We start from the raw sequence: 67,858 nt of genomic DNA, 5'->3' as shown, positions 1-67,858 counted from the left end.
AATCAATTTTCCCATAACCCGGTGAGGAGAAAAGTGATGCGGATTGATCGCCCCCCCTGACTTTGTTTCCAGAATATTGTTTGATGGCTGGATAGATTAATTGGTATGACATTTGAAAGCCTTCTCTTGACTGTCAGCATCCAAGCCTCTGTACGCCAATCGAACCTCGGTCTAATTGTCTCTTCTATAATACCTCACTTCACAAATTAGAGACGGTGCCTCTATAAACTATTCCCAATGTAAGACCCAAACAACACCACGCTGCTCAATCAGACTTTGGTTTGAATAGGGTGATGCTGGGCTGATAAGATAGAGAGCATTAAAGGGCATCACCCAAACTGCTGCGCCAGCACATCTCCTCTCAGCACCGTAGATCTGAAATATACAAATCAGATCCCAGCAGCTGCTCTGAGTAAACAGGCTTCCAGACAATTAATCTGGAGCAGCTCATACTCCTTAAATCTTAGTTACTGTACACTGAATTAGGACAATTACAGTGGGGGTCAAAAGAAAATGTTCTAAATCAATGCCCTTGTGAAGACCAAAGAGAAAATGTTATAATGCTATGGTGCCACACATGGATCTTTGTTTATTACATGGGTTTGTATTTCCTTCATATGTGGCTGTCAAGATCTGTAAGTCTTGACATGCAACATAACTATTATCAGCAGCTATTTAATTCTAACTATTTCCAATGTTTGGGGCTGTTGTAGGCAATATTGCACAATCTGTGAGCAGAAACATTTAACAGAAGTCTGTTATGTCTTAAAACAGCAACCTAAAACCAGAGGTTCTATTAAAAAAGTTTAAAATGGTCTTTGCCAAACAGATCGTAATGGTAAGATATCTGGATATAAATTACATTGAATTTATAATCCAAAAACTAACTATAGACAAAACTACACTGATGGTGGTGTTGTTGGATGAATGTTTTTTATGGTGTGTTTTTAATAATATAGTAATATAATATAATATAATATAATATAATATAATATAATATAATATAATATAATATAATATAATATAGAAAAAATCTTAAGCCACCTTCAGAACACCTAGAACGTTTGCACTATAGTGTATATTCCACAAGGTCAGGTTGTACATAGGATGTAAATAGCTGATTTTTTTCATACATAAAGCAAAATAATTAAATGAATAAATGGAATTATAGCAAATCAGAATGTCAATACTACTCAAGGATGAGCAAGTCAGATAAAAAAAAGCCGGTTTAGTCATGATGTCATTGATAACATGTGTCCTCCACTGAAACCATGAAAAAAAACATCAACAAAACAACAATAATAATGAACAAAAAAACTCATCAACTAAGGCACTGAATCACAAGAATATAATTCAATTTCAACATATGCAGCAGTTGTACCAGAAACAATGCCATAAATGTCTATGAAGTAAAATAAATCTCCTCCCACCTCCCATCCTAAATGAAACAAAAAAAAAGGAGCTGACCATGCTTATTGTTACAACTATTGACTAACTGATTATTTGTGCATGTACCTATTACCATTAAATTATTGGTGGAACATCATCTGTCTTTACATTTGCACAGTACAAGAATTAAACAGAATTAATACTGAAATACAGCAGATGATATTATTTAATTTCAAATACAAACTAAACAGCGCAACATAAGTTTTACAGTTCAAAATTCCCATACTATGAATAAAGCACCAAACATGTATTATGTTGTACATTGTGTAGCACGCTGGTGCAGTTTTTTTTCCATCATATCATATTTGAATGTTTATTTTGTCACATAACTCCTATTACTGATTGTAACAGCTGGTTGAAACAATAAATCAGCCAATAGTTTACAGTATATTGTTTTTCTATATTAAAATAATAATAATAATAATAATAATAATAATAATAATAATAATAATAATAATAATAATACAGATTTCAATGAGTCAACAGAGGCTCTAGTTACTGAGGCATCTGCCCTCCACATTTCATCTCCATTTATTTATCATTCACGATGACTAATTGCCTGACTTGACTTCAATTTTGTGGGCTGGGTTCCTCATAGAGCGAGCTGCTGCACTGCCCACCTCCCTTCACTCTCCACACCCCCCTATCACCCCAACACACCCACTTGCCTTTGAAAAACTGTAATTGAATGAGTTTATGTCGTCAAATTGATTAATCATATTAATTTGTACTTATTAGTGGGATGGTTGAAAGCCATGACAATTAGATTAATGAAATTAGTTAATTCTTCTTACCCACATACTTCCAACTATAACGAAGGGGAAAAAAGCATAGAATGGGAGACTGTTATGACAAAATTGGCAATCAAGATTTGGCTGTTAATTGAATGTCTGCTTTTATTAATGATGAGGTTTATAAAAAGACCTTGAGAAAGGAATATTAATTGATTAATCAAAGTGTTTCAAATTAAAGAGGGAGTACACAAAGCAGAGTGTGACATTTTTTTCCCCACATTTGATAGTAAAGAATGCACTATAGTTTCTTTAACAGGATAAAAACACAGTAGCTGCTTGAAAACAACAGTAAGCCGGTAATAAGGCTGAAATATTTGTGACTATATGTTTTAAAATGTTTTACTGTGACTATAACAAAAGAGACATTTTGTTCAATATTCCTTCACATCTTTAATATCAGCAAATACATTGTGCTTGCGTTATTCTGAAGACATATATATTTTATTTGCCAGCAGACTGCAACACGTTGAGATGATGAAGAGGCTCCGCTGTAATAAAATAGTGCACAGACTGAAGGTCCTCAGACTTTACAGTAAAGCTGGAAGTTGGCTGACCACAGATCAGTTCTGCAGGGAGCTGCATGTCTCTGTGGGACCACAGCTATACATTCATCATGCCTGCTGTGTGCCTATTGTGAAAAAAACAAAATCCACATAAATATATGTAAATGTAAGTAAACAGAGTGTGAGATCCCTTCAGTAGATAGGCTCCTTTGAATTTCATTACGCAACAAGCTGTCTGGTGGTTATAAACGACGCTCATGAAAAAGTAGTGATTTTTCGATATGATAAAGATGAAATGTAATAGTTTATGCCACCATGAATCTGATTGTAAAGTCCACACTATTAGAAAGGCTGATAAGAGCATTTATGACTATTTGCTTTGTGTCATAAAGGGAAGTGGGCTGTTTGATTAATACGAGCAGCTGGTTGGCTTCGGGTTCACAGATTGTGCTGTTGCATATAACTTACAGAGGCAGTAATGGCTCGGTTTATACACTAAAATGTGAGCTGTCACACATTTGAGATAAGCGGAATTATGCATTTACAAAGTATGATATTTGATATGCATGCTGTGTAAATGTAGGTGAGTAATGTTGTTGTTTTCACTACAGGAATATTCACTTATGGAAAGATGCTATCTGCTTATGTGGCCTATACATAAAAATAGGCTGGTTTCTACATTCAAAAAACATATAAATCTTGCTCATAGTTATGCCACATGAATGGATTACACCATGACTTCACCCATTCAGTCAATGCAAGGGGTCAGCATTTATTTTGCACAGGATGTGTAGTGTATTTCCTCAGCCTTAGCTTCATATGCAGAGAACTCCTGCCAAGGAGGAAAGAAGATTAGAAATAAAATATGAAATTTGTTTTGAGTTTATTTTTTGTGTGTGTTTGACAAGAGGTTTTTGTAAAGGTAGAAAAAGAAAGGCGCTGTTTATTTCTTTAAATATTCTAGTAAGGTTGCAGTTGTGTTTGTGCATTTTATACTATTTTCTGACATACATTAAAGGAGTGATGTTTTTGCTTTTTTAAAATGGAATTATACATTTAAAAAAAAATTTCCCTGTGGTCTACATAAACTGTAAATGCTATGCTTGGGTCTGAATTCTTCATTAATTCAACTCCACAGGTCTATCTTCAACCCTATTTCTGAGTAATGACAGAAAAGTGGTTTTAAATGCACATGAGCCACTTCACACCCCGCCCCCTCCAGGTTGTTGGCTGTGCTGCTCTGTCCCGTTCAACCAACAACTGAACATTTTAGGTAACCGGCTTGAAGCTTGGACATATTTTCAGTATGCACTACAACCGCTGCTGCTGACAAACAACTATGTCGTACTCGGAGAAACGTTCATCGGAAGTCTTGACCTTATATGTGCAAATGCCGTGACATAACTAGTTAGAGACGTAACAAATTAAGCAGGAAATAAAACACATCTTGATCTTTGTTCATAATGTCTCTATGTTCTGTATACATAAATATTTTCAATCAAGTTGAAAAAAAAAAAGGAATTAAAACAGGTTGTAGAAATCAACTTGATTATTGCCAAAATGAATATAAAGATAGTTTTGCAGCACCTGGAGGATTAAAATTCAAACTTTTTGAACTATTAGGTTCCCCAAATACACAAATCAGATGTACCAAAGAAAAATAAATGTGGGTTTAGCAAAATATGACCCTTTAAATAGTAGACTATGATTATCCACTTCGGGGATTTAATCCTCATCTTATTCAACAGCTTCCATACTCAAACCTTTGTGGAAATCCCTGCTCCTTGTCAAACTTGTTAAAAAAAGTCTGAATACAATACAACCCACCAACCTGTTGTGGACTTCCAAATGTTTCCATTTCAAGTGTAGTTACTGGTTATCAGTTGTTTGCAGAGGGATGGACCTAACAAATGTTATGCCATCTAAATGAGAAGCTCTAAATGCATTGGAAATTATAAATCAATGGATACATCTTACTTACTTCACATATATTATATATTGCACAAAAAAATTATAGAAACCAGGTCCAACAATTTCTAACATGCATCCATTCTGATATTTGTTTGACCTGGTTATACCTAACTAAGGTGACTTAAAATATCTTTCTTTGACATGTATCGTTTTTTTTTATCTGTCTTTTCCATGATTGTACAGTTTTTTCACTGTGTTCATCTCCTGTGAACTGAAGAGGGTGAAGCTACAGACTCAACACTCACAGGATGCTGTTATTGTGTGTCCATTTGCCAATACTTGACTGACAGTCAGCCATGGATCCTTAATGGCCTCAGGTCATTCTAGAGTGTACACTGGAAACTATCCTTGAGTTGACCACTCATCTTTGGACCTGGCCCTTCTACATTTCAGGATCATGATGTCCCACTGACAGGAGCCAAACCACTCTGTGCCCAATGTATTGACAGCCTTCAATGTTAGACTTGATCAAATGCTACCGCACCAGTCAGAGGCCATCACTGGTCAAGACGTCCTCATTGGCAGGATCTGTCTTCTCTATTTACACAGTCCATCCTCTTTAAACTGTGCTATTGATCTTGGCCTAGGTCATGAAGGTTTGGCATCATAGTAGGGAAGAGGGGAGGGAGAGTAAGGACACTCAGAAAGAGGCTTCCCCTGGGTGTCTCTAGTGCCAGTTTTTTTCTTATTTAGCATTTGACCCTGGTCTTGGCTTTATCACTCGATGCAGGGGCCTTATTTTCAGCATATAGTCAATGGCTGCCAATATTTTGAATGAAGACTTGTCGCTGCTCTTCAACAAAAGCTTAAAACAAAAGAAAAACTGTATAGACTCCATTTATTTTGAGGTCAGAGGCTTGAAATGCATACACATGTTCCCCCTGTCTTGATTTTTGTAAGGTCAGTGCTCATCATCAACCCACCTTTTCAAGCCAGTTTTTCAGCTTTTTGCGGTGTGACAGATGCTCTGAGCAGCCACGCTTACTGTTCAATTAGTACAACGGGCATTTCTCGTGGTCGCCTGTTGCTGACGTTATTTTACAGCTCCACGCTTCAGTCCATTAGCAACACAACTGCCAGAGCAGAGCCGATAAACCATCTGGCCAGGCTCCTGAAATAGATAGCAGCCTCTTAATGGAGTGAAAAAGTAAAAGCAATTAATGTCACATTAGCACATCACTAATAAGGCCTGCCCTCCAGTATGCTGCAGTGAGAATAATCAGTTGGTTCAGACTGAGATGCATCCCAACAACCCTTTGCTGTTAGCACTGACAGGCAGCCCTGTGAAAACCTTATTACATCTATCAGGGAGGTTATGTGCTCACTCCTGTTTTACTGTCCATCTGCCAGAATGATTATGCAAAAACTATTGCAACAATTTGCATGAAACTTTGTGGGAGGGTCAGGCATGGACCAAGGATGAAAGGCTGCAATTCTTTTTAAAGAGACAGAGGGAAAAGGCCTGTCCATACTGGGGATGTGGCCAATCAGTAATAACAAAATGCAAAATACAATATTTTCTAGCAAAATTATTCGTAAACAGTTGAATGATGCAAATTTGTATCAGTTAAGCCACATGTCTAATAATTGATACAGAGAGATTTATGCCGAGTCATCCTTCAGATTTACCTTATTCATTCAACTTCTCAATTTTATATTTATATTATATCATTCAGTTTTCTGTAGGGTCTTTCAGTAGTTTTCTCAGTGTATTTTTTATTTGTATTTGTTAATTTTATTTGTTCCTGTAGGAAACTTCAGTATATACATTTTACCCATCCTACACACAGTACCTAACACTAGTAGTAGCATTAGCACATAGCACAGATAAATATATAAATATACATACATATGTACCAATTTTCTATGATTTAGTAATGCAACTTTGAGTACATAGAAATGGTACGTTAAATCCTATCTGTTATTATTAATATTGTCACTAAACTCCAGTATCTTCTGTTATTTTGGATGAGTCATTCTAAACTATTACAATGTCCTCACTGTCTTGATGGTCTAAATACAAAATAGAGTTGTTAAAATCAACACTTCCACCATTCCTGTGTTGTTGTAACATCTGCTCCACAAAGGCTTTACTGGCCTGGAAAAAAGTATAAAAGTCTCCTAATATTAATTTTCAAAGACAACAGTGCAAAAACATATTGGCATGTGAATTAACTGTAAAAATGTGTGTAAAGATCTTGTCTTAGAGCTTAGAATGCTTACAATTAAAAAAGATTTATGTAATCAATTAATTGATCTGGTAGATACCATGTTACCATTATTGCCTGATAAAAAGAAGAAAAAAATTTATAAAGTTACACATGTTAGCAATATTTCCCAACTTCAAATGAACAATATCTGTGCAACACAAAGCCCTATAAGGATTCTGTTTCTGCCTGTAACTGCATATTTACAATCCAGTCAGATCAGAATATTTGATCTTGTTTGATGTCCTCTTGGTAAGTAATCCTAAAGCATTTAAGCTCTGTTTTGGTCACCACCACCAACTAGAGAAATATCCTCATATACTGTATATGTTGTTTATATCCACTCATTACAAGAAATATGACATTTCATGAGAGCCATGCAAATAAATAGTAAAGCTGTAAACCCATAAAACCAAAACTATGAAAGGATACTTTAAAGCAAATCTGGCCAGCTGCTCTTTAAAAAATATACAATCGCGGAAATAAATTGGACCACCCTTGTTTTCATCAAATTCTTGTTCATTTTAATGACTGGTTCAAGTAAAGGTACATTTGTTTGGACAAATATGATAACAAGAAAAATAGCTCATAAGAGTTTAATTTCAGAGCTGATATCTATCCATTTTCCATGTTTTCTTGATAATAACCAAAATCACTTAAGTTCTTACATCAGTATCTATGGCATTGTACTGACAAAAACAGTGCTTTTAGACATTCCATGTTTTCTTTTCTGTCTGTTTCAGTCACATGATACACACAGGAGTTACTACTTGATTGCATAACCATTGTTTTTGATAATTTTTGATGGTCTTCTAATTTTTTCCACAACTGTATAGTATTTTCATGGTAGAGTAAGATATTTTCTCCCTATTGAACCAACTTTGATGATGTATTGCTTATTTGCATGTTTGTTTAATTGGCAGTAATGTTCCTCCGTATGGAAGAACAAATCTGTGTTGAAAATTTGCTCCAAGTGAAATTTTCCAACCTCGGCCCTAGCACCAAAGACTGTGCAAAATGTACAAAAATGTTGTTCAGTAATCTGAAACAAACATGGCACCTACATTAGACTGAATATTTTGGCCCTGCTGAAGCTCATACATTGCTGTCATGACCTGCCTCACTTTCAGCTTTTGTCTTTGAGCTGTGCTTCAAACTTTACACAACAGCCTCATCTCAAGAGCTTTTCTAAAACAATACATGTCCTTCCGGGCTTGAATGAGACTGGGGTTTAAGATCTGGCTTAATTGTTGTCTTTTACAGTGGTTAATTATAAAATAAAAACAAAACAAAACACCAAAGCGCTGTCATTGCTGTCTAATTCCACTATGTTCCGCTAATTATGTTGTGTTAATAGAGGTTTTTCTGTTACGGCGTTACACTCATTAACTCGACGGTGACACTGCCCTTAATTGGATAAGAGGCCATTAAGTCACTTTTCTTTGATTAAAATTATTGCTTCCTTGCAGACGTCGACCCCTGGATACCAACTGATTTGAAGCACATGAAACAACACGTCTTTAATCATCATGTGAAGGCTTTTACTGTATGTCGGTTTTGCTTCTCTGAAATACTCAAGCAAGTTGCATTTTTTCAACGTCTCTAATGTGACATATCTATGTCAACATTAGAAAATCTATCCTTATGCACCTTCACATGCCAGCGCAAAGAGAAATCAGCACACAAATGACTCGCACCTTAAGGGGCGGTGTCAGTGGCTGCTGCATGCTTTTCTTGCAAATACAACACAGCCGTATAGTTTTAATAAGGATCAGTCTGGAAAGAGAAGCTCCACAAACCTCCAAAATGTCAGACACTGCAGTATCATCACTCACAGTAAATGGGCTTGTGCCTTTATCTTTTTTGTTGAGATCCTCCTGGGTCCGGTGCACCATGGTGATGCTGAGAACTGATAAGCAATTATTTTAAGCAGTGTGTAAAACACAAGCTTTCTGATCAGCTAACAACTCAGAATGCTGATGTCTCTTTCTGTTGTTATTTGTATGAATTCACAATCCAAACCCTTAGAATTTACTGTACTTTGAAATGATGTAGAATTGAACTTACAGTATGTCATTTGGAGCTCGAGCAGAGCCCTCAGTTAACCCTCAGTTTTGTTGGTGGTCAAATCACCACCAGCACCTACTACTATGTTTAAACAAGTTAATATCAAGCAGACCTCCATTTAACATAAGACCCAATATAGTCAGAAAACAGACACCACCACTGCTTTCCAATCCCCAGTACCCCTGTTCCCAAACCCACACATGCCCTCAATTACCCTATGAGCACCACATGTGCAACATCATTAATAAGATCCACTAATAATGGTGGTGAGCTCCATTGGCCGTGAGTGAGATTTGACTAATTACTGTAATTGTATTGGAGTCATGCTCATTAAATATGAAAATTGTGTTCTGTGAAATGAATGGGTTTTCATGATCACTCTTGTATGGACAGGCGAGAAATAAATTAGAGAACAGTTTCTCGTTGCGCAATTAACTACAGCACACACAGCTACCTGCCACACCCCGCGGTCTGGTAATATAACACACACATATATACTAGGTGTGTGTGTGTGTGTGTGTGTGAGTGAGTGTAATTTTGTGGATGTTTGCCAATTTACCATTACTTGTTGCTTATGATTCTCTTTACATACACTGTATGCATGACCTACTTGCCCATGAAACGTGAAAATGTTAATATAGCACAGAGCATAAAATTACTATTGTGATTATTTTTTCTTTTTTTTCCCATATTTTTTTTAGAGATTTTTTCAGCTGCATTTATTCTATGTATTAAATTTGATTCCATATTACTAGTATCACATTTTACTGTTTTGTGGTGTGTCTCTCTCTGTTTCTTGGAAATGCCTGTGGAATGAGGAGTACGGAGGAGTCTTTGTTTCAACCACTAACTGAGAATCTTCCTCAAATACAAAAGGGAAAATATTCTAACAATGTAGGCACCATCATGGGCTAGTGGGCTATTTGTCCTTACTTACAAACACAGGCATCTTGTCACACATTTTAACCAATCAGAAGCCGGAGCTGGTTGCGGTCGTGACTGCTTCTAATTAAACCAAACTGCACTACATCATTAACAAAAACAGCCACAACAAATTACATTTTTGTATAGTATAAATAGCTGCATCCGTGTGTGCATTCTATAAATAAATCCTTATCAAAAGCATTCACAATGAGTAAGATACCTTTAATTTATCTTGATTATTTTTGATGAATCATTTGTAAACACCTGCTGCAAGATTAAATCATTACTGGAAGACTACACAGATAAAAAAAACAAACCTGTTCACAAACATTCACACACATGAAAACTGTTATATCAGCTTCTGCCTTGAGCTAGAGACAAAATGTGGTGAACAGCTTCCAATCCAAACACAACGGTCTTCCCTTAACACAACAGGGTGTGCTCGTGACTCTTTACTGTAACTTTTGCTCATACTTCTTCTATCATCTCTTGGGATTTAAGCAGCTGTCAGGACTCCAGAGCCTAGACGACAGCGTCTGGGAGTGGCTAAGTCCCTGAGGAACACAGCGTCTTTTTTTTTTTTTCCCCCTTCCTTTTTTTCTGCATGCTCAAGTTGTTTGAGAAATCTTGCAATGCAAATGTGGTACTTACCTTTACCGCCCAGTAACAAAACTATGTCACACTCATAGCCTTCTGTGAAAGCCCTGATTTTGTCTGAGGAGATATAGAGGTGAGGAGAGGCAGGTAAACAAAGCATAATGTAGAGGTCAAATGCTAATGAGCACTCCATTTGTTATGTCTGGCTCCCACCAAAGGCGAAGTAACAACGTCAGAGGCACCCAGACATAATAAATCACCCAAATAAATAATAAACTTTAAGATTCAGAGACGACTTCATGATATTCATTGTGCCACATAGAATGAATTTATAGCCAAGCCCTGATTTCTCTCACGTGGCCTTATTTAAATTACCCCATTTTAACTGCCTCCTCGTGACAGCAAGATGCCAGCAAGTCCGTTTTTAGGCCCAACACCCTACCATATAATTTCCATCTGCTCAATGGTTAATAGGCTAAGACCAGAGAGAACCCCTCTATGAACTGTAATGTAACTTACTTCACTTGAGATACAGGCCATAATGTGACTAGACTAGAACAGATGCAATGCCATGCGGGGTTTGCAGCTGTTGTGAGGCCTTAGAAAACCCACAGCTGTCCCCGCTTTGTCTGAGTCCCCAAGTAAAAGGAGACCGAAAAAGGCAGACGTGACTGATGAGGTGGTGAAAACCAGTGGATGAGGAGTATCATAGGTAGATGTGACTCCACCTTTTTAATGCACGCTTGATCATTTATTTTCCTTCCCCTGTTCTTCCTCTCTGCTCCCTGTCCGGCTTGCTCACAGTCACAGTGCGTGGCTGCCTATAGATGGCGCTCAGTTCATTTTGTAAAGCACCAGGCTTCCTCTGGGCTGTCCATCACAAAGTGCCACAGACTGCACGGTGGGGATGAGCTGCGGAGAAAGGCACCCTTACCTGTCCTTGAGCCAGGCGAGAGAGAGAGGGAGAGGGAGAGGGAGAGGGAAAAAAAAGTAGATTCAGCATGTATGTATGCTGTAGCCGGGAGCCATAAATCATGACCTTCTTCAATTTACACAGGGAGCATATTGATGGTTTCCTATCTCCTTCACTCACTTTCACCTAGTTACATTGTCTAAGACAACACCACTCTGGGTAACCATGACTGACACTTTACAGCCTATTCTCAGTGGACTCTCACCTCAGCCACTGAATAATCCTCACAGAATCCAAAGGAAGGAGTGTGAGTATACAAGCCCAGCGTAGCAGCACAAGGTTGCACTAACAGTGTGATCATAGATTTTCTGAAAGAGGTAAAGGTTTCCTGATTAACAAACACAACAAGACACCATCAGCGGCTCTTCTCTGGCACAGACGGCCCTGACAACTGGTGACGATTTAAGAGAAATGGAAAAAAAAGGTTTACAAGATGGAAAGTCACTCTGAGGACAGTGGGCCATGCCCTAATTCCATTCTACGTGACTGAAAACAGAGAAGAAACTACTCATAGTCCTTTGAGGAAACAGGTGCAATGATGAGCCAAGCTCATAACACAACATAAGGTTTTTTTCTGCCTTTCTCTCTTTTACTTGCAGGTTAGTGTTACAAGTATTTTTTAAGTTGCAGTGGATAACATCTAAACGTGCATGATTGATATACTGCACGGAGCAATGCCCTGTGTATTAATACACTGTTGTTATTTCCAGCAATAATATGGAGTGGCGGGTGTAGCTGTGCCAAGAGAATAAATAAAAAATGAAAATCTGACAAGTCCATTTATTTGTTTAATTCAATCTTCTGTTGAGAGATCTTTTTGCAGGACATCATAAATGATTTCGTTTAGGGGAATGGTTTGTGGCAGGCTGATTAAACGTAGACTTACTCCCCAACCCCCATATTGGCTGAAGTTGAAAGCCCAGTAAATGAAATGACTTCCACAGGATTGCACCACAAAAGACGGGAGTGTGTCAGATGTGCATTCAGCCAGTGTTGTAGCCAACACAAGGTCAAATAGGACATTGTGTAGACAGCTAACCAACTGACAGTCGGGGCAAGAGGATGCCGTTACACCCCAAGGCACCGTCCTACTAAACATACAAGTGCACATGACACACAGACACACACATGAATGGTCATGCCAGACACTGACTGTACATGTCTTATCTCCAATAGGAGATCAGGACCAACCTGTGTGTTCCCATAGACCAGAAAACAACCCAAACACTGCATGCAAATACTGCTGAGCAACAACGAAATAATACTATGAACTCACTATTATTATGCTAATTAAATCCATTAACTTTATTAAAAAACAGAATTCCTGAATATAATTTTGAATCATTAAATGACTGCTCATACGAATAAAGGAAATGACAGCATTTGTGGCTTTTTTGTTAAAGGGAACATCTTAATGTAATAATCATGAAGCTTTCATTCAGGTTTTCCTGATTTAATTTGCTTGTATTTGTTTTTATATTTTTACAGATGTCTTAGTTTGTATATATCATTTTAATTTTACTGTACATCACCTGTGTAGCTATTCAGGCAAAAAATAATATATAAAGCCTTTATATTATATTGTGTTATTTATTGCACTATTGTGTCATGGACTGAAAATCTCAAACCTAAAACAATACATTTCTTTAGAGTAGTTGCCTTATTTTATTGCTTTACAATGTCAGATTAATAAAGCAGACCTTAAAAAGCCTCATAACACATTAGGAATTACTGAGTGTCTGTATTTGCATCCTTCACTCTGCAGGTTATCAGTCAAATCTCCACATAAATCCAAATAAAATGAAACACACTGCTGTTTTTGTAACCTTTACTTTAATCTACAGGACATCATCATGATAAAGTATTAATCAAACTGGTCTTATGAGGTCTGACGGTTTATGATTTGGACTGAGTAGAACTTTTTTTTTTGGGACTGATTGTGGATCATGTAACAAAGTTGACATTTAAACTAGCAGTGATATAGTGAAATATAAACTCAATGAACTCTTGTAAATAGCTCCCCATGTTCGCAGACTTGAATATATTTATAAAAAAATTATTACAGTCATTACATAAACCATGTGATTTTATTGTCACTGTACATTCAGTGCACTGTTAGGTCTGATTCACTCAAAAAAAGCATATATTTACACATGGGTACAGTAGGCATGAACACAACAAACAAAACACAAGAAAATGCCACACAATACTGTCCAGTGAACCCCAACTGTTGTTGGCTTTTGCTTCTCATTTCCAATATTTTCACATTATTCACTTTGTCATCCTCGGACTCTGAGCGTGTGCGTACCCTGTCCTTTTTCTGAGCATAGGCTAAGTTTATAATTAAAATGAACCAAAGCTTCCTTTTAACTTGATTCATATATCACAATTGCTAACATATTGCTTTTGAGGGGAGTAAACCTCTTGGGTAATCACATGTCTATGGTACATACACCTAGCAGGGTCCTTTATACACTGCGGACCAGAACGGCCAGGGAGGTTCCTCCATGTTTTATGTAAATCTCGTCATCTCAGAGTGCATGGAGATAAGATAAGTCCGCAAATGGAACAGCGAATAAGCAGCTTTCTCCTCCGAGGAATGTGTTCCCCAATTGCAGTAGGTTCATCTACATTTTTTTTAATACCCAGTCAGTGATGTCACTTTATTTCTGTGCCACTGATTCCCAGGAGGAACCCATGGCCCGCTTCCAAACCCAGTGTAATTTTCAAAATATGAATTGAGGTATAGGGTCTAGACTTCTTCACTTGCTATACGTCCTGCTGTGCCGATAAGCAAAATCAATGATAACACAAAGCGTGTGTATAAAATAAAAGAATACCCCACCTTACACATAATACAATGGACACGGTGCTCCTTGAGTAATGACCGTACAATGACTTATACAGGTTTTTCAGGTGGGCTGTAAATTTCACATGTTGATTAAATGGACAAATTAAACAATTCATCATTATTATATCATTGCACAGCAGCTACAGTATAGCAGGGTGAAATATGCATGATACATTTGCAGTGTACAGCACTGTACAGTATGTCCACGTTGTAAACAAAGCACAACTAAATGTCAGTCTGATGCTCCACAACACAAGGAACATAGGTGGCCATATTTGCCTTGCATAGCCCAGTGATCGTTCTGTTATGAAACTATTACAGACGCCCATGAAATCGCCTTTGTAAAGGTTTAGACAAACCCTCCCCACTGTCAACCGAAATAAAATGTCTCTTGTCCCCAAGGTAAAGCCAAAGCAGAAATTTAATTGCTCCATTTCTATTGAGAATTTCAGCTTAGGAGACTATTAGAATTAATTGGATGTATCAGAACCATTTTAGAACTGAAAATAAATTAGGCATTTTTCTTTATTTTCTTATATTAACTTGAGAGAAGAGAAACTTGGGAAACAGTTATCTGCTACCAGTCTTCAAGGTGCACAAAGGGTGTACGTGAATGATCAGTGAACAGATAAGGGATGGTCCACTTGTCTGTTTTGGTCATGTTTTTTTTGGCTAAAATGTTATTCTTCATCACTAAAATACTTCTTGAACTGACTTGACATAGTTCAGAATATGAAAAACATCCATGTTTTGTTTTGCCAAAAGAAAATTCTTTTCATCATGTTTAGCTGTTATCATCATCATAGTTTGAAAGGATGCTCAAAATTCAGCAGAAAAAAGGTCTAACTATCATTAACATACTCCTATATCCATATTTATATCCAAAAGCCTTTGCGTTCGGTGTCACTTCTACCAGTGTTTTACTGTATCACCATCAGAAGACGGTACGCTTTGGTTTGCTAATATACAGAGGTGACATCCCAAGTTTCATTGGGGGATAAATTAACTGGTTATTGAAGTGCATCATGGGATTTACATCCTCTACTGGATTTGGTTATAATTATCTATGCATTACATTATATTAAGTCAATAGCGTCTCTTCCTGTGGGGATGTTCTCAAATGGGTAAGTGGTCTGCATCTGTACTTACTGGTCGCTTGGCTGTATGTTTTCCTCTAGTTACCTGTTTGGAAAGCAGCTAATGGCACTTGACACTTTAAAGACAATACTGCCTTAAAGTGGTCATAGGGGACAATATCTGTCTCACTAAAATTCTAAGAGCAGCTGATAATCTACTATTTTAATATTGTGATTTTATGATAACACGTTCCCTCTAACCTGCTCAGGTTTTCAGGGCATATTGTAAATAACTGTATGACATTTTTCTGATTGCTTTCATGAATAATTTGGCAACTGATTAGCGCTTCGATAGATATTATGCTACAAAACCCTACTATTTTCTGGAATATACAGATTTATTAAATTACTTTGCACAGCTCAGTGTGTCACTTTCATTAAACGTGAACTTAAAAAGCATTGGGATGATGTGACTTGATATCATTTATTGTCATTACTTTTGCTTATTCAATAATTTAATGTATGAAACAACACAAGTGTCAGTATACTGATAGGCTACGAACTGATTTTGGTGTTTATATTGAAAAGATTTGGAAAGATGGACACTGAAAGATAGTCGACCTAAAATGCACTATTTGGATTTGATGTAAAGTGTAAAAACTCACATAGATCACAGGAATAAAAGGGCAAAACATTACTTATTAACACACACTATTATCAGGTGAGCTGTATGCATTTACATTTAGCAAGTGGTCTCTAAAAGTTCCAAAATAATGAAGCATCAGTAAATCTGCTAGTGCCATTACACCCATGAAGACAAAGTGGACATATCTGACCCATTCGTAAATCTGTATTTGTTGTTAATTCTTGCTCCACAGCCTCACTAACATATTTACCCTGTAGTATAAGATCTTGACCATTGCTTAGGGTTCACATATATGAGGCGAACACACAGACTTTGGCATCAACCTGGGTCTAAGTGTGACATACAATGACCCAAAACGCATACACATCAAATGTGCATCCAATGGCGCCAATATACTGACACTTGTGGGTTTAAAATACAGATTCTGTCAAGTTTGTGAGGATATAACAACAACAGCAACACTAGTACAACATAAGGAAATCTAATACCACATCAGCACAACCTGCAGACTGAAAACAGTTGAATCGCCATCTACAGTATCTGCACATTCTCATCAACACAGAGCTTGTATTTATTGCACAGATATCAGATTGCATTATGGGGTGTATTAGACTGGATTATGTTCTATAGGAGCTGCTGTTGTTGTGTCTATAAAAAAGACGTTTTCTTGACAAGCGGCGTTATTTTTAAAACTTTCCGAGCACAGAAGATAGCTTATCATTTGCATGTTTCACAGTATGTTTATTTTCCAGTATTTTTGAAGTAGTGCGGTGGGAGTTTAGGGGTCTCTAAGCAAAATCCACTGACTGAGACGCAGCCAGACAGAGCTGGCTAATACCCATTATTGCCACGTTATTCATAGATGCTTAGTGCAAACTCTTTGTGAACTATGATCACTAGCCAACCACTGTCCTTCTGTAAGCACCAAGTTGACTATAACCACTGAGTCGATGAAGCTACTACGAGGTAAATATATTACGAGGAAATTGAGAATCTTACCCCTGATGGGCAGCGCTTTCTCTGATGACAATTATAAGAATATGTCTAACAAGTCTCCCCCCACCCAGTGCAATTTCACACAATATACAGTACACATATTATATGTAGACCAGTTAGAGACTATTGCTTTAACGACTGAGATTAGAAAATATGAAAGAAAAAAACAAAAGCACATATGTGGCTATGCAGCCATACAGTTCTTCAGGACATTTATATTAACACACTTCCTTTTTGAGATGAAAATAAGATAAGAAACAAATTCACAGAAGCTTCAGGTGATATAGAGCAATGGGTCTCTGGTTATAACAAGACCTCAGTTGCCTGATTTCTGTACACAGCATCTTTATATACAGTACATCATCATTATCCCACTTCAGTTATGTTGATATTCACCCTTTAAAAACCACCTCAAGTCCCCTTTTCTTTTATGTTTATTATTATTTAAAGGTGTTAAAATTACTCAGCAGTCCACGCTTCAACCTTTTGTCGTCAGTTGGCACACCACCTTTGTTTTTTAAGGGCTGTCCCTTGCCTTGCATTGGGTGATGCAGCTGTCTGTCAAGCGTCCGGCCTGGGTGTCAAGCCTTGGCCTCAAGCATCTCTAGGAATAGTTTGTGCATGGGGACTTTGCCCTGCATTTTGATGCTGTAGAAGTGCTGGACGGCCTTGGTGGCGGTCTGACGGAGCAGAGGCAGGGTCATTAGCAGCTTGCCTGCCCGTCGAGGGTCCTCCGGATGCTGGGAGGCCTCAAAGTCCTGCAGGGCCTCGTGGAGAGAATCCTGGAGCCTTTGCACAGCTTCAATGTTCTCTATGTGCATGGAGTCTGGAGCAAGAAGCAAGAAAGATAGAAAGAAAGAAAAACAAATATAGTTCAACCTGTCATGCATGGTGTCTTTTATTGAAACACAATATTTACTCCAATGTAGAAGTGTAAATGTTCTCTATACCATTGTCTTTATTAATTATTAAATATTTATTACCCTGAAATATTGCATCAAGAATCCAAAATGATGCATGGTCTTGGAAATGTATGTTGAATATCTGTTAATACCTCTTTTTTTTCATAAGAAATACACTGCTTCAAAAAATATCTAATTAAAGTTTAGTCGGGTTTGCCTTTTGTTATTTTTTGATGGAAAATGTAACTCTCCACTGCAGTGGACGTTGTCATCCATCAGTTTGATTGTGATTTGGTTTTATTTACACAACTGGACAATAGTGCAATCCTTTGCAAGTGAATATAGACAAAAATCTCCAAAGCATTGACAAACAGAATTCTCTAGGCACCATATTTGACAAAATGATGACATAAATATGGTCATTTAGATATAAATATCCAATATAGACAAAGTGCCAGGGCGCATTGAATTCAGGTGTTTTATTGCTAAATGAAACCACCAACGGCTAAGCTATAAAAAACAAAAACATATGTCATAGAATAACTTTATATTGCAGTAAATGTTTTTATTTAATCTTTAGGACTAATTTTGTTTACAGTGTCATTTATGATGAGTGTGTTTTTACCCGTTTCTTTATCATTATAATTGTTTTAAATGCTCTATCTCTATATTTTTGAAATATTTGTTATGTTCCGACAATAAATCATTTTAAACCATAAATAATCATCTGGTTTCTTCGACTCTCACTCAGAAAGAAAAATGAGACTTTAAAGTTAAAAACATATTGATTTTACATTTATAATTATTGACAACAAGTGACATGAACATTTTTTTCAATGATGAAAAATGAATTTTTCAAATCAACAAGAAAGGGAAACCTTACAAACTGAAGGTGTGATGTGTAAATCTAGTAAAAGATAGAAATATTGTTACAAATTGATCGCAGTGGATCCTATAATCATTCATCTGTCACTACAGTTAAAATGAATGAACCATGACCATAACACACATCCATGCACATACATTTACAATAGACTCAGGGACATACATTACCATATAATATATATTCACTGGTTATATTCAGGCCAGTGGTTAATATAATGAAATAATAAAAGAGTTGTTGATGTGCAGTGTGTATCTGACTCAAAAACATGAAGGAGTTAATTTTATGCCCTTGTTATATCTACACCTACAACAGCAACCCTGTGTTACCCAGCACCAGCAACTCACTTTAAATTCTGCAGCCTGTCGTTGCAAACATGCAATTTTGAGAGAGGTTTTCTCTTGTTAGTAGTTAATGACGCTCTTTAAATAAATGCCTATGTATGGCCAGGACTCTAGGGACATACAGGAAGAGGGAGAGGTAGTGCAAGTCCGTATAAATATATGGTGGGACAGGAAAAAGATTCATTTCTTTTGGTATCATGGAGCATATACATCCCCCTGCTAATGAATTCAGATGGCTGCATTACTAGGATATCGTTCAGCTGAATGATGGCGGCAGATGGCCTTCATTTCCATAAGAAAGAGCAGTTGGCCCCCTTATGTATAGGCTCTAAAATAAAACCAGTTGAGACTTATTAAAAACTGCTCTCTATGTATAAGTCTACAAGTTAGAAAAAAAAACAGGCATGTCCTCCAAAGGACAAACTGACAGAGACTGTTTTAATGGACAAGCGGTGGTTTCCTTTCAGCCAATTTTATTGCACAGACATTTAGGGGGATGAACAACAATCAGCACCGACTGTCAGGTCTAATCTGTGTATGCATCATATCCACAATTGATTAACTTATGAGCAACAAAATCGGAATCTGATTAAATATTATAATTGAATCAAAAATGTTGTCCTTTGTCATAAGATTTTGTTTCATCTAGCTGACTGAAATGACTCTGTCTGATCCTAAACACACTGTATAACTAAAGCTAAACCCAACCTAGACGCTGATTGAAGTATGTGAGTGAATTAGATCAACTCTGTTATGTGTCATGAAAGTTGTGGAGTGGAGTAAGACCGTGTATGAACATGTAAATGAGGCAGAAAAAAGGAAAGTACAAGGCTAATTATGTTCCTAACTGACTGATTAAGTCTCTTTTACCAGTCGCCTTCTGTGTAAATTGCATTTCTATCTTGGGAAATTAACTAGGCTATGTGGACCGCACATGTGTTCCTGCACTCTTCATTTGAAACCTTCATGTTAATACTGATCTGATCCTCGTTTGGCTGTGTGTTCATGTGTATGTGTGTGAAACAGAAAGAGGAGAGTAGAGTAGGGGAGTGTAAAAAGACAGAACATGTAGTCAAATCTGTGTCAGTGTGTGTAAATGCAAAGAGACACTGTGAGCATTTTCATATCTGTGTGTGTGTGTGTGTGTGTGTTCAAGGAGGTTTGGAGTGGAATGCAAAACTAACTTTGAAGAAACAATTTCCATGTAATCCGTCAGCAGCCTGGCGTCAATCCCGTCGATACTCCGCTAATTACAAAATCAATGGCCATGAATTTCCACAGCTGTCCCACCCACAGGACCCCTGGAGCCCGGAGCTCTCCGAGACTGTGTTCAAACGAGCCGAAGCTGCCCTCTCGCCCTCCCTGAGCCCCCCTCGCAACCCCTGCCTTCCTCTCTCACACTTCTCCCTTACCTTGACATCCCTGTCTTTCCATCACCCTTCCCTGCCCTCCTATCCTATTTATCTCCCCTCTCTCCTCCTGCCGATTCCCACTCTCCCATGGAGAGTTTGTCATCAGAAGACTAAAGCTCTGGGCTCAGCATTTTTCATTTTTCAGTCAGGCAGGAGAAAAGACTCCTAACAGGCATTGATTAGTGGGGGACAGGCCTGGCCTCATGAAAAGCAAACTGTCGATACGGGCGCAGCATCTTCACATTGGAACAAACGAGGCCCGTCGCTCCCCAACGCTCATTCCACTCCACTTAACACATTTTATTGACAGCCCCTGTTTTCCTAATGAAATGCTAAATATATCTCCCTCGGCTGTGGCGCGCTGGCAGCTACCGTTATGGAGATGGAGAGAATGAGAGCGCAATGTGACAGCCCGGCATACACACACATGCACACATATACACACACATACACATATGTGCAAACAAATTAAAATATAGCTACACACACTCTCACACTCATTGGCAATGTTAAATTAAAAAGCCGCGCTCCTGACCTTTTTGTCCCCTCTTATCGGGTATTCTTCATTGTCGAAGTGATCGGCTGCGCGATACAGACCATCTCGTGACATTTTTTTGGTTTTATTTCTTTGTTTGCTTTAATTAAATGCCAACTATCTAGATTTATTTAAGATGTAACATTAAGATGTCCCTTCCAGTTGAACTCGTGGTACCTTAAAGATGGAAGGATAGAAAATGCACCTTTCAATCTGTACCCAAAACCTGAGATTTTATCAAAACGGAGCATTCAGGATGTCTGGTACGTCTGTCAGCTGTGTTTACCTACAAACAACGGCACCGATTTTCATGAGAATTGGTGGAAGGTGAGGGTGTGAACCAAGGACAGACCCTCGAGTATCTTAGAACTTAGAATGGATGGGATATATGGCGGGGGGGGGGGGGGGGGGCAGAGGTTGACTCTTTAATGAAAGATGAACTCCCTTGAAAACAGTGGAGAGCTCATGTTTTATGTGTAAAATTAATCTACTGATGATTTCCTGATCAGTAACGGTAGATACAACCTTTCATTTCTTGAGCCTTTGTAAAAAAGTAATACACTATTTTGACTGAACACATTTTTATCATTTTTATCAGTAAAGTGTATGATTGTTATTAATAATCAATGTTTTCATCCCCATTACTCTCCATTCCCCTGTGCTTACAGAGAAACACAGTTAAGTGGCTAGTTTTATTCTTATTTTCACTGTTCATATACCTATTAATAAGAGTGATGGTAAATAACATGTTTTATAAATGAGGCATCTGTTTGTTCTGACCATGAAAAATGAGCATCCTTGAAAACCACTGAATAGCTCATACACTGGGAACAGTTAAAGCTACAGTGTTTCATAGTTGTTTTTTTTTTTTAATTATTTCATTTTTTATTAAACCGTTATTTAACCAGATACAGTCCTGTTGAGATCGAGATCTCTTTTGCAAGGGCAACCTGGCCAAGAGGTCAGCCTCACATGCTATGAAAGAATACAAGTATTGAAAGTAATGCAATAGTAAATTAAAACAAGAAATTATTTAATAATACCAAAAAAGTTTGATAGTTTTTAAAGTGCAATTCTTACATTTTTTTAAAGTGCAAATTTAGTTGAGCTTTTAAATGATATTAATCAAAATGTCCATTATTACCTTTCAGCATATCGTACTGCATTTACTCCTTTCCTATGTTTTCAGGTTTTGTTAAAGCACAAGCTTTTTCAGTCTGAACAGAAAAGTTTGGAAAAGTGGCTTCATTCTTCCATAAACAGCATGAAATGACATCAGGTCATCCAGGTTTATTTTCAGTCTCCAATGACTGAGGAGAATGCTGCAGGATGAAGGTGTGTATTTTCATTTTCTACTGTTTTTCACTCTGATTTTGGCTCCTGCAGCTTCAGCATTCAAAAATAATCTAACCAAGGTCACTAACAAGAAAAAAAAGTGTAAAACCTGCTGTAGGTCATAAATTGTGCTTTGTTTAATGATATGGACGACTGGCCTTGGTCTGTGATCTAGTTTAAAGTGAAGGTCTGTAAACTGGAACAACGTTTGGCTGTATGTCATGACTTTGACTGCCTCTCCAGCAGGAGGATGATGGGATTTTAACCTCACCCGAGTTGGCGAGAGCGATGGCTTTGAGCGTGACAAACTCCTCCTTCTCCATGCGTAACTTCTTGTAGCGCCTGACCAGCGGCAGGATGGCGACGTGCAGGTCCAACAGGCCCGAGATCCTCGCCTGCTCCTCGTCCACCACGTAGTCCTCGGCGTACATTATCTCGTCCTCGCAGAGCAGGGAGCGAAACACAATGCTCAGAACCAGGATCTCCATCCAGGCGCTCTGCAGCAGACTCATCTGGTCTGCCAGTGAGAGAGTGGAAAAACCTGCAAGAGCAAAGACATAATGCTGTTTTTGTGGCTGCCTTTGTGAGTTGAGACGTTCACAGGGCACACATAAACACTTGACAAAGCATGAGATCAGCCTATTAGCCTCACTGCACTGTAATTGGTAGTCTCAAGTCCTCTACATGTTTTATGGGCTGAGTAACTACACTGTACAATCCCTACACAAGTCCAACTTGAAACAGAGGCCGACAACTGTAGTATGCAGAGGCTTAGGGGAAGAATATAAATCTGTCGTGAGTAAAGGCCTTTGAAACATGACCCAGAGCGAGTTGACTTGATAAATGGGCTGAAACAAAAATGTCCTCTGTTTAGCTATTTTTGTCGTGTCACCATATGCATAAAGAGATAACAATGAAACAAACCACAAAAGTTTTCTCCAGCACATTTTTATGTATTTTTATACAGAGCTGATCATTTAGTCACAGCCATAAATACAGTGTTGCCCATAACGTTGCAATAAAATATGTTTACCTCTTCTCAAGGTGATTCATTCCTAATAGATAAAGTGTAACTGGGACTCAGTATGTAATCATTGTATCTAATGTGTATAAATAGGAATAAAAGGAGGAATAGATTTGTAAATAAAATTATTCCAACTTTTTGGGCAACAGTGTATTAAGAGAAACTTTTTCTGTTTCTTATTTTGTAATGGGTATTTACTTACAGTGCTGTTTTGTGTACGTGCATTCTTCTATTTGAAATATTTAATAATAATAATAATAATAATAATAATAATTATTATTATTATTATTTTATATTTTCACTATATTTTCACTGTTACTTAATGAAGGCAAGAACTTTTCAGCAGTTAGAGGTAATAGCTTACTTTATGTTGCAGGAACTTCGCTGTTTTAATGATTAAAATGCTTCAGTGAGTGTTGTATAGGGATCACAAGTGCCCGTAAACTTACAATATGTTTCCAATGAATTTGTGTTGACCCTTAAAGTAGTGTATGACTTTCATCACAATTTTTTTTTCTAATTTTTAAAACCCAAGTGATAGCCTAATTATCTAAAATCCATTAGTCTTTTGATGCTTATGCACCTGAATCACTTCCCTCACGGTGAACAACTTTGAAGATGACTTCATCATAAACATAGTCTGCTTGTTTACATAACGAACTGAAACGTCACTGGGACCTTTTCAGAAATTTTGTCGCGAAATGCATTGTGGGAAGTGAAAGCAGTTTCTCACAGATTATGAACCAGATGGCTACAATGTAAAATTATCCAGTCCACCAGCATTGTTTTAAAGAATAAGTATAGTCAGTGGATGGAGGTAAAGGCGACATTTGGGTTCAGCACTCATGAAGAGACAGCAAAATTGCTGCTGAGTGGAATTCCCATTCCCACAAGACACTTCGCGACAAAATTTCCGAAAAGGCCCAAGTGACGTTTTGGTTTGTTATGTCACCGTTGAAGTTGTTCACCATGAGGAAGTGATTCAGGTGCATAAACATAGAGAGACTAATGGATTAGTGCTAATTAGGCCATCACTGGGGTTTCACAAATAAAAAAAAACAACAAATAAATAAAAAAAAAATTGTACTGTAAGTCATATGCTGCTTTAAAGACCCAGTGCTACTTTTGTGGTGGTTACAAAAGTGAATATTTCTCTCTATTTAACCTTTCTTAAGTGTGTTATCACTATATATTATATATTATCCTTTGCATTTTGCATTTTTTGATGTGAAAGTCAGTTATTTTCTAATATTTAATTTACTGATCATGTAGATGTTCATAAAAGCTGTGATTAAAGTCAAGAGTTATTAGGTCAGAAATGGAGCAAACTGAAGAAAAACTGACTTTATCAACAAATCTATCATTAACTGAACAAAAAACAAGTATCTCCATCCACTTTCATTTATTGAATTCCCTGGGTTTTACTGGTGAATTAATGTTTTAGAAGATGATGGTGTTTCCACATTCATTACGGAGCCTCTGAACGTAAAAATGGGTCATATCTGATGACCATGAAAAGATGACAAACTGTATTTTACACCAATAATTTACATGGATTGGTAGTTTTAGTGGGTTGGAAGTTATTAATTATTTTGGATCGGTAGATGATTTTGGTTGCCAGTGGCTGTTTGGGTCTTTATGGGTTAAAATGACAGGGCTCTACACCATGACAGACTGAAAACTACAAACTGTGGAAGAGTTCTTTGACACAGCAGTATGGACCTATCCAAAATGCAGAAATATGGAGTTCAGGCACAAATATATCTGCTATTAAGTCCATTATTAACTCCCTGAATGCTTTATTTTAGAAAGATTCAATCAAAATCAGCAAGAAAAAGCAAAAAACATAAATATATTCTATGCAGAGGTAAACGTTTCATTTTTTATATCGTGTTCAACCTTGTTAACTCCAGGTAACAATTCATCCAGATGTCCGTGAGGGGTCGGTGCATCAACTCCCTCACTGCGAGCATGAACACACACCACATCAAACAGACGGACACCTGAAAGGGCTTCAACCGCCACAATACCTTTCACTTCTCTATGGTGAATAGGAGCGTGATTGGGAGTATTGACCAGGGCCTTGAACCCACCGCTTTACTTACTTAAATCGGAGGTTGTTTAGATGGGAATGGGGCAGGTTGACTTAAAAGAGGTCGTCCCAATGGTTCTTATCAAGCAAATAGAGAAACGATGGGGGGAGAGAGAATGAGGGAGAGAGAAAAGAGTGCTAGGGGTGTCATTGATTAGTAGATTGTAATCAGCCCACCAAATGCGAAAGGGGGATCGATCCAAGCCTCAGATCTGACAAACAGACAGTTGATGGAGGACATCCGGTACACGTTTAGTCGGGGGATGGGATGACTATAGGATCACAGAACGTAGATACTGTAAGCTGCATCAGGAAGTCATGCATTTACTCTTTATCTTCACAAAACAACTAAAACTTTTCTTTTAACCTCCTAAGACCCAGCTATGAGTTTTCTGTCCACATTTGTGGACAAGAGTTTCACAACTTTATACAAAAAAAAATTAAAGAAAACTGTCCACCGCAAAGGAAATTCCATAAAAATTTAAAAAATTGCATCTGAAAAAACTGCTGCATCATGATGTTTCCAATATAGGCACTTACTAATAAAAAACAAAAAAAGCTTGTACTTTGCTGACATTTCCTGGATCTTAGGAGGTTATTATATATATAAAAAACACATTTGCTTTACAAATAAGACACGATTCACCAAATAGAACTTAATATAATCCATTTGTGTAATTTTTATGTGCTTAACCATTATGTGAAATATCTGACACCCTCTTGTTTTTCCACAGCCTAGTGTGTTTTTCCTTTCCACTCAATTTGCTGAAGTGACAGAGTGACTTCCTGCCTCCTCGGAGGTCGAACCGAAGCTTCAGGTGCATCGCCCAGAGGTGGCTGAGTTAAGTGTGGCTGCGGAGGGTGATTCCCCCTGATGAAATATCAATATTTCACCTTACTGATTTACTGCCGTTTGACCAAACATGACACACTATTGAGCAAACTTGGGAATGCCTGTGTCTCTGTCGCTGCAGTTTCCTCCCTGACAACAAAGGCGGAAGGAATACAACAACACATGCAACTACACTAAAAGCCCTGAATTAACAACATCAGTTTTTTCAGATAGAAAAAGTATGTTTTCATTGTGAAAAAAAAATGGACAGGACATTGATGCTTAATAAATAAAAGGAAAGGCTACACCTGCAAAACCAGCCTTCTTACATATTATCTGTTGTGAAAAATGCTAAATTGCTAAATGTTAAACTAATAGTTTGATCAAAATTAAATAACTTATTACATTTTATTACTTTCAACAGAATTGAAAAACCCTAAAAATACCATCGCATGTCCCTTTTCTTTCTATTTTACAAAAAACTGTTAAATTTCCAGCACTGAAAGTTTTTTTTTTTTTATCATCGATTATATACAGATATAATGCATTTATAATCCGCAAGATTTTGATAAATAACTGTAATGTAATTAGAAATGTTCTCCGTTGCTGTTAAAAAATATTTCCTGATCCAATACAGATTAATAGAATTACAAGATTGATTATTCAATATATTTTAGAAACTTTTAATATTGAATATCTTTCTTATAGAAAAGTAAAACTTGATTGTTAGTCACCTCTGCAATAAAAAGTACTTATAGAAAATGAGACCTGCCAATAATGCTAAATAAAAATGTAATGCTTTAATTCTTAAAATTTACAATAATCCACCAGGTTGGAGGGTTCTTTGTACAACTTACAGTATTATTTCTCTCAGAATCTCCTTTACATTCATTAACTGTAACTGAAATCTCTGTAACTGCATGAATAGCGACATATTTATTTGAAGACTGAATTTAATTGGTTTAGAAGTGAATAAGAATTGAATTGGTTTGGGAAATCAGTGACAATACCTAAATGTGAGTGGTACATTTATTTTTTATTTAATTATATAAAGCTGTGACATGTAACCAGTCACTTTCTTTGGAAGAATGAAGGCATACAAACAACCCTTAAGGGATCATCTTGCAGTGCACAGACATACCGTCAGAACTAGGAATTAGACGGACACCTCAGTGAGTTTCATAATGCTAATAATTCTTTATGACATATAGAGGGAATTGAACATGTTAAACCCATTAGTCAGAAGTGGAGACATGATAAAAGCTCTACAAGAGACAAAGGATTTCTGAATTCACATACACCAGTATTAATGAGGATATAAACTTCACTTGTTTTTATAGAGATAATAATGAATGTGATGAGGATATTATGGATGATTATGGAAATTGTTGCCAATTACAGGTGCTAATTCTGTTGTGGCTTTGTATATGTGTTGTGATTTATTTTATATCACTGCTGTATTGGATTAATCTGTCACATGATCACAACATATCACTGGGTGTTGTCATATAATTGATGCTGCACATGTGTTGTGTTTCCTTACGGCCCTGATGAAGATTCCTTCCTTCCTACCTTTAATCCATAAAGACCCAGTGCTACTTTTGGGGCAGTTCCCAAATAGATTTCTCTCCATGTTTAACATTTCTTAAGTGAATTATCACTATTTATTGCAATATTATCTTCATTATTTGTCGTTTTTTTAGTGAAAATCAGGTACTTTCCTATATCTAATTTAATATCATGTAGATGTTCATTAAAGCTCAGATTAAAGTCGTGGATTATTATATCAAAAACAGAGAAAACTGAAGAAAAAGTGACTCTTTCAGCAAAATATATCATTATCTGAACATAAAACAAGTGTCTCCATTCACTGCCATTGATCCAACTCCATGGGTTTTATTGGTGAATCAATGTTGTAGAAGATGACGGTGTTTCCACGTTCCGTCTGAACGTCCAAATGGGTCATATCTGATGACCATGAAAAGATGATAAACTGTATTTTACACCAATTATTTACATGTATTGATAGGATTAGTGGATCAACAGGCATTAAACATTTTAGATCAGAAGATGCTTTTGGTCGCCAGTGGATGTTTGGGTCTTTATGGGGTTGATTTTTCTCTTATTTTTTTCTGTGCACTCCCTACTTGTCCAAGAAAATTTCACAATACAACTTGTCAAAAAACACCAACAAGGCACGTTTTGTCTTTTTTTAAGGGGTACAAATTGTTGATCTAGCTGCCCTTAACATTGCCCGAGCCTCTTTTCATACTAACCAATGTATTTTTTATGGAGCTATACCAGGATGTTCCATACTTATGTTTATACGCAGCTCTGTTTGTCTTTATTTTGTAAGACAGTCAGTCCTCAGCACACTACTGGGATGTTTGTTTGCAGTCCTGCACAAAAAAGACAAAATGGCCCCAGCAAAAGGAAAGTACAGTACAGGTACAAATCAGATAAGTAATTGAATCCCTATTCAGTACCATGGAGAGACTGAGTGGTTGGCAGTGAAGCTTGAAGCTGTCATTGAGAGCTCGGTCTAAAACAGACAGCAGTTCACTCTCTATTCATTTAGTATCATTACAGGCCTCCTAAGAGCCCTAATGGGCCTAATAAAAAGACAGAGGTAATAATGAGACAAGAGGGCCCTATATGAGCTGGAGGAGTAGGAGGGGGAGAGCCAGGGGAACGGGAGAACAAGAAAACGAGAGAGTGTGTGAAAGATATGATGGGAGAGTGTGTGTATATGTGTGTAAGGAGGAAAAAAAGACAGGGAAAAATCAAAGGGGAAGTAAGTGATGCTGTGAAGTGAGTGAGCATTGAATACTGCAGGGTGATGAATGAGGTTGTGTGCAGTTGCATGTCTGAAATGGTGCATTTGAGACCCCAGGTAAATATTTTCATGGCAGCGTTTTTACAGTTTTATCTCCAATCTGCGCTCTCAATTTTAAACCAACTCCCCAGCTTTTCACCACAAATATTGAAGCCTCTGTAATAACAACAGAAACCACCAGACGCTGCATGTTTCTCTTTAGGTCTCCACATCTGGGTGTTGAAGGACTTTTACATTAATGGAGCGATCAGCAGTAATGACTCTTATTACCTCATCGTTAAGGCCATTTGTGCAGTGGGCTATGAGTGTAATGGTGGGAGTGGACTGTTAAACTGTGGGGACCCCTTTTGTCTTAATCGTTACTTGGTGACACTCTGACCTGGTGGCCCCAGGTAAAATGTCCCTGGAGTGTCACATGCCCCTTTAATAGCCCTGTCAGGTCTGGATTTAGATCTACCTCTTATAGATCAATACTTATACACAGAAAATGTAGGGCCAAAAATATGATGGTGCACTGCTTGAATGAATTCAAGCTAATCTTCAGCATAAAATGTTTCCATGGTACATTTCAGCCGACTGTGGTATAAATACGCACTTTTGATTATCCAAGGTAATGCAAAAAACTAAACTGGACAGAATCTTAAAGAGATTTTTTTCTTAGTCCAAAAGATACTGTAGTCAATTAATGTGTACAATTTTTATTAATAAAGGGGATATTAGCTGTGTTAGTGAGTCTTATTCATCATTGCAAGTATAAATTGCTGGAAAGACACGTGTTTATAGATGTAGCGTCCATATTATATCTTGATTGTTTTGGTAAATTAACTAAAATGACATAACCTTGTCTGACTGCAATCATTCAGTGTCAAAAAGTGATCAAATTATCAGACGTGGCATTATTGACTGTGAATCATCCAGATGGCAAAGTTATTGTACAACTATAATAACTATTAGACATTTTCAATGGCACTTTTGCTGCTGTTTTATTTATTCAGTACTTTTTTATATGTCCTGCTTCTACTTTTCCCCCTAATTTTGTCTAACTGGTGATACACTATTTCTTATCTCTTTTATTTCTTATCTGTTTTTACACATACTTTCATGAAAAAAATAGTTTCTAGTCTCAACCAAAACTCCTCTGAATTTAATTCTTAAAGCTGTAGTGCCTCAAAAAAAATCTGCAATTCCCTTTCAGCTTATTGTAATTCAAGTGGTCAGAGAGGACATGAGACCTCTGTATCTACTTCACAGCTATACTTTCAGGCTGTGGAAAATCTACTCTCAATGCACACATCTTCCCTGGATGTGTCTCGTGGAACCTTATTTCTGAAAAAAACTATTACATTCAGTGGTGACAAACATGTAATTTTTTCATCCCTTTGAATTATGTATCATTTACACATTGCTTGTCAGTTTAAAATGGCATTTTGCAAATCAAGAAAGTCACAGTTTGTGGTAAAACTGCAGAAATATCAAAGTGTAAAAACACACCTGAAAGTTGCAGAGACAACATCATTATATGCGTCTTTCTCTATGATCCTGTCAGTGTTGCTGAGGACGTCCCTGTGGCTTCATCATGATCAGACTGTCATTATTTTCCCCTATTCTAAAACTTTTTCAACTCACTCTTGAAGATTGAGGTCAAATGTGCCAAGGCAACGATCGTTTTGGTGTTGGTGACATGTATCATGTGTGACGAGAGATGCAGTCCACTGAGCTCTTTAACACAAAACTAGATGTTTGTTTACTGTCTTTGTCACAAACCACAACACTCTTTTCTTGTAAAATTATCTTTTAAACTGATAAATATCATATATGTGAATGGGGCCACAATCCAAGCATCAAAACATTATTTCTCTTCTATTTTTACTGAAGTTAGGTCTGTGGAACACAGCAGAAGGGGTGGGACTTAAGGTCTCTATTGTCCATCAGGCAGGAGGAATTTGTGATTGACAGCTGTAATTACAAATCACTGATGAGATGTTAACTGCCTCAATGGAAGCTTAGAAAAGTGACTTTAGTTTTCCATAACGGCATTAAACAATGTCACTTCACCTATATCCTTTAATTATTTAGTAATTAATTAGTCTGTGTTTTGGATAGAGAGGAATAAGCTGCAGAGAGAATATATGAATTTTCCAATTCTTCCCCCGTTTTGCAACTTTATAATAATAATAATTCATAGTAATATGAACACCATGATGCACATGAAAACATGGTATTTTTGGAGCCAGTTCTGATTGTATTGTGAAAATCTGTCACACATGACTCATTTGAGTTTTTAGGTTTAAACAATAAAAATACTTTGTTTTCAATTAGAAAAAGATTGAGGTTTGGTGTGAATACACTGCAAGCTTTTTATTGTTCATTATTCTTTCAGACTTATTCTTTTTTTTTGCATTAAACCAACATTGTTTTCTAAATCTAACCAAATACCACAAATGGCTTAATGTATTACTACTAACATATGAATATTGTTTCTGAGGGACATGATCGAAAAGTGCATGTTGAGTTATACATTAAAATATATAATACGTGCATCCATAAAGGCACAATGGGAACACTTTGCAGTAACTTTAGATTTCTTCACCCCTAAGGTTGTAAATGAATGGAGTGTACACTCCTTGAACTTTCAGGAAAAGTACCTCAATTAGAAAAAAAAAACCTAGTTAACACAAATCCGCATTCACAAGGTGTTAGACAAAAAGCAGGTCAGGGAAGAAAGTGTGCATTTGGGTCAGGGATGCTCCTTTTGTCCCTGTTCAAGCTTTTTCCCAGAGCAAAGTGGTGAGACAGCACCCTCGCCTCCTATCACAGTCAGACGACACGGCTCCCCTGTGTCTCCTCGGAGCCTCCTTGAGCAGGTCTGAAGACAACAAACCTTCACCCTCACCAGACTGCACTAAATAAGGTGTCAAGCATAAATCTGATAACCACTCAGTGATTAGGGCTGACGCTGCAGAGACCAGAGGGCTAAGTATGTGGTTAGTGTTCCCCCCGCCTGACAAATTAATGCATAATTTACCGGTAGACAAAGATCTCCAGTTGTGATGAAAATACTAATTGCAATGTAACATTAAATCTCAGTGGAAACAATTATTATACTGATAACTGATTGCAAATAAATTGACAAACACCAAGATTTCTCTGGATCTAGATTTTCAAGCATCTGCTACTATTCTGTATTTTAACATTATTTGATAATATCCATCAAAAAGCATTAGAACAGGGGTGTCAAATTCATTTTAGCTCAGGGGCCCATATATACATATATAACACATATATACATACAGCCCAATTTCATGTCAACTAGGTCAGACCAGTAAAATAACAGCATAATAGCCTAAAAATAATGAGAATGAGAAAATTTACCTTTGTCTATTAATGTGTTCAGTGAAATTTTTGCTTTTTGCAAATTCATTCTGCTGGTTTTGACACCCCTGCATTACAAGATGGTGTCTTGCGTTGGAAGAAAAGAAAGGGTTAAAGGCATTTTATTTGTAATTTTTGACACAACCACTTGACTCATTAATCAAGAAATAACTGATAGTTTAATCAATAGTGAAAATAATCAGTAATTGCAGCCGTATGATGCATTAAAAAAACATCTAAACCTAATGAGCTAAACTGGCTCTATGTTACACACACACACATATATATATATATATATATATATATATATATATATATATATATATATATATATATATATACTATTTAACAATGAGGTGCATTTATTTAGAGTCCAACATGTGTTTCTTTTTATTATCCTTGGGCCCAAAATGTGTGTTTCAACTACCAGAGATGAAAAGAAAAGAAGATCTAAGAGCATTTACATAACAAGTCTTATTTAAAAATTCGTCAGCAAGAACTGGGGGAAATCCATCAGTATTTCCCTAAATAAATCAATGTTACCATGGGCCCTTTGCAGTCTCCTTAAGTAAGTAAGAGGATTGCTTTCTTTAAGTCTAGGATTGAAATGGAATACCTTGACACAGGGGCGGATCCCGGCCCCCAGACTCTCCCACCCCACCCAGTCAAATCAAAGGTTTCAGCTGCTCTTTATTGATTAGATTTTAGAATATGGGACTGGCTTCTCCCTTAGGTGCAGATGAGTAGCAGATGTTAATTATCCTGTGTGTGTGTGTGTGCACAAATGTGTGTGTGAGGGAGGGGGATGTTTATGTGTACTACTAATATAATCTCATACTGTATCGTTTCAGCAAATTAAAGAGTTACCATGGGTCGACTTCCTGTGAAGCTACAACTAACGAGAATGAAAATGGGTATTTTAATACTGAGAGAAAAACTAAACTAAATATAATGACTTTAGAAATCATTTCTAGAACACAGCGCAGTATTTCTTATGTTTTGTGGATGCTACAGTGTCAAATGTATGAAATATTCCTTATGTCTCTACCTGGGATATGCTTTGCCCAGCCGATGATGACCACCAGCTCACGGTCAGCCAAGTCGCACAACGTGGTCAGAGCCTTGATGTCTCCATCGGGCATGGTTGGGTCGGGCATGGCGTAGATCTTCTCTGGCTCCACCACCAAGAGATGGGAGACGATCTTTGTCACTGAGAGAGAAGAAAAGGAGAGAAATTTGTTTTGAGGGATGAAAATGTTTTGATCATTGATTGTTGTCATTACAACTGATACAGTCGCGGAAAAAAATATCAGACCATCAAAAGTCATCAAAACCAATGGTTATGCAATCAAGTACTAACTCCTGTGTGTATCACGTGACTAAAACAGACAGAAAAGAAAACATGGAATGCCTAAAAGCACTGTTTTTGAAAGTACAATGCCATAGTTATTGATGTAAGAACTGAAGTGATTTTGGTTATTATCAAGAAAACCATGGAAAATGGATAGATATCAGCTCTGAAATTAAACTCCTATGAGCTATTTTTGTTGTTATCATTATATTTGTCTAAACAAATGTACCTTTAGTTGTACCAGGCATTAAAATGACCAAGAAATTGAAGAAAACAAGGGTGGTCTAATAATTTGTTCCACGATTGTAGAGCACCGTTAAAAACCAGTGGCGATGCGAAACACAGCATTTTTCCTTACAAATCCTATGTGTATGTACAGTATTCCTTAGCAAGTGCAAAGTAAAAGCCCCTGTGTGACTCACATGGCTTTTTAGCTGGAGGGGGGATGGTGAGGCCGAGGTAGGCGCTGTTCTCCGCGTCCAACCTCCGTTTGTACTTCTGTCTCCCACCTCTCACCCGGTCCAGACGAACACCTGCAAAACAACAGTAGAAATATCAGGTGAGGGTTGTCCCCATTTATCTGCATCATGCATAGTGATGTTTTCTCTCTCTCACACTCTATAACCTTTTCTATGTTTTGCTGAGTCATGAATGCATAACATGTATTATATGTTAAAATTTTTTAACTTGCCTATAATCACATTCACATGACATAGTTTTTAGTTGTTATTGCCCTTTTTTATATTATGTTATTTATAATTGTATGATTATATTAATGCCTACCTAAAACCTTTATACAGGAGAGGCTTTTCAGTAAGTAGTGCAAAACTGCATGACGTTTTTTTCCATTGCTTTTAACATTTTAATAAGAAAACTGGGAGTTTTCAATATCAGTGGAACAGTGTAAGTATCTAGTTAGTATACAAACGTGGCATATCTGGGATTATCTTGAAAGCCATCTGAGGGGACACAGGCGACATCAGATACACCTTATGTGTTGGATTTACACACTTGTATTAAAAGTTGTTTGAGCACAGAGGGAGAGCAAACAGATTTTACATGGTCAAGTGGAATTGAGTCGTGTGAGATTTCCCAGTGACTCATATAAATTCCTTTGATTCCCCTGGAAACAAAAGAATCCGATTAGGATGGTCTTTCAATTTCCTGACACTGACTATCCACTAACCTAATTACCCACCGTGCCCAGAGGGAGCTCATTCTTCCCAGCAAACACAGTGAGATCATTTTATGCCTGGCAGATTGAAGCTAAATCGAGAGCCCCTCTCCTAACACAGCTTTCCATTTGTACGCCTTAAAGTAATCAATAAGGCTTGCAAATAGACTTCTTGTTCTCTGAACACATGTGGATGTGGTTTTAATTAGTCAGTTAGGCAGCTAGGAACTGGGTTTGCAAAAGATGGAGCCTCGGTAGTTGTTTTTACCATTACTCTTGGTTAAGGTGAATTTAAAATTATAAATTGTGCTTCAGGAAAGTGTGCGTGTGTACTCCCGATATTAAATCAATCCAGCGGCTTCTCTCCACTTAATGACACACATAGGCCTAATAAAGGGGTATGTAGTGAGCAAAGGCTTTCACAATGAGAAAAATATACTAAGCAGGTGTATATCCTAAATTCCTGCAGCATATACTTGTCAGACCAAGTGAATTGTGGGTACTTATTTCCCTGACATCAAGCGCCATCCTCTCACATGCATGCACACAGACTCACAAACGCAAGAAAACACACACACACACACACACACACACACACACACACACACACACACTGGTTTCATGTGGCTGCGACAAGCGACAAGTGACCAAACAGCCGGAGTTAGAATTCCAAGATCTGCGGGGGCTGTTTGAACTGGAACATCCAACTGGCCCATAATTAATAGACGCTGACAAGAATTAAGAGCTCAGTGCTAACCAGTTTCAGTTTACAGCTTAAAGGCGCTGCAAACTGCCGAGACCAGAGGCAGGAGGGCAGAGACAGAAATGCAGAGAGGAAAGCAAAAAGGGTTGGATAGTGTTAAAGAAAAAGAGAGGAAGGGAATAAGACAGAGCGAGGCGCTGTTTTTGGCTAAAAGTATCAGTTTTCTGCAAGATCTCTGTTTTTCTTTCTCTCACTTCCTGTTCTGTCTGTCTCTTTTTTCTCTGTGTTTCTCACCCTCAGCATCGGGTGTACATCTCCTTCCTGACAGCCCGGCCTGTCCCGGCCAGCGCCTGATCCGACCAGTGTGGGATTATCTCCTCCCCATGTGATATGGCACAGTACTGAGAATCTGACCACAACAAGACAGCTGGATGAGGCCCCTTGGAGAGGGCTGTGGGAGGCGGGGTGGAGCAGGGGTTTGGCGGTGGACAACTCTGTGGGTTTGTGTCATTGTCAGCACCACATTCCACACCTCAGGGCCGAAACCACAGCGGCATGTTCGCTTCAAGACAACCCAGAGGAAAGCTCAAGGCGGTGGGAAGGCCTGCAACATACAAGCTCGGGCAGGGGCTCAGATCATCTTAAAAACACCCACATCCATTTTTTTTTTTTTTTTACTGTTGCTGGTTGTCGTAAAATGTGGCAGCCAAAATATGGATGCAGGCACTGAGGTTATGGGGTCAGAGATTGGGTGGAATGGGAGGTGGTAAAAGTGCATGTGCTGGATGTTATGTGCTTGGTAAGATCATACAGTACAGGCTGCTCATAACTTTCTGCCAACTATGAAAGAGAAGGGCTGAGACACAGAGATACTGAGTGACAGACCTTGCATAGTGTGTGTGTTTGCATGTGTGTACATGTGTGTATGGAAAGACGATGAGGCATGTTTTCACAAGAGCAATCTTTATGGCCACCTGACCCCGGCTTCCCTTTAACATTCAATATCTTTATTGACTCATGCAACCTTAAAGCACATTTATGATTGAAGTGGCAGTTCTACTTTATGTGGGGGCTGCTCTCTGCAAGTGTCTGTGGAGTGTATTTAATTAATTTTTTTTATGTATATCTGGAGCATAATTAGGACCAAATTTATATCTTGTAATAATGGCATACTGGATCTTTGAAAGGGAACAAATGCAAGGTTTAGGGAATAAAGAGTTGGCAATTTGGGAATTGAAATATGTGTACAGTAAAGGGACTATATTTTAATGAAGGGATGTCTATGTTAATATTAAGTGTCACATTTGACCTACTGTACCAAACAAAGGTTTTGTGTTAAGAGGAACTAATGGAAGTATTTATTTTTTTTAAACTACTGGGTACCTTAAGTCTTTCACAATATAAAGACATTATTTTACTTAATATTACACCTAATTAAACCGTTCTACACAGTATGAACACACACTGAATTAAGGTGTTTCATTGCTATAGGGCTGGGCTACAAAATGATAATGGCAAATATTATAATATAATTTTATAATGCAAAAAAAAATATATAATCAGGTATCAAATCAAATATCATTACAATGAATGCATTTATTTTGTCTTTGCAGTAAATTTTGTTTTCATTGTCATGTAAAACTTTATGCAACATCATTTTTTTTTTTTTTTTTCACATTATAAGTATTTTAAAGATTGCTAGATATTTGTCACTTTCTGGCCATAAATAATAATTTTCAACTAAAAAAATAACCACTTGGTTTCTTCAACTCTCACTCAGGAGGAAAAATCAGCCTTTAACCTTAAAAGAAATACTGATTTGACATTTATTGTGTTAATTATTGACAACAACTGGCATGACAATTTTTTATCATGTTAATATTTCAAGTCAATGGGAATGGGAAGTTCGTCAAGCTGCAGGTGTGACGTGCCCCGATATGTTTGTTCATATAAGTTACTTAACTAAAACTAAAACAATGAAAAAATTATTTATTAAGGAAAATAAAAAATAACAGTCACGTTAAGAAAATACTCAAATTAAGGCACACTCATACTCAAACAAAACTGCTTAATTTTGTGTTCCTTCAGGATTAATGACTGACTGTAAGCAATATTTTGAACAATTCAGGACTTAGTTAACAATAGTTTTATAAAACATATTTGGTGTCATACATTCTTTCATCCAATCCAATCTTTCCTCATTGTATACGAAGAACTTAAACTAACACTTAAACTCAATAAAAACGACACTGAAACTAAAAGTAAATAAATAAATAAATAGAATTCGTTCCCATAAACATTCATAAAACTAAAATGAAAACAAAAGAAACTCTAAATAAACACTAAATAAAAATACAAATCTAGAATAACTCTGCTCAACATTGGCAGAGATAAACTTCAACTTCTTTAATGGCATTAATAGGAATATAAAAAATCAGTCTTTAAAATATGTGTATCCTCAGTTGTTAAAACCTGCAAAAATAACGTATAAAATTCCCAAATTGGATCTACAAAAGGAATCTATATAATATGAATTCACTTCAGTCAGAGAAGCCGACCAGCTTTCATTGCACCAGAAGTATGTGTCTCATAGAGCATGTATCAAGATTCAGTGGTACTGAATGAACACATGTGTGTGCGCGCGTACATCTCACAAAACTATTTTGAGCCCCTCACCTGTCAGAGACACTTCTTTCTAGAGAATGTGTCAGAATTGGCTGGCTGACTACGCAGCCAAAGGGAGATTAGGAGCACCCTATTTTAGCTGGGAAAAATCAGAGGGATGCAGCGTACGTCCCCTCCTACATGGTTGCTCACCCTTTTCACGGCACAGGGATCTCACCCTTCCTGAGTTTCCTCTGAGGGTGGAGACGACCAGCCGGTCAGGAGCTAAAACCATCGGACAGCTTTTGTTTGATGGAACAGAGTCTGGGTGGGCTGCAGTGAGGGAGTCTTAGAGCAAATCAGTATGGGCCCAGAGCAGGAGGGGGGGTTGTATCAGGATGCCGTCCCACCTGCTCTAAACCCCGATGGGCTCCAAAGACAAAGCCAGAGTTGTTCTTGCCTAACAGCACACACTGGCATCCTTCTCTTTATCATGTTTTACATAAATCTGAAACAGCGTGTCCACAAGGGGTATTACAGTGTATTACAGAGCCACCCTGACCACAAATACGCCTGTAATCGAAAACATCTGCACGCCTGTAACCGGCTGGGTCGATTCAGGATCCCCCGTGTATTTGCATATCAGCCCTTTGGTTTGTGGCATTTGCACACATTTATGTCTGTTACAATGTGTGAAAAAGCAAAAGAAAAAGCAAAAGCAAAAGCACGCCACTGAAAAACAGTCACCTCAAGGTCTGACTCCATGTAACTTGTCAGGGGTGATATACAGTTGTCATGTGTGTACATGAAAATGTGTTGGGAGTCGAGTGTGCGTATCAGAGGGTTGTAAAGAGGTCAGCGCTTCGCTAAATCCCCTTCTTCAGAGGAACACGTGTTAGTCTCCGTGTCTGATCTATCACCTGCCAGACAGTGAGGACAGGCCAGCGCAGAGCCTCTGGGTGGGCACAAACTCAGCTGCAGTCTGTCCCAGCTACTTTTACACCCTAAAAAGCAAACAAGGCCCCATGCATATGCCGTTAGATAGACAAGTTTGTGGTGCAAGGAAAAATCAAGTGGCAAGAGGTCAGAGAGCATGCTGTCTGGGAATAAACAGATGTAAGTCAAGCAAACGCTAACTGGGCTTTGTAGACATATGTTCAAATGCACCAGCTGAGGAACCCATACTGTATAGACCTCTGCGATATCTTTATTTTGATGATGTAATCTAGCATATAGATTGGTTTCTGATCTAAGCCTATTGATTGGGAAGGGACCTGACAGTCTGTGATATTGGATATGGCTTTACTAATCTTTTGTGTATGTGGCTGGAGGAAAATAAGGCTGTAACGTTACCCCAGTAGCCACGTTCGCTCAGGAAAGACTGCTGATCCCTATCTGTGGTTGGGCGAGGGCGAGACAGCGGTGTAGGTTGCCAAAATAGTCTGGCAGCTTGTATTCATCCACCACATTACAGCAGTGTCAGAAAAACCCCACAAGCAAAGAATACACCACAGAAACATTGGGCTAACAGTGAAACCGGAAGGTGTTAGAATTACATGTATAGACATCTTGTATTTCAACAGGGGATGCTTTTAAAACATTACAATTTGCTAACATGACGATGCAACTGCTGGATCGAGGACAAAGTGCAAACAAAGAAGAAGAAAACAGAAAACTGTAAAAGTAACCGAATTAAAAAATGCAAATTCAGTTCACAAATTCTTGCTTCATTGAACACCATACAGTAATACTATGGGCGTATTAACGCTGCTATTAGCTGTGGGCACTGACTCCTGGCAGTAGTGACTGACACCATACCTTCCGCGAGTTGTAATTACGTGAGAGTTTTTCCATTGGACCTGTGACCTTTTATCAGTCTCAGCTGGACATTTAAGGGGTCACTGAGCAAGGCCGGTTTCCTCAAACAGCCGCCTGCCGCTACCTTCCACCCGGCTCATCCAGACACTGAGCTGTGGCACAGCAGTAAAGCCGGATCCGGAAAGAAGCCTGTCACCCGCAATATGCTTTCCAGAAACCACATCAAACTGTATTTACTCACAGTCACAACAACCGCTCGCTAAATGACAAATGAGGGATCAGAGGGATAAGAATGAGAATACAGTGTTTGGCTTTGCTTTGTCTGATTCTCCAACTGGACTCCAAACACTCTTGAATCTGTGCTCGGGTTAGTCGGGCAACAGCAGGTGTTATGGCGCTGGTCTACGCATGGCAGGTGGCACTTTATAATTCAGAGTGGCTGCGGTTTGCTTCGAGCAGAGCATAAACGGTCCTGGTGGAACTATTACATACTTTTACAAAGACTGATCACATTAGTTCTCACAGCACAACAACAAATATAGCATGTATAAGGGTAGTTTTATGATGGTGTCAACATGAAAGGGTCACAGTGGAGGCAAACAGATGTGTCTTTTATTCTAGATTTCTCAAGAAAACATTTACTACTTGTATTTTAATTTAATCAGATAGCTCAAATATAGCATTGATTATAAGAAGACGGTTATAGGAGACAGACGTAGGCTTGGTCATGTAGCAGCTATGTAATGACGCATTTTAATTGGATCACGTGGTGTCGGTGATGGTAGCAATTTAGGATATATATCACTTGTTCACTCTAGGTGCGGGTTCAGTAGCAAGTGGGTGATGGAGAGAAGCTTACTTTTTTGCTGACCGCTTCTTGTTTAGTCCTTTTAAGTAAATTTTGCTGTTATGGATTACCTAAAAGCAAATGAACTAAATCGCAAGATGTTTTAATGCTTGGATGCCGGAAGATTTTGTGATACGAAATGAAGGAGGTTTGTTTAAACCTTGGATTTCTCTTTGGACTGAGGCGCGTTAGGCAATTTCCCCCAGTTCAGCCGCTCGGCGATATAAACTTTGTTAGACAGTCACCAATAACGGTGTTGAAATCCACAGAATGTTTTATTTCTGAGTTATTTAACTCTTCATGCATGAAAAAGAGTGAAAAGCGTCACATGATAATATGACTTTTAAAGGTGTATAAGGACTTAGTTATTAAATACAACATTACAAATATTTTAGAAAAAACAGAAAGGAAAAAGAATGTGGTAATGTAAAAAAAAATTAATTTAGAATGATGCACTTCCACCTCTCTCAACCCGACACTACTCTGAGATGAGAAAGGGAAAATGCAGTTTGTCAGTGTATGGATGTGTAAAGTTGGAATTTAATGGCGTAATGTGAATGAAATTGTTAAAGCTGAAATGCAATTCATGTGATTAATCTTAAACATGTCATTTGTTTTATTGCCTAAATTGTATCCGTGTCCATCTGGAGCAGAAGTCTTGTTGTTAGTTACAGTATCTGCTCTTTAGTCTGCGTTGCTTTGTACATGACACCTGCATTCATATTTCAGTATGTGATGATTCCTTTTCCATGACCAGGCCTTGGCCATTTGTCTGCGGTGATCTCATTACATGAAGTAGGGCAAGCCTCTATCCCCCCACTGATTCCACCATCAAAGCCCTTCCCCAAGTCTGTTCGAGGGCCACGTCACAGGACTATGCCACGATTAAATGCCCCTTTTCCTTTTAATTGAATGCCATCACTTTCAGAGAATCACCTACTGGGCCACATGTCGCCGTGGCTGTGATGCTGCGTCTCAGGAGCAGCAGGTGGTGCAGGATACGGTGCTGAAACCCACCTCACATACATCCACTGTCCACGTAAATGGCTTAGCTTGGCCTGTCACAGACAATACCCCGTCGTTTTCCTCTTAAGCATGCGTTAATAGTTTCAGCTTTATTTCTGAAGCAGCATTATTTTTTCTGGCTGCACGTCAAAGCCTCAGCGTGAGATATTTGGAATGGGATGAAGACATCAAGACTGGACGCATGTATAAATAGTGTTAAAATGCCAACACAATAGCTGACCCTTCACTGTGAGATGCACAAACACAACTACATAAGTACACTGTGAATGTTGAGTAATATAAGTGATCATGTATCAAGAGTCTGACATACAATCTTGTGTTACCAGCACAGATTGCAGTTAACTGCTGTTAGTTTCTATTATGAGATGTGTTTGGTTTAGAGCTGGCAGAACACAACAAAACTAGATGACCAAGGTTTTATTTAAAGAAATTTATGGGTGCTGTGTCTCTAAGTGAAGCCTATAAACAAATTCTCCAAATGTTCCTATTCTCCTTTAACTCCAGCACAGCATTAACCTGGTGTGACACATTTCCAAATTGAGCCACAATGACGTCCAATTTGACTCTGCCTTTGTTTTGTGATATTAATATAATCAGATATGTGACAATATCTTATAATAAACAAATATTTCAAAAGCTAAAAAAAAGCCAAATAAGAAGCCAAAAGCAAAATATTCTCATGAAGCATATATTTCATAAGGAATCTCATTTTAACAAAATGACTCTGTCTTAGATTTTGTGGTTAATATGGAGCTAATGTATCCAGTAACTACCCAAAAACAATGGTTTGCTATTGTTCCAGCAGTGGAACATGATAATTTTTGAGACAACGGGCTTGACTTGATGTAACCCTTGTTGACCCTTAAATACCTAAACAGCAAAAACCATCCACTGATCTAAAATATTTAATAACTGTTGATCCACTAATCCTATCAATACATGTAAATACTTCAGGCAAAATGCAGTTTCTCAGCTTTTCATGGTCATCAGATATGACCCATGTGGACGTTCAGAGGCTCCGTAGTGAACGCGGAAACACTGTCATCTTCTGCATCATTGATTTACCAGTAAAACCCATGGAGTTGGATCAATGACAGTGGATGGAGATGCTTGTTTTTATGTTCAGTTAATGAAAACTTCACTTTTTCTTCAGTTTTCTCTTTTTTGAAAAAATAACTTTTGAATTTACTCTCAGCTTTTATGAACGTCTACATGACCAGTAAATTAAATACAGGAAAATACTTGATCTTTGCTGAAAAATGCAAAATGCAGAGGATAATATTCTAATGAATGATGATAAATCATTTTTGAAAAGTTAAATGTAGATAAAATTCCACTTGGAAGTCGAGACAAAAATAGCTCTGTCTTCAAAGGTTGAACAAAGGTGTTGTCATTACGTGTAAACAGGCCAATTTATATTCTTCTAGTTTCAAATGCTGCACACACATAAGAAAAGAGAAAACAAAGTGTCCTTCAGTGGTTTTTCAGAGGGTATGTGTAATCTAGATTTAAGAAATCTAGCCACGTAAAATCTGCTCCACAAGGCATTTTAGTTGGGTTCGATATGGGTTTTGTGTTTTGTGTGGAAATTCTGATGTTCCTGTTACAATAAAGTGTGGATATTCACTCAAAGAGCAAACCTAAATCTGTCAAAAAAAGTGACATCTCAAATGATGAGATGGAGGACGTGCATGACAGTGTACTGTAAGAAACATTAAATGTCTTTCAGCAGCTATCTGTAAGTGGTGACCCTGTCCGTAGGAGTAATGTCAGTAAATGTGGATAAAAACAGGCTTCACTTATGGAAAAATCATGGGGGGTTAATCTCCAAATCACCAGATGTTCAGGGGTTTATACTCGTCCTGTGTCAATAGGACTTTAGATAAGTTTTGGTGTCATGTGGTGAATCTAATGATGCTTTTCTACCTCATGGTTACAGTACTCTCTTTTGGTACATTCTGCTTAATTTGTTTTCACATATGTTTCCCCCTGAATGTAGCTGGTTGGTTTAGTGATGCTACACAAAAATACTGCAATGCTGTCTTCAACACAACATAGAAAATTCCTTGGACCCAGGTGTGATTTACCAGATTATCAGTAGTGTAGTATAACACATTTAAATCATATAAATAGATACTTAAGTACAGTAGAGTAACTCACAGGAGAAAAACGGCTGGTTTATTCAACCCTGACCCAAAATTGTAGTGAAGGCAATGACAACAAATGAGTATTTTGGTATTGTCTCACAATGAATAGAGGTGATACCAAAAAAGTACCCCATGTTATCTGGTACCATTAGATAGTAAATACCCAAACCTCTAAAAACCATTAAATTCTGCAAAGTAGAAACATGCATCACATGTACTTCAAGTCTTCTCAGTTATTGCTACGGTGTGTTTGCTTAATAATACCCCAAATCTGCTCTAGAAATATTAATAGTGTTTAGAGCAGCCTATACTGTACATCACGGGTGTCAAACATACGGCCAACTGGCCACAAACCGGCCCACAGAAAGGGTCCAACTTAGCCTGTTGGATAAATTTGTGAAATGCAAAAATTACACTGAAGATATTAACATTAATTTTAGTTCAGGTTCCACATACAGACCAATTCAATCTCAAGTGGTTTGCACCAGTAAAATACTATCATAATAGCCTATAAATAAATGACAACTCCAATTTCATCTCTTCGATTTAGTGTACAAAAAAAACAAAATGACATGAAAATGTTTACATTTACAAACTATCACTTCACAAAAAAGTGAATAATCTGAACAAATATGAACACCCTGAAATGTCTTAAGAAAAAAAAGTGCAATTTTAACAATACTCTGCCTGTTACAAAATGTTTATTGTTAAAATTGCACTTATTTTTCTTAAGAAATTTCAATTTGTTATAGTTGTTCATGGTATTCACACTTTTGAAAGGATAATTTGTAGATGTAAATATTTCCATTATGGAATTAAAATTTTTTCACTCTACATAAAGAAAAGTTTGGAGTTGACATTATTTATATATATCATTATGTTATTGTTCTACTTCAGATCATATTGGGATGTATGTGGCCCCTGAATTAAAATGAGTTTGACACTGATGCTGTACATAAAATCATTAGTTTGAATAAGAATCTCCACCTATCAGCTCCAAATAATTCCTCTTTCTCTGCTTAACACACCAATGTAACCAACAAAACACCCCACTTCTTTTGAAAAAAAGAAAAAGAAAATCTATCGGGTAGATTTTCCCTCTGTACTCCCTAAGGTCTCTCACTGGAGGAGAAACAACACATGCAGGAAGTGAGGTGGTATGTTCGGAAAGCATTTAGTGGATCAATATGCCAGGCAAGAGAGGGGAAGGGAGATAGACAGACAGACAGAGAGAGAGAGAGAGAGAGAGAGAGAGAGGAGAGAGAGAGAGAGAGAGAGAGAGAGAGAGGGAGAGAGAGAGAGAGAGAGAGAGAGAGAGAGAGAGAGAGAGAGAGAGAGAGAGAGAGAGAGAGAGAGAGAGAGAGAGAGAGAGAGAGAGAGAGAGACCCAGAGCCCAGAGGGAGAGAGAAGTCTTGGGGAAACTGCCTGTGCTTTTCAAGAGTACTGTTACAGTTCTCAGTCTGACTTAAGAGGAACATCCAACTCAGCAGCTTTTTCCACCCGTCCGCGTTAAACACCGAGCGGCTCACTGGTGTTATGAGAGGTGAGTGAAGCGCGTGGGTGATGTCACCAGTGTCTCCCCGAGGCCACAGTCACTGACCACTGCTGAAGCCCACTGCGTCAGTCATGAAGCAGATGCACCTCAGAGTAAAACTCTATGATCATAAAACTGGAATATTTAAAGAAAAGCTATGTTCAGTTTTCTCAACTACACACACAGTGAACTCACTCGTCTTAAATGAACTCTCTTACATTTAACACTACAAACATGTCTATATGTGTCGAAACATTTGAGTGACGTTACATTAAATCAAGAGTTATATCAACACTGTAGCTAATTAAAACACTGGTGGATTTGCTCAGCATTAAACATGATTTGTGGTTATGAAACTTGTTTTTAGCAACTACTATTTAAAGATGGGAAATCACATGGCCTTGGTCTTAAATCACAAGAGATCTTGATTTGGCATATAATCTACCTGTCAAAAATAACACTATCAAAAATGTACTTTTACAGAGAACACTGCGCTTGCCTATGGGTTTGTAGCATTAATTACTGAGTTACTAAACCACTTTGCTAGGCTATTGAGTTTATTAGTCTGTTTATAGTAATACCATGGCATGTGTCCCCACTTAAGAGTTTGGATTTAGTTTACATTAATTTGCATAGTTTGTGATATGTGTTGTTTTGCTGCTGCTACGTAAATACAGACAATGCATTACCGTAATTACTGGCTTCTGAGCTCTAATATGCACTGAATCTGACCTGCAAATATTTAGATGTAGAAACATTTTGAGTCATTCTAAAACTCCAGCAGAGCAAATGACTATGCCACAATCTTGATAAGTAATAGTAATAACAGATGCACTGAAGCTGTACATACAGGAAAATGTGAGTAATGTTTACTTAATTTCATCAGTACTGCAATGCAGTATTTCTAGACAGATCAACTACACAAAAGAAACCAGAAACCAGCAGACACTAGAGGAAAATATGTAGTATTATAGTTTTGTTGTAATTTATCTGGATTTTGTAAGAGGTGAGAAAATCATGACTCAGATCATGGATCAGATTAACTACCATTACAAGAAAAGTAGATGAACTAACATGGTTTGATGTGATAAAACACATTAAATAATGTTAAATATAATAAGTATCAAAGTATTTTGACATAATTAATTATTTATTGCCTTTTTTTAAAGCTATACAGGGTGGGGAAGCAAAATTTACAATGAACATTTAGTTGTTTTTTTCTCAGCAGGCACTACGTCAATTGTTTTGAAACCAAACATATATTGATGTCATAATCATACCTAACACTATTATCCATACCTTTTCAGAAACTTTTGCCCATATGAGTAATCAGGAAAGCAAACGTCAAAGAGTGTGTGATTTGCTGAATGCACTCGTCACACCAAAGGAGATTTCAAAAATAGTTGGAGTGTCCATAAAGACTGTTTATAATGGAAAGAAGAGAATGACTATGAGCAAAACTATTACGAGAAAGTCTGGAAGATACTTTTAAAGAAGAATGGGAGAAGTTGTCACCCGAATATTTGAGGAACACTTGCGCAAGTTTCAGGAAGCGTGTGAAGGCAGTTATTGAGAAAGAAGGAGGACACATAGAATAAAAACATTTTCTATTATGTAAATTTTCTTGTGGCAAATAAATTCTCATGACTTTCAATAAACTAATTGGTCATACACTGTCTTTCAATCCCTGCCTCAAAATATTGTAAATTTTGCTTCCCCACCCTGTGTATAACTTCTCTGTATTAAAATATCTCAAAACACCTAAGCATGCATTATATAGTTTTGCGCCTTTAGAATATAACAGTGCAAAGATACAGAAAAATCTGTAACTTCATTCAGCCTCCTCCTGTCATGTCATATCACATCTTATCTCCTTTACTAATGTTTCTTGTGATAATTCTCTTAGAATAAAATGACATAATATGCCATAAAAATGTATTGTGAAGAAAATATTAATGTCACCTCTAACCATGAATTCTTCCTGAATCAGATTTGACTTTTTGTTATGACGCTTCATGCTTTTTTCTGCCTATGGACTATGTGGAAATCAGAAAATGCACTGGCGTGAGCTTTAATGATGCGTTCAATGACCTGTGTTATTGCTTGTCATGTGAACACTTGCAGGAGGGCTCATGTCATACTCTTCACTCACGCTTTTTTTAAACACCATGTGCCACTCATCCTCAAAGTTCCCTTTATTTATACTAAAGGAATGATGAATGCTTTTTTAGAAATAATCTCCTGACTGATGATGTGACTGAACTCCCACAATCCCATGTAACTTCACAACATCATCTACTGCTATAATTTATTATTGCTTTTATTGAGGAGACTTCTTACTGCAGAAATTACATAGTTTGCTCTGGATATAAATAACAAAAGGGGACAAATAAAACTAGACATGTCAGCTCACCTTCCTTCAGCATACCGACTTTAAGACATTTCATGAAGCGGCAGGCCTGGCATGACTTGCGTCTCCTTTTGGTGATCTCACATTCATTGGTGGCCGGACAGCTGTACTCAATATTCCCTGTAGGAGAACAGAAACAATGGTGATGTTCATTTTATAAGGAGAAAATAAAGAATACAATAAAATAGAATGACCGGATAAAAGAGGATACTGAATCAAAAATACACAACAGGCGTTAAAAGACCGACACAGGCACCTGTCCCAAGGTGACCCCATGTGACACTCCTGAAGGAGAAGGGGGTTTAGTGGCATTTTGATGGGACGTGTAAAAGCACCTCCCTGCTCTGCAGTCCCACCCCCACTTTGATTCACAGACAAATTAGCTTCATTAATGCAGAGCGTCCTCTCTGCAGCGCTCACCGCGACCCCGTCCAGCCCATTTTTCTTCACGTAGAGGATGATGGGAAAGCTGCCCTCCCTCAACAACACAGGGGCTATAAGATGGACACATAACCCAGCACTCTGCATAATGTTCTCCTGTGAAGACCAAGAGCTGTTGCTAGACCCGACGATCTAAGGCTGCCATATCATGTAGCAAAGCTCGATGTATTATTCAAGTCCGTCTCGACGCTTGTTGGCTCACTATGGAAATATTTCCTATGCAATTTAATCACTCGGCTCCAAAAACAGCCAGAAATGCAGACATATTGAATCTGCTGCCATTAAAACCCCTGCCTGCTTTTCTCACTAAGTTCCGGTTAACATTTTCTTATCGGATCATTACGCGCTCACTTCAAAAGTTGATATGACCCCCTAGAATCCAAAGGCAAATCCTCTTTCCCAAGTATCCAAATCCCTTGATTGAATGTTTAAACAATGTCCTGTTAGTCCAGAGATGTATTAATGGTACCTAAAAACAGAAAACCAGGTGTTGTCTGTTGCAGATCTGCCAGAGTTGCCCCTCTCCTCCACCCCACCCTCCTCACACACACATACAACCCCCTGTTGGTCAAGGAGAAGGTGCCAACATTTGTCAGGATCCCTGGCATCAATGGTGCCAGCAGGGTCACATGCACAGTGAGGGGCCTGCGGCACCATGCCAGGATGTTGGCAGAGGCTGCTGCTGGTTTCAGGGCGGGTGAAGTCTTTTAGACTGAGAGGCTTTAGCACAGGGAAAACAACAGCACTCACAAGTAAAGACAATACAAGATGCAATGTACCACAATGCACAGTGATTCTGCACAGGCTGTACTTTAATAGTAATTGTCACTGTGCACTGTTTTTGGAAAAATATGGAAATAAATGTCTGGGTCCCAGTGCAGGTTTGGAATATCTACACTCTGGAGAAGAAGCAAAAATAAGTCAGTTATAATACGCATTGTTTGCTCACAAGGGGGATCTCAGCAAACAAAAAATATGTATTAATGCTGTGTGGAAGATTTTATCACCAGCTTTTCATGGTTACAATTTGATGACACACACCAGATGTAACATTTCACTACATAATTGAAGATGTCTTTTTGTTTACGAAGATCCCTCTGCTTCACTCTATTGTATTGTTTTGCAAATGCGAGCTCCTACAAGATTCAGTGTGTGACTAAGTTTCAGCTCAAACACACACTAACACATCCAAAATCACATTCTACCTCTTTCTCTGCATTTTAGAGTGTATTTACCATCCACTATGAGATGTACTAAGTAATTCTGCAAACACTATCCCAACACTCTGAGTCGCATTCAATAGTGAATAAATATTAAATGATACACTTGAATTTATCTGTTTTACTGCTTGAAGATCTGTTTATATTTAAGTGCTTGCTAAAGGGGGTTTTCTATAATACTGTAAGGTCTCGACCTCTCGCTGTAAAGAACCCTCACATGATTTTGTTTTTCATTTTGAACTGAATCAAAACTGGAATTAAATATTGAATTTGATGGTTCGACACAATTAAATATGTAGGGAGATTTACAAAAAAGGTCACGTCCACTTTATGTTTCTATGAATATTAAAGACAATATTTTTACCTAAATAGGTCAATGTACCTTGTAAGTGTGTGTGTGTGTAGGTGTGTGTGTTTGGGGCGCAGGGTCCACAATAGTCTTAAATTGCCTACCTCTAAAAGCTCACTGTCGGCATACCCTCTTAGTTAATCAGGTCTTGTGTCCACCTTTATTTCTCAAAGGACATTTCAACCACTCTAATATCCTTCCTTAACCTCTCTTATTTTCCCTCTAAATTTTGATATATTATTATGCCATGCTATTATCCACGCGCTCCTCTCCACTCAAGCTGGACCTCTCCTTGTCCTCCTCCTTTACCGAGGCCGGGACCCCCCTCCCTGATTACCATTCCATTAAAGTGGCTTCTCCTTTCAGTGAATGACCACGTCCCCTGTCCCTTGTCCCTCTGCCTTTTATTTAGAGGACTCCTCTGCGTCTCTCTTTCTCCTCTCCCCTTCCTCTGTTATTGCCCCGACAACACGTGCCTGAGCTTTTAATTGGCCCCCATCTCCTCCCCCCTTGGGTGTGGGCTGGCGGGGCCTCAGGGCAAAGAACAGATCCACCTCCCACCCTCCTTTCTTGACTTTCTCCCAATGAAATGCGTGGTTCTTAATTACAGTCACCCAACACTGATTGTTATTGACTGAAACTCCCGCGGCTCGGGACGAATGACGGACAGATTAGGTTCATTATGGGCCTGTCCTCCACAAAGGAGCGCAAGGGGATGAAGAGCAAAAGGGATCTGAGCAAGACAACACAAAGTCACACATGGGCGCTATTTACTGTACAAAAGGAGCTCTATGTAGCATTGAACTGCAAACGTACCTCTGCATATTGAAATTTGTGAGCTCAGATGTTCTGTGTGGGACATGTTAATAGTTTCCCCTATTGTAACAGCCAGAACTTTTGATCACTTTGTATGCATATGTACATTTATATGCATATTTTTCAGCGTCACATAATAAAGCAATTTATTAAAATAAAATTGAAAGAATCCCTGCACTACATGTAGACTTTTTGTGTTTTTTTTTTTTTTTTCAAGAGGGTGAGTGGGTTGTTTCTCTCATGTCCGCACTTATAAAGATGTGGAAATGCAAATTCTCTTTCACAGTAATGCACTCATTTGTAGATGCATTTAAAAGCACAACTCTCATTTTGTACTGTACATGGATAAAATCACTATTTTTTTGTTAATATTTATTGCAGAGGGTGAAAAAATACTATAACAGGACTGATCTATACTTTATATTCTTTAAGTTGTCCATATGTTTGACAAAACTGAAACACAACAAGTTACGAGAGTGTAACAAAAAAGAGAAACCAGGTTTTCTGCTAAAATCATAGGTTGATAATATTTCATAACTGACTGAACAACAGCTAATAAGTTTGGGGAGAAACTCTATGCAGTCTTTTTGGCATTTATCCACACAGTGTTATCATGACCTCACAAATATAGCAGAAAAGAATTCAGAATTCTGCGTGTCAGTTTGTGGTATATTATCTCTGTCCAAGTCATTATTTTGAAGCATTTCCCACACATGGCAAAGTCGATGCCAGGCATACGATTCACATGAAAACACATCAAAACCCGGGGCAGATTTATGGTCTGGGACTAATGCCTGCTGTAGACATTCATAATCACTCCACTGTACTAGTGCCATAAGAGGGGAGGATTGGACTCCGAGAGACATGATACATCAAAGACTTAACAAAGGATTTATCACCTGTCAGGACACTTCAAGGCAGATATTAATGCTAATAAGTAAAGTTTTTAATATGATCATGAGTAATTTTGTATGCGACCAAATCAAAAAGGAGCATTTATTTAAAGGATTGTTTCATTTACTACTTTCTGGATTTTCATTTTCTCATGTTTAACTTGAAGCGTGCAGTCACAGGAGACAAGCTCAGGTGAGTCATTGGAAGTTAAAAGTCAAAGTGGGAAATACCTTGTATCGTCCTTTTGAAAAAGGCTTTGCAGGCCTCGCAGGAGGCCACCCCGTAGTGATACCCTGAGGCAATGTCACCACACACCAGGCACAGCCTCTTGGGAATGGCGTTGAGCATGTACTCGCACTTGATTGTTGTGTCATCGACCACGCTGCCTGAGCACTCTTCATAACGGCGTAGGCAAGCACCGCCACCTCCCAGCATGCCCGGGTTGAACATTGGCGGGGAGTCCAGGGCGTGAGAGCGTCCGTTGCTTCCGTTGACGTAGCCGCCACTGGCGTCAGAGTTGCCGCTGGGACTGTGGTGACTGCCGGTGTCGACTAGTGAAGAGGAAGGGCTGGAGGGCTCAGTTTTGACGTAGGAACCACAGCTTGAGGATAAGTGCCGGTCTTCAGATGGCATTCTGGTTAGCAGCCTTCAAAACACACACACATCCAATCAGTTTTAATGAGTGCATTTACAATAGTTAATATACAGTAAACTAGGAAGGACTGGTAAGATAAGGCACTGGTAAATTAAGCATATTGCTGCCTGGTATAATATGTTTCTTTAGGTTCTAAACACAGTATTGATCACATAATCATCTAGTATTCATGACAACATTGAGTAAAAGTGGACAAAACTGGAAACAGCATCAGTAATAAGGTGCTTGTTTATATATACTTTGCAAATAAGCACTGATTTTCCTGCAAACAGAGAAACAAAACTGAATATGAAAGAAAAAAACCATCAATGAAATTAACGCCACTAACAAGCTTGACAAGATGCGCTGAGTGTAGCTTTCTTCCATCATCGCCTGATCACTCTGCAAGTGATTCATCAGCTGTGATGGAACGCACTACTCCTGCACATAACCGGTTGATCTGAGTTTGATAGATTATGTTACAGACACAACCATTAATGTGTTGGAATGCGAAGTGATATACTACAGTTGCTTATTTCTCCCAGGCAAAATGGTAACTAACGACCATGTCAACAGATGCCCTATACATCTTGCAAACAATGCCCACAATTGGTCTCCTGCCAGAAGTAAATGAATGAATGAAACTTCAGAAGGCTGTTAATGGACACAGAGAGGTGTTACACTCAGCATATGGAAGATCATGGGTAATACATGACCCAATCAATAGTCCCGGTTAGTTTGCCAATGGACGGTGCCGGGTTACGGTGGATTTAAGTGAGAGGTTGGACAGGCTGAAGAAGAGGTGCTGACCCGGGATTAAGTTCCCTAATCCCACATTTCATTATAAATTTGGAGAATAGGAAGATGAGGATGTTAGTTGTAGATCAAAAGCAGCTGTTGCAGTTGTAAAGAACTGGAGCAGATTAGCAGATGTCTGATGACCACAAATGCAGGTGTTTCTGCAGCTGTGCAAAATAAAAACCTGGAATAAAACCTGAAACATTTGCCACAATGGTGGTGAATTCTGTGGAGCAAACTGCCGGATAACCTGCAGTCGGCTGGGACTATATCTTCAAATATGTTGTTTGGATGAGTACACATTGCGCAGACGGTTGAAAGTAAATATTTTTCTATTTTTTAATCAAATAAAGCATTCTCATTCACTTTGTATCTATTGGAGGTCGACTGATTGAGCATTTTTAAAGGGCAATATAATAATGATAGTTTGGTGGTATCAACCCTGCCATTCTTCTGAAAAATGTTGACACTGAAAATGCATCATTCTTTATTATGAATTTATTATTACTCTGAACAGATAACTCAATGTAGTAAATACTTAGATAAATCAGAATCCCTCAAACTCAAACTCAAAGTAATAAGTCACTCTAGAACTGAACCACAAAGAAACTTTGGGACTGATCTAATGTCTGTCGAAGTCAGCATTTTTAGTCACTATCAGTACCAAAGTCTGCTGATACAATAGTTTGTAAAAATAATTAATGAGCCACATCAACTAATTTGTTGAGCTATATTTTCTGTGTCTTACACTAAAGCACGGTAGAACATGTATGGTATTTTTATGCCAGTGTGCTCCCATTAGCATCAGTAATATCCATTCAAACAAAGCATAAAATTACTGTTTGCTCAGTGTTAGAAGCGCTGGCACTGACTGTCCCACAGTTGGTTTCTGTGAGACTAATTCTTTACACCATTAATCGTACATGCTTGTCATTTGGAAATATTATTGAGTACGTGTGTGAGAGAACGTGCTAAAAAGCCAGTTTTTTTCCTGAAACTAGAAGCAGATATTTAGGCTATTTTTGCTTTGGGGCTGCCCTGTTTTCCAATTTAGTGCTGTGGTTAGGAGTATATTTTCCTTCTGTTTCCTCTTTGCATAAGTGTTTATATAAAGCAGTGAAGTCATCAGGCCCTGACAACATGAGACCTCTCTTTTAACTGCTAACGGGTGGGGGTGGGAGGGTGGAAGCAGGGACAGAGGGAGGGGAGAGGGGAGGAGATAGCCTCTACCCCTGGGCCCAGATCAGATCTATTGATCCTCTGCTTCCTTCCTGTTCCAGATGAGGCATGAAAAAATAAACCCTCCTCTTACGGGTCCCAGACATTCCTTATGCATTTTTAATCAGTCAGGACTGTTAACATAGTTCGAGATGGAGCGATACAACATTATGTTAGCCTTCATTCAGAGGCTATTGCAGTTTATAAAAGATTCAAAGGACTCACGTTAAATCTTGTTAGTGATCAGCGTGCACCTATAGTCAATTGGAAGGTATATTTTCTCCCATCTGAGGGAATTGGAGAGAGCGGCGTGGTAACAGTTAATACATCATCGCAGCCAGATAGGGGGATTCCCTATGGAATAGTACATTGTGGCATATGTAAAAAGTAGTTCATTCCACACTTAGCACACAGTAACGCTGGGGAGATGTTTTTGTTAGGTTTAATGGAAATTTCTAATGGGTCCTTTCAAATCTGTCGAAATGAAATAATGGTATGAACCACCAATTCGCGGCGACAGAAATAGCCTCATAGTTTCATAATTTGGTTTCCCCTTTTATTATAAAGAGACATTGAGTTTTCTAAGCACAGCCTGACTCTCCTCAACCTGCCCAGCTCCCCTGGCAACACACACACACACACACACAGAAACACACACAAATGCGTTGCATCTAATATCTAATGGGGTAGTGTTTGCTCCGCCGTGCAGAAAAATGGTACAAACCGAGTAGACAAGCAAGACTCATCAGACAGACGTGAAGGTCACCTGCCTTCTCTGTTCTTAGAGGCCCAGACTGTCCACAATGGACGCCTCAGAGATGCAGACACACACAGGTTTGTGTGTCTGTCCACCACAGAGAACGTCTAGACAGGACTCCATGTAGAAAGAACAGAGCTGTCCAGGATGTTTTCAACGGCTAAAACGCTCCTTTATTTTTTATTTTGGAGCCAAAGTGCGATGGCGGTGAAAATGTCCCGCCAGAGCAGCTTAAAATCCCAAATGTTGGTGTATGTGCATGTGTATGTGTGAGAGTGTGTGTATTTTGGCATCCTTCCTTATGCTGGCAGATCCCCTGCATTCCCTACATAAATCCTGAATCCATCCACCTCTTCTCTAAACCATGAAATATGTCTTCCAGCATCTGAATTTCAGCGCGATAAATTTTAAACGACAGTAAAAAAATAGAAAAAATAAAACACATATATTGGGTTCACGATGACTTCACACTGCCCTTAACTTGATATAAGTGAATGGTTAAAAATCCAGTTCTCCATATTTTACTATGTATTTTCCTACTGAGGGGAAATATTATTGTTAAGCTTGGGGTTAAGCTTGTAGCAAGGAACACAGCGTAAATCACGGTGCTGAACACACAGTCGAACATGGAAGCGCAGAAGGACAGAGGCAAGGAGCCATGCATGAAATTAGTTCATTAATCTTTCTATGATAGGCTGTCCTTGTTTGGGGCAAACTCTATCAGCTTTAAACTGAGTGCCCCTTCCTGCCTGACACATAGATTACACTGTTAGTCTGCAGCCAGGGTGTCTGGGAAATGAATGGTCACGCGAGCGGGAAAATGGGGTAGCGTGTGTCGCCCAAGTGTTAAGTAGTAACAACAACATGCGCACGACACAGCGTTGGCGCAAATGAAGGTCACCGAAAGATGCACGTTGAAAAATTTAAGCACATGATTTATACTCTGCCGTACGCTACGAAGTCACTTTTTAGGGAAAAGGCATCAGTAAATATGTCACAAGGCGAGCATTCACGTGGAACACTTACACGGTGATGAGTTCATTTTACATATTCGTTATAATTTGCAAACTGTCATAATGTGTTTGCAAACACTTCAGATTCAGGTTGGAGCAAATACACCTGAATCACAGCTGCGTTAGTGAAGCGCCTTAACAAATGTATGTAGATTTGCTGAAAGAACACTGCATTTTGTTGTATTTTCCCCTAATATTTTAACTCAATCTGTCAGTGATTGAACAAAAGCGTTTTTTTTTTTTTGTTTTTTTTTTTTATTTATGGATCATTAATATTTTATTTAGTTGTTGAGCTTGTTATTTTGTCTCTTTGTATTGTGTTTTCACATATTTTACAGGTTTTTTTTGGGTCTCAAGTTAGAATATACTAGTGGTCGAAGTACAAAACTTTGGAAAAACTAAAATCTATGCTTTAATTACTTGATCGCTTTATACTACATGCACTGTCCATTATATTTTACTGTTTTCCATCTAACAAAGAAGGTCATGGGTTATTAGTGAAAGGTCAGGGATATGCTGAGTAAGTTTTTACCCCAAATATATGGACAATAGGGCGAATTATTCTGATATTCCGTATTAAAAATGTTGCCACTGTTGTTATTTCATTTTTTTACTCCAAGTGAAATCTTTCCTTAAACGTTCCCCTCCATGTTACAATGCAGAACAGATACAGTTTGTCCCTCTCACACACACTCTGACACACAAACAGCGAACTTTCAGCATATGGCCTCTTCAATGTCACTGCCACGAAGAGAGATTGCATAGATTTCCCACATGGATGATGTCTCCTTACCTGGAGTATCAACCCCCATCTACATACACGTCCACCACCTCCAGGAAATTGCTCTCCCTGCAAAGTCAAACACACCCCTAACTGCCTTTTAAAAAGAGACAGAAGACGGAGGTTATGGGGGAGAAAGAATAAATGAGCAGAGACTTAAGCCGTCATTGGGAATCAGAGGGGGACTCATGAGGGACAGTTACGATATTGATTTCATAAATAAACAGAGATGGCCATCGATCCTAATGTTATTTTGCATTTCAATTACTGCCCAGAAACATAACCTTCAAACGTCTGCTTCTCCACAGTAATAACATCCACTGATAATCACAAGCGAGTCTTGTCCAGCGCAAATTGGCTTTTCTCTCTCTCTTCTTCTTTTTTTTTTTTTCTCCCAAATGTGTAAATGACACAACTTTGCATTTGCCTAATGGTATTAGGGCATGGGCTGAATTTCAAGTGAGACTCAAGCTGATACAGTAAGCGCTCCGGTCAATTGACACAATGCAAATTAACGTGGTGAAGAGGAATTAAGTTCACAATGTGAGACCTCGTGAAGCTACGATGAGGCCCATTAAATTAAACATGCTGGCTGACCCACACTCCATGATTAGACACTCTGCATCTTATGTGTGTGTGTGTGTGTTAATTTTATTTGATCAATAAAAGGAACTCATTCTAAGAAGTCCTCTCTGAAGACTAAGACATGAAAACCACATTCATGTTTGGGCCGAACACTGACCGCAAAAACTCTCCCATCTACATCCTGATGAATTCAGAGTCCTTGACAGGCTGCCTAAAGGATATATCTATATCAAGAGGGGGTCACGACATGTAATGAAGTTATTTCTCCTCTGATGCCGTCACACAGCACCACCCTGCCACAGTGCTGGGCTGTAGCCTGGTAGCAGCCATCGCCATTAATAATCATGTCACTCTAAGCACTGGGACGACAGTGTCATGACTGCGTACAGCACTGAGATTAAATATTTTTCTCGTGTTTTAATTTTTCACGAATTCCGTCACTAAAACTCAAGACTGATGCTAAAAGAAAACTTACAAGAAACACGTATTTCTCTCAATTTTTTTTTTTTTTTTAACACAACACCGCTGTGTCCCACCAGCTGCTCCCTCTGTCCACCAGTGGACTCACCAGTTCAGCTATCGGCTTGTTTTTAAAGAAGTCACAGTCAGTTTTACTTGTTTAAGTGGCCAAAAACACCCCCACGACATGTGCTTTTAATAGCGAGAACTCATTTTTGCATAAATACAGTGTTATTTAATGTATAACAACGACTTTTAACTTACAAACTTTGCTTTTTCAGTGTGATTTCAGTACTTTAATGGAAACCAAATAAAGCAACATAGTGATAAAAGTTACTGTATCTAAAAATATTAATGTTAACATAAATCAACATTAAAATAGAGAAGCGCACAGGATTAATCAATAACAGCGACAAACTTCAGTTTTCCTGGCTGTAACAATCTTTAAAATGACCACTACCATATTTCTGTTTGTGTTATGCTTTTTGTCACGTCTGAAATCTCAACTTTAAAACAAGACTATACAAAACATTATGAATTTAAGGATTCCTGCAATTAGACTTACAAAGCCTAAATCATCCAACTACGGCTTTGTAACAATGAGTAAGAGCAGTTAAAATTTTTGGGTTAAAAAACATACTTTTATTAAGTTAAATATTTATTAAGGAGAAAAATATCTGTGAAAATTATGAATAAATTAAGGTTAAGTTAAACAAAAATTTGAACATTGAAGACAAGTGATTAAATCATTATTTTTTTTTATAATTATTACAGTGTCTTAGATAATAATACAGAAAAAATATTTTCACAACCCTAATACTCATAGTACAATCACCTAAATACTATAATAAATGTAGATGCAACACATGATGAGATTATGTTTTTCTGTTGACAGACACAGTCAGGTGTTTCTATGATATGGCATTGCTAAAATTAGGTCCCAGGTCAGTGTGTGATCCGTACATACATGCATGCACACACAACCACATGTCAGTGGTTGTGTGTGCATGCATTTTGCCGCCTACAGGTATGCATTCCTGTTTGTTTGCTTTTGAAGGGTAACTATGGGAGCAGCACGTGGAACTAGAGGAAAAACTAGTTTTGATTTATTGAAGCCAAGTGAACATAAAGATCATAAAAAGTCAGGATGTTGTTGTCAAAACTGTCACGGCTTATTACAGTTAAACTGCAGCCCATCATACAGACTTTCAGTGTTGTCATATTAAACTGAGCAGTTACTGTAAGAATGAGAAATCTGGTGTTTATTTTTAACACATTTTAAAAAAGTGTGTCTATGCATTTAAAACAAACAAACAAACAAAAAAACAACTCAGATTTTTACACTTTATTATTAACAGACTGGTCACTGTGCTGTTTAAAGATTTTTGCTTTGTTACGATGACAAATTAAATCTGAGAAAAACAAGATTTTTTACATGCATTTTTTAAAAACTCCTTTTCTGGATGTAAAACACTTTTACTGCAGACACACAAACATCCAAATGTAATTGTTAAAGCAGGCTAATTTTTACACTGAAATAACATACAATGGTTAATCTGAGAACAAATTTGTGAGCCAAGACGTGACGTGTGAAGAGACCATGACAGCAGGTAGACCTATCACCTATGACCAGAGGGTTAGTTTCTGGTCAAAAGTCCCTGAGGAGTTAATTGTATTCCCCAAGGCAAAACCAATGTAAGCACAGATTTGTGCAACGCTAAAAGCACCAAAGAAACTAAGTGCAAGTCCAAGTGCAGAGCAATACACCTAATGTTACATTATAATGTGTAACATTACTTAAATGCAATGAATTTTATGTTATTTAAAATATTATTAATGATGTTACAATAGATTTCCTGCAGCGAAATCAGAATTTGTTCATTGTAGAAATAAATAGTATTATATCTGTAACTTTTCATCATAGTTAAATCAAATAGAATCATTGCAAGTTATATTTATTACATTACATCCAAAGTCAAAATATTCAGCCTTTATTTTATTAACTCAGTTTTAACCGGTACAAATATATGAAAAAGTGCACTTGCAAAGGGAGTTTGTGGTGTTTTAGGTAATAGCAGTGTCAGTGTGTCATAAAAAGTAACATCCCATCACGAGTGAGTCAACGGACTGCAGTAAACAGACGAGACAAACTGACAGCTTGCAACTATTCACACACCGTAGGCCACACAAATCTCACACACTGTAGGAACATGCATATGCATAAATGACCATCAGCTACCTCACTCATATACACAAAGTTGTTTTTTTTTTTTTTTTGTACATACATGTAGACACATAAACACACTTCGGACATAGCACAGGACACACAATGCACACGTCACTTTAACTTAGAAGCTTAAAAATCAACTTTGTCCTTAGTTTTATATATTCTTAATCAATTCCATTGAATTACATTTAATGTTACTAAAAAGAAACTGTTTTAATTCAACAGATTTGTAATAATTGGTATTTTTCAGCATTAAGTTTCATAAAATTGATGAGCGAGCAGTAATTGGAGTATAATCTACAGAGAAACTGCTATAATATTATAAGTCACAACTTCTGAAAACAGTGTGTGAAACTGATATTTAAAGATATGACAAATGAATTACATCTGCATCTGTTCCTTTTTTGTGAAACATCACAAGAACAGACAAACTCCTATAAAACAATGTCTGTCATAAATGGGTTCATTAAATAACAGTGATTAAATTTTATGAATTATATCCTTATCCTGGGTGCATTATACATTTCACCATGATATAAAAAGTTTGGCAACATTTTCAATAATTTCCATATATATTATTTTTTGTAACACAAAGCTATGAATAACCATAAAAATCTGCAATATCTACATTTTAATGTAGTGTTTTATAAGAATTCTGCAACTTATTTTAAATAATTACATATCTTTTACTGTCTCTTACTAGTTAAGCAAATGTTACCACTGTACAGTCACAGTTATTTCACTTTTATGAGCTTTTTAGCCTTTTTGCAATTATTAAATGTACAGATATGATAAACTTTTTTTTTGTTTGTTTTGTTTTTGTTTTAATGTATTAGTATTGCAGAGTTGGAAATATTCTAGATACTGGTCCTGTCAAAAGTGCTAAGCAGGTTAAACCATTCCAATCCCATCTACAGCTTTACATAAAGAGGATCCCAGTAAACCGTCTCCCAGTCCAGTCATATTTGCTTAAAAGAATAAAGCCTCTTTCTAGGCATGCAAGGTCTGTAACAACGCAATCCTAACGTCTCTGAGTTCACATTTCCAGAGCAAAAGAGAGCTGGATGTCTGCACTCAAATAAAACAAGATATTATGTGTGTGAAGTGTGAGGACACTTTAATCCTGTCTAAAGAGAATTAACTACACCCTCTTTCTAATAATGTCACTTTCAGAGATTATCAAGTATAATTTCATCATGACTTTATAAGCAGTTAAATTAAGATAATGAAGAGCACAAACAAAGCACTGCTATTTACTTTCACAAACACATTGTTCTTTCTCACAGATTCACTCCTGTGCACACTGCAGTCACAGTTTTCTCTCTGCGGGACACCACCGGACAGCGGCTGGTGCCAGAGGATAGTCTTCGGGATATCATCCGCATTAATCTGGCTCTGGCTCTTCCCTGTGGCTGTGGTTAAAGCCGGGATCCTGATGCAGAGCTGGACAGCTGTAGGGCAACAGTCCGACCTGGACTCCCTGCAAGCTACGCTGCTGCAGCCTCACTAATACCCCTGAACCCTGGAGCTCAGACCATGCAAGAACCACCCCCCCCCCTTTTTTTTTTTTGTTTTAAATAGTTGACTTTTTGCATGTATTATTATTTTCCCGCAATTACTTAAAAATAAATTGTCCTGTTGAGTGCTTTTTCCTAAAATAAAAGCAATGAAAGACATGTCAACTGAAGTGCAAAACAAAAGTAGAAAAAAATAAAAAATAAAATGTGAAATGAGATGCACCTACTGGTTGTGATAGCAGAGAGGGTCAGGGATGCACAGTTCGGAAACATCCATCAGTCCACGTTAAGCATTCCAGGTGTTACAATAAAAAAAAAGATAAACAAACAGCTGGAGAAAAGCTGGAGGAACAGGAGATCAGTTCCTAAGTCTCCACATATCTTGATGAAATGTTGGTAAGGTGTTCCTGGGTGTTGTCTCTCCTCCCTCCCCTTTTCAACACACACACACTCACACACACACACTCACCCACACACACACAAAATAAAAAGCCCTCTGCCTCGGCCCGACAAACTCCAGTCTGTACAGGTGCTGCACACTCAGGCTCAGGAGTACGTATGGGAGAGAGGAGGAGTGGATTTAGTGGTGATGTAGAAGAGAGAGAGGACAGAAGAAGAGAAAAAAAACCCGTGGTGAAGATAAAGAAAGGAAACGGAGGAGAGAGGACGGGACAAAAGCAGGAGATCAGGGAAGTGATGGATAGAGAAAGAGAGAATAAAAGATAGAGACAGATGGATGGAGAGCAGCAGTGGTGAGAGCGCATTCAGGCTGAGTAAGTCAGTGAGGGGGGATTGAGTCTCCATTGAAAGCAAGGGGGCTCTTTAAGAGGAGGGGGGCGTGGCCTGGAGCATATGGAGCCGCCGCCATTGGTAGGAGTCTGGGAGGCCGTCTGGGAAGCAGCCAATGGATTTGAAAGATTAGAGAGATGGGAGGGGCTAGTGGGAGACCAGTAGGTGTCCAGTCATTCACAAGGGAGCGCTGCAAAACAGACACAGACAGACAGACAGACAGATAGATAGATAGATAGATAGATAGATAGATAGATAGATAGATAGATAGATAGATAGATAGATAGATAGATAGATAGATAGATAGATAGATAGATAGATAGATAGATAGATAGATAGATAGATAGATAGATAGATAGATAGATAGATAGATAGATAGATGTTTACAGCTGTAGCACTAAACTGAAGTGGACAGCTGTAATTGACAAGCAGCACACTCACACTGTGATTTAAACAGGTCTGTTTACTGCGCTTTAAAGGGCTCAATGCCAGCTTACACAGCTAAACTGCTCCCTTTACACTTTTATCCTCTCCACCATGGATCTGGCTTTTCCACCGCCTGCTCTTCTTTAAAGTAAAGGCAGCTGCTTCCCACAGCTTTACAACAATCACACAGCTGAAAGAGAGGATCCAACTCGATAGAGGCCAGACTGAAGAAACATAAGTTAGCTTCAGACTGCAGACAAAATTGGCCCAAATAATGACTTTGTCTTGCTCATATGTGACTCAGATCTCCTTTTTTGTTGTAGCGACACACAAATCACATGGATTCTGCAACTTTTTTATTGTCTAGTTTTACAGTTTTTTTCATTTTGTATTATTTTCAAGACATGTCTTTTTGGTGGTGATAATGTTGTTCTGTAAATGACTTTGGGGTGCATTTTGTTCACGTTATGTTAAAGATGAAGTTTTGATCTAGTCCACTTCCATATGTGGTCCTAAATCATAGACAGCCATGATGTTTTTTCTGAGTCATAATATTGCTGCTAATTATTCTGACTTTTACATCACTCGACTTTTACATCACTTATGACATTTCGTCATAAACATTTTCAGCTCAAGACCCAAAACAGAAATGTGATGTCACCTCAGGACCCAAAATTGAAAAAATATGGCCCAAAGTGCCATAGATGTACATTTTTACACACTTCTCCACTGTCAAAACACTCTGTTTTTTTGTGATTTTTGTCGTTTTATATCTTTTGTGTCATTTTAATGTCATTCCATCTTATAGTCTTGTTATGTCTTTTACATCGTGTTTATCTTTTTGCATCTTACATGTCATTATGGTCTGGTTACGTCTTTTACAACTCTATACATACCTCATAGCATTGTTGAGACACTGTTCTTCTACTTTAATTTGAAAAATGAATTCACATATATTAGTAGTACAACAGTACTTGGTGGCTGTGGCTTAAAAAATAGAGTGGATTGTCCACGAAAAACAGTTTGGTGGTTCAATCCCTGACCCCTGTGCGCATGTCAAAGTCTCCTTGAGCAAAGACTCTTAACCTCTAGTTGCTCCAAGCGACTTTAAATTGTGTGTGAATGAGTGAATGTGTGTAAACGGTTTTTAAGTACCTTCAAGGTATAAAAAAGTGCAAGTTGATTTACTCACTTTGCTCAATAAAAACAGGCCAATCTGAAGTTTGACAACACAATTTAAAAAAAAAAAGTAGCCCCGAAAGCCTGAAACTTTGGATAAAATTTGTTTTAGAAATCTGTTTCTTACTGAAGCAACAGCCACAAAAAAAAAAAAAAAAAAAAAGAAAAACATGCCTTTCCTTCTTCATCCTCACCCACACCATGATCTACCGTCCTGCACTGCACATCAACTTATTAATGAAATCATACATGATTATTTCAGTGGCCTCGGTGTTGATTTCCGTGGCCTATATCAGATTCTAGTTCTCTCTGTAATCAGATAGAGGTTGCGTTTAAAAGACAATGTGATCAGCTGAAGAAAAAAAATGGGACCAGAATGAAAAATCTGAATTGAGTATTAAGGATTCCAGTGTGACTAATGAGTCCTTAATGGTACAAACCTCAGCAGAAATGACAATAAAGATGATAACCAGCGCCGCTACGATGACAGAAAAGCATGAGTGGATCTTTACCACGTCTGTGTAATGTGGCAGACATCAGAGAAGAAGCAGAGCCCCCCTCCACCCATTCAACCCACTTCATCAACCCACATTTTCCTAATCAATACAAAACCCATCACACACTGTTATTGATCAGAGCGTTGCTGTGTCGCCAAAGCCTTGGGACAGACTCTGTTTCCCAACCATCTTTTTAATAAGAAAAGGAATTACAAATTAGAATGTTTTCTTTTCATGTCAGCCTGTATCAGAGTCACAGAAGCAGAGGCAGATTGCTCTAATAATGGAGCGATGCATCCTCAATTAAATTTTTGATCAATAGTTTGGCATTTAATATACTTTCCCAGGATAAAACCAGGATATTCCACTGATCTGATTAAGACATCCAGACATAATCAATAGAGGAGATATGTTTATGTTTTTAATGAGACATAGAGGAGAAAAGACAGAAAAAGAGAGTCTAATGTTTACATGACAGATATAATTTCACATTAGGGTTAAATGTTGAAGCAGAAGGTAATTAAATAAAAAAAAAAAAGTGAAAATTTCCTGCTATTTATGTACATTTGTCAGTACATATTTTCCAGATACAAGCAAAGTAGGTGATTTGTCTAATTAAACACATCTTTATGAAACACTATATTGTTGCTTCACAGTTTGTGTTGCCAGTTTTCTGAGGTGGGCCATATTGTAATTCCTGGGCTCATCTGCCTCCCTCCCTTTCAGCCAGCAGCTTACACACTGAGGGGACACCGGGCTTCATGGCATCTGACAGGAAATCTATTCAGTGCACAGTCTGTAATCCCACTATCACGCTATCGCCAAACGAAGAAACAGTAATCCAATCATTAAGTCTGTATTTAAGCAAAACAGATTTTCAGCTCTGCGATCATGGTGTGTCTCTTTAAGCAGATCACAGCCGGTCTGGGAAGTGACTTCTGCGCTGTGCATTTTGAGGCGGTGGATGTTAGTTTTGCTCTTGTTTTCTATTTATCTTTCTCACTGATTTATTCCCCCTCTTCAGCGTCTCTCAACACTGCAATATGGCCTAAATTAGCAGAGAACAGTGGAACAGAAAAGGGAGTTGGGGATATTTTTAGAATGAGTTTTAAGTACGTTTCAGTACAGCAGAATTTGTTTGCATTTATGAAATCATGCGGACACGTACAACTTCAACTGTAAATGACCAAAATGTCTCCAAAAGATGTTTAACTGTCAGCGCTACCGAGGAATTTTTTCTAAAAAGTGAACAAGAACTGATCGTTATCTGTCAATAAATAGTAATCACATATTGTGCTGAGTTGATTTACACAGTCGCTGTGTCACACTGAATGTATATGTAATTAAAATCCTGATTCATGAGCAGACTGGCCCCATGTCTGACCCTCTGACCTCAGCACAGAGACAGTGTATCGTGACTAGAGATAAGCAGATAAAGCAGGACTTTTTCCTGTGTGTGCTGCGGATCAGAACTGTGACGCTCATTGCATTGAAATTTTTCACAATAATCACATTTAACTAAAACCCTTCTGCACGCATATTCGTATACATACACATACTGTATATATTTATGCTATATTAGCCTGTAACAAAGTATTTTTAATTACTGACATACTTCATCAAAATGAACAATAATCAGCTATTTGAATTATTCATAGAAAACTGCTAAAATCGCTCAATATTCCAGTTTGTTGCAGCTAAGACAAAGACGCCAGAGTCAAAGTGTGTGAATTATTAAGGAGCAATATAGTTCATAATAGACATGATGGCTGTAAACTTTTATTTGACCCATATTTCACATCAGCAAAACACCACCCAAACACAGGAGCTGTCACTGCTTTGTTTTACATAACTCATCACATGACCTTTAATCAATGCCTTCATTAGCAACACAAAAAAAATGCCACAGATGATGGGAAAAAGTAACCAAAAAGTCAGATCTGTTGTTAAAATATGCAAATAAATCACTTTTTAGTGCACTTTAAACCATTTAGTCATGATTAGGTCAGAGGTGAACCTGTTTTTTTAAAATAATCATACTTTAGAAAAAATTGCTTGAGACTGATTTACTACATACTTGTGTGTGTACTTATAAAAAGTAAAGAAGTGAAAAAGTATGGATTAATTGCATGTGCATGTTCATTTAATCAAATAAAATGAGCATTTCAGTGAGTGAGGACATTAAGAGTTTAATATTTTTGCTATTGTTTCTATCTGCACTACTTTCATGCTACAGTAGTGACAGTTTGTTCAAGCTCATTTTGGAAATATACCTGTTGTTTTTTTTTTTTATTGTAAATACAGACGGTGAACCCTAAATACAGTATATAAAAAAAATGTAAATATTTCATACAGAAAATGCACATTAATCCAGTTGGGATTAAACTACTACACCTCTAAAATCATCCTAATCGATGAAAAGTGGATCTATCCAACTATTTACACGAAGCTCACTAAATAGACTCTAAATCCTACAGATCCGTCATGTGCACATTTCCCTGTCGTTGCCACACACTTGTTTGGCTCGTCTGCTGGAGGAGTGTGGAGAGGGATAATTACTATAGCCACAGGGCTGCATTAATCAGCTGGGTGCATTTGTTGGGTTTTATTATGTTCCACTCCCCTCTATAAGCCACGCTGACTGTGGCACCAGGACTAGACAGGACCGGTAGCGGGCTGCGGTCGCCCTGCTGCCCACTCACGCTGGGTTAATAAATGCTATTAGCCTCTATCTCTTGCCTCTTAATTTCTCATTTAACTGAGGACAGTTAAAACAATACTACACAAGCAGTGGTGTTAATCAGGGACTCTTGGCAGGACTTGAATATCTTGATTGAGAAAGCTGGACTCACACAATGGGGGAAAGAAATGTATGCTGGGATTGGATTGAGAGTGGACTTGTTTTTGCTGTGACAATATTTCACTGTGTGAAATATCCAAGCAGAACTTATAGATAAAAGACGTTATTTTCATTTTTTTTACCCATGTAGAGGAAATTTGGCCTGTCTTGTCTTTGCATTCTA

The 67,858-nt window shown here is 38.0% G+C and overlaps 1 protein-coding gene across 1 annotated transcript; it reads right to left on the bottom strand.

The window, feature by feature from the left end:
* Positions 1-13,553: 13,553 nt before the first annotated feature.
* esrrgb (estrogen-related receptor gamma b) lies at positions 13,554-62,724 on the bottom strand. Its single transcript, XM_030128530.1, has 7 exons — positions 62,172-62,724; positions 52,186-52,601; positions 48,239-48,355; positions 34,395-34,505; positions 33,670-33,831; positions 22,737-23,006; positions 13,554-17,880 (listed from the first exon to the last, which is right to left on the bottom strand). The coding sequence occupies exons 1-7, from the start codon at positions 62,219-62,221 to the stop codon at positions 17,636-17,638; spliced, it is 1,371 nt and encodes a 456-aa protein (XP_029984390.1). The 5' UTR covers positions 62,222-62,724; the 3' UTR covers positions 13,554-17,635.
* Between the last annotated feature and the right edge of the window lie 5,134 nt (positions 62,725-67,858).

Source organism: Sphaeramia orbicularis, chromosome 24 (assembly GCF_902148855.1).
Source record: "Sphaeramia orbicularis chromosome 24, fSphaOr1.1, whole genome shotgun sequence".
Taxonomy (NCBI): domain Eukaryota; kingdom Metazoa; phylum Chordata; class Actinopteri; order Kurtiformes; family Apogonidae; genus Sphaeramia; species Sphaeramia orbicularis.
This window is presented reverse-complemented; position numbering and strand designations above follow the sequence as displayed.

Bases quoted from the DNA above. Each gene is read 5' to 3' on its own strand.
- esrrgb (XM_030128530.1), bottom strand. From the start codon at position 62,221: ATGGATGTTTCCGAACTGTGCATCCCTGACCCTCTCTGCTATCACAAC. The intron at 33,832-34,394 runs GTGAGTCACACA...CTTCTCTCTCAG, and splicing joins CCCTCCAGCTAAAAAGCCAT to TGACAAAGATCGTCTCCCAT. The intron at 23,007-33,669 runs GTAGAGACATAA...TTGCTCTTGCAG, and splicing joins CTGGGCAAAGCATATCCCAG to GTTTTTCCACTCTCTCACTG.